At 41.7% G+C, this 71,435-nt stretch overlaps 4 protein-coding genes across 4 annotated transcripts; 2 read left to right on the top strand and 2 right to left on the bottom strand.

Annotated features, from left to right (window-relative positions):
- Positions 1–2,398: 2,398 nt before the first annotated feature.
- Positions 2,399–6,048, bottom strand: THUMPD1 (THUMP domain 1 NAT10 acetyltransferase adaptor; the record flags this gene model as incomplete). Its single annotated transcript, XM_084251179.1, has 4 exons — positions 5,657–6,048; positions 4,269–4,443; positions 3,144–3,392; positions 2,399–2,736 (listed from the first exon to the last, which is right to left on the bottom strand). Exons 1-4 carry the CDS (start codon positions 5,885–5,887, stop codon positions 2,399–2,401), a joined length of 993 nt encoding a protein of 330 aa, XP_084107305.1. The 5' UTR covers positions 5,888–6,048.
- A 10,798-nt stretch (positions 6,049–16,846) lies between these two features.
- On the top strand, positions 16,847–33,770 carry ACSM3 (acyl-CoA synthetase medium chain family member 3; the record flags this gene model as incomplete). The annotated part of the gene is given in 14 exon segments (XM_084251355.1): positions 16,847–16,919; positions 16,922–17,049; positions 17,631–17,841; positions 19,491–19,698; positions 22,167–22,310; positions 22,434–22,590; positions 22,845–22,924; positions 24,102–24,228; positions 25,081–25,161; positions 29,135–29,236; positions 30,144–30,271; positions 30,382–30,481; positions 33,221–33,340; positions 33,684–33,770. Coding segments are annotated over 14 exon segments (1,743 nt in total). The 5' UTR covers positions 16,847–16,849.
- Positions 33,771–34,688: 918 nt separating this feature from the next.
- On the bottom strand, positions 34,689–41,070 carry ERI2 (ERI1 exoribonuclease family member 2; the record flags this gene model as incomplete). The annotated part of the gene is made up of 9 exons (XM_084249625.1): positions 34,689–36,029; positions 36,215–36,303; positions 36,858–36,939; positions 37,188–37,288; positions 38,376–38,532; positions 38,961–39,088; positions 39,597–39,680; positions 39,766–39,833; positions 41,048–41,070. 9 exons carry the CDS (start codon positions 41,068–41,070, stop codon positions 34,689–34,691), a joined length of 2,073 nt encoding a protein of 690 aa, XP_084105751.1.
- Positions 41,071–41,556: 486 nt separating this feature from the next.
- On the top strand, positions 41,557–62,641 carry REXO5 (RNA exonuclease 5). The gene is made up of 19 exons (XM_084249153.1): positions 41,557–41,695; positions 43,137–43,249; positions 44,315–44,441; positions 45,434–45,530; positions 47,996–48,139; positions 48,528–48,616; positions 49,422–49,537; positions 50,514–50,652; positions 50,803–50,897; positions 51,866–51,968; positions 52,941–53,041; positions 53,749–53,869; positions 55,829–55,933; positions 56,434–56,571; positions 57,224–57,316; positions 58,132–58,348; positions 58,581–58,765; positions 59,752–59,870; positions 62,466–62,641. Exons 1-19 carry the CDS (start codon positions 41,561–41,563, stop codon positions 62,545–62,547), a joined length of 2,319 nt encoding a protein of 772 aa, XP_084105279.1. The 5' UTR covers positions 41,557–41,560; the 3' UTR covers positions 62,548–62,641.
- Positions 62,642–71,435: the final 8,794 nt, after the last annotated feature.

Here is a 71,435-nt window from a genome sequence, read left to right as displayed (position 1 = left end):
TATTTTTAGCCTGGAGGAAGCACTGAGAAAACTTTCCAAAGAAGGGAACCCTCAAAGTATGAGAGCACTAATTCGAAGGTTACTTTTGTTCCACAGAAATCCAGAACTGTCAGACTCAGGATTCTTTTTCTCAAGACAAAATCCCAGCCTGAGATTTAAAGGGCTCCTCATAGTCATACATTAGTATTGGCAAAATTCTATTTAATTTGGTTTTGTGGTTCTTAAAGGAGGACTTAAGTCTTGAGATTTGTTGCTGCCCTTCCTTCTTAAACCCAAGTGTCTGCGGAAACATTTGCCAAACCAGTTTAAAATCTAAGAATCCCGTTACTTTTAAGAAAAGACAAGTTCTCTATGACCTTGCAAAAACATGTGCATTTGTTCATCTAAATAGGCTATTTTCTTTTGTTTATATTTTTACATCATTGTTCATTTTTTAATAATGTTTGCTTCCCCCCACCCCCTCAGGTATAGTCCCCACAGTTTCCTTCCCCAATGCACCCTTGCACCAGCCCCTCAGTCCCCTGTGCTCCTCCCTCCCTCCCTCCGATCCCTGTTCGGCCTCCTCCCCTGCCGGATGTCTCTGATTTATAATTGTCCATTTTTGCTTTGTTGTGTTTCTGTAGCTAGTCATCATCTCCAAAGCATTCAGAAACCTGGCCCCGCATTCTCTCTTAAGTTCTCTGGGAATTCACCTGTCCACTCAAGTGTCCTGCTGAGCACTCTCTCTGATAAGCCACTGGATTTCTGCACGTAGCAGATTTATGTGATCTTTGTTCAGGTTTTTTTTTTTAGTTTGTTTTTTTTTTTTAATATACTTGCATAAACAGGCCTTTAGTAAAGTTAACCAATTTTGTAGCATTATCAGAACTTTCTTCATCTCCAAGTTTTGTTTTTTTAATCAGCACCTCTATGAAAAAAGTGGCTTTAATGTCAACAGTGGGATTTTCTTTCATTAAACAAAGGCAACACTTGTCAGTCAACCCCTGACTGATAGGCAGGAGTATGGATGACAGAAAGAACGCTTTGGATTTCAGGTAAGAAAAGTCATTAAAATTTATACTGGCTATACTGGGAGGCACCAAGCAGCAGAGAAAGTTTTCTTGAATGTCATCATTTACTACCTCACAAATGCTAGTTTGACAAATATTTGTGAAATCTGTTGACCTGTCAAACCACAAAGAGAAGCTGCTGCTTTTCCATTAATGACACAAAACTTTGTTAGCACAGTGAAACACTATAGTAAGTCTATTAATTTAACTGAGAATAAAGTTTTCAACTTCTTGGGCTGCATTCTAATATTAGTACTATTAGACTCTTGCCAACTCTGTGAGTTTTCCCTTCTGGAATAAGTTCTGCTACTAAATAATTTACTTCTTAAGGCTTTTCACTGTTTGTGACTTAAAAAAAATTTTTTTGCTATTCCAAGTCATTTAAAATAATCAACACCTTCACTTATCAAATGGCTATGATTTAATTACATCTGTTGGAGCAAACACTGTTTGTCAGTCACACTTCACAAACAATGCACAATGGAGTAACACAGCTTGAATGATGAGTCCACAGCAGACCACTGAGAAGTGGCTTCCATTGTGAAGAGAGTGTGCCCCTTTGTGCATGCGTATCCTGAAGTAACTGAAAATTCTAATTCTTCAGTACTAACCTCATCAAATGCCTGTAAGTCTATGCCTAGAATAGTCCTCTTTTATCTCACACCGTACCTTTAAAAATTGGAGCCCTGGAACATAAGATTTGTTGTACCAAGCCAATGTTAATAAATGTAACTAAAATGGGCATAATATAAAAACAAGAAAATCACAGAAAGTACAAAAATATCACAAAAAATTCACTTTCAACTACAGGACCAAGTTTTTGTCATGATTACAAAGCGGCAGGGGACAGCTGAATTGTGACAGGTAAAAATTTCTTCCTTAGAATATAAATTTTCCTTCGAGTGTGTTTCATAGAGCTCACTTGTTCCCATGAGTCAGCTGGCAGTGCAGAAGGGAAGGGGGGGCGCAGGGGGTGTGTGTAAGGGAGAGGACCCCTCCTCCTCCAAGCCATCCCGTGTTCACAACTACAACCAGCTTCTCCTAGTGCAACCAGTGCATATGGGCCTACTGCCCACATACGGTCATACAGGGCTGAAAGATTGCTAACAAAACTTACCAGGGCCTCTCGGACATTGCTCACTACTGTGAAGACAGCATTGTGCAGCACACAGAATTCAAAAATAATCATTGTCACAATTTTATAGAGAATCTCGGCCACATCTCGAAGAATCCCAGTGAAGAAACCAACACCAAATGACTTGTTTCCTATGAGAGGTTATTTTCATTTGACTTGGATTCTCCTACGACTTTACATCCAAGTTCAGGTTTAGCTCCTCCCCATTCACCACCTATGTCTCAGGCGCTGGTTTTGTCTGCCCCAGCTTCTCATTATTCTCTGGTACCATCTGCTGGTTATTTTTTTCTTCTGCTATGTCATTCTGATTTAATTTGTCATCAGATTCCAATTTGGCTTCTTTCCCATTTCTAGTTTGTGCTGTCTGCTTTGGGTTAAGCTGTGATGAATCCTTAGCACTCTTTACCACTTCCTGGAGATTGTATTTTCTGAACAACATGTAATCTTTCAAAACACTCAGGCAACAGACAGCTTTAATGATTTCTACTACCACTGTGTATTGTGGATTGGTAAGATCCACTTTATTTTCTGAATTGAGGCTGCCTACTATTCCTGAGGGGAGAAAAAAAAAAAAAAAGGAAAAGTATTTAGGATGTTATTTAGCTTGATACAAAAATAAACTTGCACCTCTTTCTGTTTAGAACTTGCTAAAACAGTATATTTACTCATCTACTTTTCTATGTAGCTCTCAAGCAAATAACCACAAATGGAATTCTGAGACATTTAATAAGAAAAGTACTTCCTCCCACAACCCCTCCAAATTCAATCTTGATTTGGAAAGATCAGAAAATCTCATATGTAATATAATGAAGTGAGTTAGGTTTGAAATTACCTTAAGAACATTTTAATATGCTTGTTCTACACTCAAGTATGTAAGACTTAAATTGCTAAACAAAATTCTTAGCATAAACAAGTACTTACCACTGCTCACCTATGTAAAATCACTACAAGAAACATACCTGCCAATTCTTTGATAACTTCTTCTCTATTCAAGTGACTGTTATTTCGAGATTTGTATACAATCTGAAATGTCCCTTTGTTTGGAGCTTTAAACCAGGGTTCCAAAAATGTTTCTGCATATTTTTTCATATCTTCTAAGAAAGCCTTGCATGTGCCTGAGATGGGTAACATTCGTAGAATAACCCGAGTCTTCTTCTTCTTGGTCTTGTGCATATCCTGGAGAATATGATGTACCAATTTCTCAGGCTCTGAAAGGAAAAAATCAGAAAACAAGACCATAGGTTTTTCACGTATTTTAAAGAATCTTCAAACTCTCTAAACTGAATTGTCATTGGCAATAACATAAGTTGACAGTAAAGAAATTTATCATAATTTTAAATAAGTCTAGCCATCTTTAGAACTATTTCCTCACTGCCTACTATGTATTAAAACTGTATCTAATATTTTAACTCCTCAGCATTATCACTGCTTGTACTAAAAACAACTATTTGTCAAAGTACTGGAATTTTAACATTTTTGTGATGTGTGATTTACCTAATGGAATACCATACTGCTCTTTTCCTACAAAAACAATAAAAATCCTCAAGTCATTCAAAACAACTTGATTAATCCATTAGCTAGGTTTATACACAAGGCTAGATCTCAGACAGGGGCTCTGGGAAGAGCTCCAGAACCTGAGTTGCAAGATGATGACTACACACAAGTCTATCTGGGCTGCTCAGTGTTTTCAGTATTTTTATATTAGTTATCTTCATTTAAAAATCTACAAACTGCTCCAGATTTCCAACTTTTCTGGAAAAACCGGAAGATCTCATCCTACAAGGGACTGCTTTCAAAAATGGCTGGAGTAGCAGCTGCTTTGTTTAGATAGCACATGCACTCTTGTTTTGCCAAAAGTTACAAAGCAAGTGGCAGAACCAGGTTTCTGTTCTTAAACCAATGCCATGTTTAAGAACACTATCCCATTCTCTCTCTTCCTATGCCTAGTGCTACACGGTGTAGAGAGAATGCTATCCCATGGCTAAGCCATGCCCCATGAAGCCATTTGTAGGTAATTCTCTAGACAGGGAGATGTCCAGGTCCAGATACATTGGAGCAATAACCGTAAGGCACATTAAACACACCTATCCCAAGCGTCCTGATGAAGACTACATTATTCGCGCCGCTCTCCAATGACTGAAATCTTCTTAGCCTCATTTCGGTAGATGCCTTAATGTCCCCAACTTCTTTCTTCAAGGCACTCTCCACATCATCATCTTCTTCCTTACTTCCAGAGGGCTGCTGATCATTATCTGTAAACTGTTTGCATAAAACTAATGAGCACAAATGCCATAACAGCTTATGCTAAAAGCTATAATTAAATACTTATGTGAAACTCCCTGTGGCAGATTGACAATATTGACAATAAAACCTTTTGTTAAGATACCACTCCCTCTGAGATGCAGAGGAATAAGGGAGTTCTCAGAGAATCGTATTATCTGTAATACAGATAACTTGAAAATGTTTCCAAAAGCATCTTGAGAGTCTGGAACAGAAAGAAATGTTCACCACAGCTATCATTTCAGGGTGGCCCTGACAAAAAGAGTTGTGGAATGCAAACCACTATGCCTATTCTACTGAGAATAGGGCACAGAAATAATTCAAAAATTTGCTCAAGGAACCAGTATAGACATAACATGCCCTTGTCGTCCAGTTTTCTGCCGCCAATGAGGTGGTTAACGAGGCACTAATAACAACTGTCCATATTTACAGAGCCTTTAAATGCCGGGATGTAGTTCACGTATATTGCCAACCTTATGAAACACCATCATTATTCTTTTCTTAATCTGGCTCAGCATAATTAACTACCACGCCCACGCTCGAGTCCAAGAGCTACTGAACGTCAGCACCTAAATTCAAAGGCCTCGGTGCTATCCTCCTTCAACTAACTCCTTGCCGTGTGCCTGTGTTAATCCAAATCCAGTACCATGACGACTTCCAAACTGGGACGGCACAACTGGATTGTAAGTGGTATTGCTGGTGAAGTTTTTACCTTTTAAAGTGTTTTTACTTGGATTGGCAAAGTAAACAGCACCAGCATTAAACCCAGTATCTCAAAGATCCTATTGCTTAAGACAACTGAAGTTTGCCCAGTTGAACTACAGCCACCTGCTGGTAGGAACCTAGCTGGGCCTCAGCGTACTCGTGGCCGTTCCCAAAAGCTGCCCTGAGAGGTTGTTTCTGAAAGAGCTTCAGAAACGCAACACCTGAACCGAGAGAGCAACCTACAAACTGGAGCCACCGAGGTTGAAGACCCAGAGAGGGAAGAAGCGCAAGGCGCATGCGCCCGACGCCGGAGGGGCGGGGCGGGTGGTGACCGAGAGGGGGCGGGGACACCGGAGGCCACGCCCCTCGCCCGTGCTCTGGCGGCAAGACTCGCGCATGCGCTTCAAGGGGGGCGGCCTTTCACCCTGCCAGTTCAACGTCCTCCCTCGAAGGCCCGCCGGCCAGCTTCCCCCGCGGGAGCCGATACCTTTTCCGGGCCGTACATGTCGTCGCCGTATTCGTTGAGCAGGCTGTAGGCCTCCTCCACGCACTTGCGCTCGTTCATATTGCAGGTGATGAGAATGCCCTGGAGCCCGGGCTCCAGCTGCCGGGTCCCGACGCCATCGCAGCGCCGAGCCCGCTTGGGCTGCACGTACTGAGCTTTGCCCTTGCGCTTCCCGCCGCCGGGATGAGGAGGCTGCTCGGCCGGGGTCGCCATGGCGCGCGAGAGCTGAGGCGAGCCAGAAGCGTGTTTCTCCACGGCTCTCGGCGTCCTCGCCGCTGTGGGCGCGGGCTGCTGACGTCAGGTGCGCGCGACGGCCCCGTTGGTCCCGCCTCCAGGCCGCGGCCGGCGCCGCGCGGGTCCTAAAGCCGGGCGTCGCCTCCACCCCGCCACGCGCGAGGGGTGACAGGCCAGGCGGCCTTTGGCCCCGTAGGGCCAGGAGGGGGGGCCTTGGGGAAGTGGCCTGTGGGTCCAGCCAGCTTATAAAGGGCTTTAATGCCAAGGTTAGTGTCTGTATCAGTGTCTTCAAGCACTTCGGAAACTGATGTCGCAGGCTCCAGGTCAGTGAGCCTCAACTGTAGCCTGGTAGAGACTCTCAGGACAGCTGAGAAAAAATTTAAGTTGCTTAACTTAGTCTCTCTGGTGGCGCTGGGGTTAATGTCTCAGCACTGTGAAGCTATCCGCAGCCACTGCAGCAGAATTCGATCCCCAGCCAGGGAGCTACCCACACTATGCAGCAGACCTCTCCTGTCTCGTTGCTGCTCCCCTCAGCAATGCGCTGCAGTAGAACCACCTGTTCTGCTCCCCACTCTGACTCTGGTGAATCCTCTCACCCCCACACCTCTGACCTACACCCCAGTTCTTGTGTGCATAAATAAAAACAAATCTAAAAAAAAAAAAGTTGCATAACAGTAATTTAGTGAATTATTGTTTGAACAGTCAAAAAGTGAAAGGGGGGAATTGTTAGGGGGAAATGATGTCCTGAGCTAATCCCATACAGGCTTTGTGGACCCCACCCCCACTCCAGAATAAAGCCATCAAGACATTGGGAAAGACAAATCCTGTCACCACCAAAGGGAGGGTGGCTGGGACCTGAGGGTGGAGTTGGGCAGCCAGGTTGGATATAAAAACCAAACACGTGGGCCTTGGGCGGACCAGGTAGGTGTCATTTAAAACTTTGTGTCCCACTTTTCTCCCTGAGCTGTACATTTCCTCATTACCCCTTCCCTTGTAAATAAACCTTTTATTAACCTTTCGCGTGTGCCTGCAGTAGAGCATTGATAAGTCCTTTTAAGCGCGCGGGTGAGGACCCACAGTCAGGCACCCCGTTTTGTATCGGGGCTGCTCTACAACAGAGTCACATTCCTCCCTTCTGAAGGAAATCATGAAAAGCAAAAGGAGGGTTTGTCCATTAGTGCCCTAAGAGGAATTCCCAAATCCATTGGTCAAAAATGATAGCAATAAGAAGTCAGGAATAAAAAACCTCTTATTTATTGTGAGATCTTTATCTCTCAGCTCCCATGTTTTCATGGGATGCTAATACGAAATAATAGTCTTAAAATCCATATACATGTGGAAGAATTTTCATTATCAACAAGGGAAAATATTCACCTACTTTTCTGCAATGACATACACCTTGTTTGTCATTGTCCCTTTTATATACCTGCCCCCAAAATGTTTAAGAACATTTATCTGAATAAGCAATCCCTTCATAATATTTAACATCATAAGACTGTATTCCCTATACCCTAAAGTCAGGATTCCAATTCCTTATACTTCATGCAGTTAGAAGTCAACATGAACTTTTTGTATCTCTAATGTTGGGGTTGTGCCTTTAACACAGCGTTACTTCTGGTGAGCAAATATAGAAACACTGCAGTTTATTGACCTAGATACTTAAGTCTCACACTGAGGTTTGTTACATATAAAGCAACAAAATATTAAGTGAAGGAAAGGTAATCAGCTTGATGCTAAACTTCATGGTTGACTTTTTGCTCACATGTATTTTTTCTTTGTATAATTTTATCATCTCTTAGGTACTTTTGCTTATATTCCTAATATTAAGATTAGAGTTCTGATAATAAGATATTAACTGTCCTAATGTACACTGCAGAATTGAAGATATTAACAACATTCATTTCCCTTTCAGGGTGCCACCTTCCGGTCAGCTGTGGAAGTGATTTCAGAAGACATGGAATACTTGAGGAAGTCCATTATTCTGGGGGCAAAGGCAGAGAATAACCAAATTCCATCACCCACAGAGGAAGGCTGGGGAGAACACATACCATGACCACCTATGACTACTCCCTCTATATTGTGGTAAACATCTGCTATTTTGTTTGCCCAACAAATGAATCCCCTTCCTCTTGCGGGTGAAATCCACCACTGGATGAGTCTGAGTGGAAGGCAAGACCTTATGCCATGGAAGCTCGAAATGTCAGCTCTCTCTCTGCCCACCCTAGGGCATGATATATCACTTCATCAATGAGGCACTCCTGTCTTGGACTGAGAATTGGAGCAAGTGTGCAAAGACGTAGGGCCTATTTGGAATCCATCCCCAAAGGGGCAGTGGCATCTCAAATCCAGTTGCAGCAGCTTTACAGCCACTCCAGAAGTGCTATCAGTGGCACACTTTCCAGACAGATGATGCTGGATGCTTATCCCACCTTCCTAACTCCCCGAACTGTCCTTGGCACCTGTACCAGCCTCCCCTCTAATTATGTCTGCTTCCCAAAGGCTTCTAATAAATTTATTTTCAGACCAAATTTGCCAGAGTTTGTTTCTACATGACTTACTATATTACCAAGAATTTGACTTCTGTAACTGTTTCACACCGCTTCTCTGTGGTCTTTTTAATCACAGCCTTAGCAACTATCTTATTAATATATTATCCATCTAAAATCATTGACACTTTTGAAGAACTTGTTCAAGGAAGCAAGTGTTTCCCATTCTCACCCCAACTATTATTTTTCTTTTCATCCTCAAGAAATACTGGTGACTTGATCCACAATATCTGATCCATAGTAGATACTCAAAAGATGTTTTTGAATTGAACTCAACCCAACACTCAATAAAGGGAAAAGGTTAAAACACTTGCTATTAAAGGGGAGTGTATGTACAAGTCCTAATATCATTAAACCCTGCCAGATGAGCTAGAAATGGTCTTTGGTCTCCTCCAGAATCTCTCTCTGTTGTACTGGCTGGATACATTTGCCCATACGCTGCCCCTGTCCTTAGGATCTTAGAGTTGGCCTGGAGATTAAAGTTGAGATAGAAAAGTCACTCCTATTCCAAGGATTTAGAGTCTCCAAGGATTTTGGAAACAGGGACAAAAATCAGTCAAAACTTTTTACTGTACAACAGGCACATATCAGGAGAAATGAGCTTAGTTGACATTGAGCTTCTCCAAAGTGATATTAAGTGCCAGATGATAATGGAACAAGGTGTACAGCTTTCCTTATGGAAAAAAATATTTTAACATAAGAAACTTACATCCAACCAGCCTTTTCACCATGTAAAGACAGTAGACAGGCTTTATCAAGTTGAGTGTGAAAGACTGAATGCTTCTCCCCTAATATCAAGAACAAGGCAAGAATGTTAGCTGGAAATTCTATCTTGTGTATAAGGCAAGAAAATAAAATGCATATAGATCTAAAAGCAAGAAGTAAAACTGTCTCTATCATGAAATGATGTGATTCTTTACATTAAAAAATACTCAGACATCAACAACAAAAAGGTTTCTAGAACTGAAAAATGACCAGGATACTCATTTTTTTTTTTTAGGTGAATTGGCGTTGGATTTCGGTCACATTTACTGAGTCATTCATTCATCTACCCATCCTATCTTTTATTAAATGCCTAAAACTTGCCAGCCATGCTCAAGAGTGGTGGTAAGTGATATAAACAGTTAAGACAGGTTAAAGAGGAAAAAAATGAGGGATGCTATTTTAGAAAATGTGGTCAGAAAAGACCTCTGTGACAGGACACCCCATAAAATGAAAGTTTTGGCCAAGGGGAGATCTGAAGGATGTTCTGTGCTGTGGGAACTACCTAGAGCTCCAGGTTGAAACACCCCGTGTTATGGGAAAATGCGAGGGACCTTTGTGACTGCAGGAGAGTGAGGGAGGGAAGCAGTAGGTCAGAGGGGATCCCGTGCCAGATCACGGGGCTCTTTGGAGTCCAGTTAGGACTTGAAATGTACCTAATGTGAGCTGGGACGCCCTGGAGGGCTTGAGCAGAGGAGCAACCTGATAGCATTCGTTGCAGCCCAACAGATAAACACTGCAGCTGATTCATGGAGATCCGGGTCAGCTTCTTTCCTTGCCATTGCAAAATCCCTCTACGTTTTCTTCCACTGTTTTCTCTTTCCTCCTGCCGAAAGAAAACTTCCTCCAACGCTTGCTAGGACTAGTCCCTCCGGCAACTCCCTAGGCACTTCCCTTCCCGAGAATAAATTACTTGCCCAGCCTACCAAAGGTTTGCAGTGGGTGTAAGCCATTGAAATTAAAAGGGGACCTACTGCAGGAGATTGTGCAAACTTCCAGCATCAACATCAACGCAGCCAAACTCCTGGCCCTCCCTCCAGAATGTCTCCACCAATCAGGGAAAGGCACTCTGGGAGTAGTTGGCTACTGATTATCAGACTTCTTCATCCTCCACCAGGATCACAGCAGATGACAGAGTTCAAGTTTCAGGGCTGTTCTCCCAAGAAACGGTCTCCGGTTGTATCTCCAGTTGTATTGGAATCTGTCACTTCAGTGAGTATCTTACCTCACCTGCTGTGTAAGGTGCACTGGCCCGGCACGTGCACTTGTGAGCAAAGGTAGGTAAGCAAATGAAACTAAGATCAAAAATGCTCTCACTGAAGTCTTGGGTTTTATCAGAATTTTATCAGTCAGGTGTTTTATCAGAATTTCTCAATTATTGGATAACATCTACATTGCATAATGGTATTTAGAAGTGATCAGGATCATGTACACAGAAAATGCTTAAGCATAATGGCCGAGTTCTTTGTTTGAATGTTTTGGTACTATTGTAGAGTCTCCCCCTAGACACAGACCCGAGTCTGAATCAGATTTTTAAAAAAGCCTTTATTAGCCAGCCGGGGACTGTCCATTCGTAGGGAGCAGCCCTGAGCAGGGGGTGATAAGGGTTTTTGAAGCCAAAAACCGCACCTGGAATTTTGCAGTTGCCACAGCAAGCAGGAGTACAGAAGCCAAACTGTGCTGTTCCAAGCAGTGGAGCGTTTCACCACATCCCATGTTTCAGGTACAAAGGGTACAAAGATTCTTTATTTATTTATTTATTTATTTATTTTTGTGGGACCCTCGCCAGTGGCCGAGGAACGAACCAGCGCTGCAGAGGCTGAGGGCAGCCTCCCAGCCCAGCGCTCAACTGCTGCGCCACCAGGGGAGGCCCCCAAAGAAGATTACTTTTGATGCGAACCCGGCCTTTATTGTTTTGGCCTGGAATTTTCCCACAGCCCTAACTTGTCCTCCTGAGATAGCTCAAGCTTAGGCCTTGCATGGTCTGTGACATTTCACATTGCCCCCATTTCACAGTACTAGGTAATTTTCTTTTTCTTTTTTTTTAAGATTTATTTATTTATTTATATAAGCACTGGGTACAGTCAGAAGCACAGGAGGGTGAGAGAATTCACCAGAGCCAGAGCAGGGAGCAGAACAGGCAGACTGACGAAATACACTGCTGAGGGGAGCAGCGGGTGTGGCAGGAGAGGTCTGTACGCCATGTGGGACCCACGCCAGTGGCCGGGGATAGAACAGGCACTGCAGAGGCTGCAGGCAGCTTCACAACCCAGCGCTCAACCGCTGCGCCACTGGGGAAGCCCCAGTACTAGGTAATTTTCTAAAAACTAAGTGCATGTGTTAATTTGATAAAATGTTTTGGAAAACAATTTGAGTGAGCAGCAGCTAAGGTTTTCACTGTATGCCCTCCCAGCTTCCCACCCAGCTTAGTGGCAGACAGGCATTCATCTTGTGCACCATCCAGAGAGTATGCAAATTATCTCCAGGAAACTTCAGGAAACATATACATGCAAACCCAAGGAAATAAGCAGCTGGTCAAATGCAGCTCCAAAACCCCTACACTGAAGTTTAAAGCAAGGTCTTGTTAGGGTAGGGAGGGGTGGAGGAGCTTTGCCGGCCTCTGTGGTTACCTGTGACAAACCACCATGGGATTGGTGGGGAAGGGGGTTTACTTACAGAGATGTGAGGAGGTTAAAGCACCTTTGGCCCTGCTGTTTAGATGGATGTAGAGTCTGCATTTCAGATAAGACCTTAAATACTTGCAAAAGCCCATTTGATGCAGTGGTGTTATCTTCCTTAGAAGAGTTTTCTGTGGCTCAGTAAAAAAAATCTGGACTCACGCTTGGGAGCGTTAGCTCAGCTCTTTCACCCATGAAGAGTATTGGAAGCATGGAAAATGGATGTTGTGTAGGGCCAAGATCACCTAAAAGACAAGAACATTTGTTGAACAGAAGGTAATTTTACGATTTTGATGAGGATGTTGATGCTTTCATTTTGGTCCAGTGGAAAGCGTAGTCAGCATATGGAACGCGGTCAGGTTCATTTTAAGCTCCAAATGACTAGTCAGTTTTCAGTGTTTGAAGGATTTGGAATGTGGTGGAGGGAATAGTTTCAGATTTTCATCTAGATTGCACAATATTGAAAACAACTCAGATGACTGGACAATAGGGAACTGGTCTGAGACATTATAGCCTCCCTGTTCCCTGGAATGCCATGCAACTGTTTATAAAACAAATAAAAAACAAAAAAACAAGGTGAGGAAGAGCTCTCTGTACTGATGTGGAAAGATTTTCAACATTCTTTGCAAAAAAAGTGCAAGAATGGTGTGCATTCAAGGCAAACTGTTCTGTAACAGTGATAGGGAGACAAACATCTGTGGACATATTTGATTGAATATGGACAAAGAAACCCTGAGAAGAGACATCAGAGTAATCACAGAGGCTCCTTGAGGAAGTGGGTTTGGGTTGAAACTGGGCAGCTGTGAGCCTGGATGTGGGGAGCAGAGTTTTTCACTGTGTACCTTTTATGTTTTTTAATCATGGGAAGACATTCTTTTAAAAAATCAAAAACGGGCCTCCCTGGTGGCGCAGGCGGTTGAGCGTCGCACAGTGAAGCTGTCCGCAGCCTCTGCAGCGCGGGTTCGATCCCCGGCTGGTAAGGGTCCCACATGGTGCAGCAGACCTCTCCTGCCATGCCCGCTGCTCCCCTCAGCAGTGTATTTCAGTCAGTCTGCCTGTTCTGTTCCCCACTCTGTCTCGGGTGAATCCTCTCACCCTCCCGCGGATCTGGCCTGTGCCCCGATTCTTGTATAAATAAATCTTAAAAAAAAAATCAAAAACACAGAGAGAAAGATTACACATAAAAGCCTGGTGTTGACTATGTAACTTCTTCCTCCAGCTGAAGGAAACCTGATGCTAATACTTATAAGGGTGTTGCCGAGCAACCCCGATACAAAACGGGGTGCCTGACTGTGGGTCCTCACCCGCGCGCTTAAAAGGACTTATCCATGCTCTACTGCAGGCACACGCGAAAGGTTAATAAAAGGTTTATTGACAAGGGAAGGGGAAATGAGGAAATGTACAGCTCAGGGAGAAAAGTGGGAGACAAAGTTTTAAATGAGTCCTACCCGATCCGCCGATCAGGAATCCCAAAATGGCGCCCTCAGAGTTGGGCAGCCAGGAGCGGTGAAGCCAGGAGGAGAGCGATCGCGAGCCAGAGAGAGCCCAAGGCCCACGTGTTTGTTTTTTATATCCAACCTGGCTGCCCAACTCCACCCTCAGGTCCCAGCCACCCTCCCTTGGTGGTGATGGGATTTGTCTTTCCCAGAGTCTTGATGGCTTTAGTCTGGAGTGGGGGTGGGGTCCACAAAGCCTGTATGGGATTAACTCAGGACATCACTTCCCCCTAACAAGGGGAACCCTGCCAAGGCTCGGCTGAGACTTGCCAGCAAACTCCGCTCAACCCCACGGCCAAGCGGAATGAATGTGAGGGCTTGGGAGCTTTTAAACTTTTTTATTTTTTAAAGATTTATTCATTTATGCACACAAAAACCAGAGTGTAAGCCAGAGGCTCAGGGGGGGTGAGAGGATTCACCAGAGACAGTAGAGAGCAGAACAGGCAGAATGACTGAAATACACTGCTGAGGGGAGCAGTGGGCGAGACAGGAGAGGTCTGCTGTGCCATGTGGGTCAGCTCCCTGGCCAGCTGGGGATCAAACGTGTGCTGCAGTGGCTGCAGATAGCTGGAAGCACTGTCCTTAACCCCTGCACCACCAGGCAGGACCCTTGGGAGCTTTTATTGCTGTTTAAAGAGCAGCCTCTTCTGGAACCTAAGAGGGTTGCCTTTCTGTTAACACCTTTTCTTCCACTGTTCTTTGTTAAGAGGACAGGGATGAGTGATACTAAACCTGAGTCCCTTAGAAAAACCTGCACCCGGTGGCCCTTCAGGTCAGTGTGCCTAGAGTTGAATGTTACATAGCGCTCTGGCTCTGAGCTGCTGCGGGTCCAGGTCCACACTGCCCACAAGAAGGTGGGCAATGACAGTAATAGTTTGCAGCTGCACTGACCTGTACATGGTCACCACTAGCCATGTGTGGCGATGAAGCACTTGGAATATAGCTAGTGTGACCCGAGAACTGATTTTTAACTAGTATTTAGAGAAATTTTAATTTAAATAGCCACATGTGATCCGTGCACGCCGTTATTGTTCCGGTGGAAGACTTAGAGGCACTTCCCAGTGCTAGTACAATCCTGAGTTAATGAAATCAACTTCGTTCCAAAGCTCTCCCTTCTGAAAAAGTCAATTCTTGCTCAAACAAGTATTTACTAAGCACCTACTAATGGACCAGACACTACTATAATTCTCAGGGAAGGTACATGAACATAAAAGACAAGGCCAGCCTCCTAGGAATTACATTCTGATGCAAAGATCAACATACTACAGCCCATGGGCTAAGTCTAGCCTCCATCTGTTTTTGTACATGCTATAAATCAAGAGTGATTTTTTCATTTTCAAATAGTTGAAAATGATCAACAGAGATAATAATTCATGACACATGAAAATATTCAGAAATCCAAGTTTTAGTATCCATAATATGTTTGGAAAAAAAAAAACCACAGTCAGGCTTATTTTTATACATTGTCAATGACTGCTATTTCAACCAGAGTTAAGGCTTTGCAACAGAGACCGTATGGCCCACCAAGACTAAATATTGACAGAGGAAGTTTGCTGACCCCTGGACTATGGATAGTAATGTTCTAGGCAACATGATAAGCCTTTTGCATGATCTCAATCTTTGGGACAACTTTCTGTTGGAGTCTCAATAGAGATTTTCTGTTAGTCTCTCCGTTGGTAATGCGTGAACCAGGGCTTGAGAATTTCTCGCTTCTAGGTGATGAGGATGCTGGTGCTGTGGGTTCACAGATCAGTCTCTAGGTCAGTGATTCTCAACTGTGGTTGCCCATTAAGATCCTCTCAGGAAATTTTTTAAAAATATTATGCCCACACCCCAGTCCCAGGGAGGTGATTCAATTGGTCCAAGACCCTTATTTGTATTTTCCAAAAAGCTTACTGGTGATGCAAATATGCAACCAGGTCTTGAGAATCACTGTCCTATTGAATTCCTTTTGAAGTGTGTTTCTCTTGAGACACTGGGAATCCAAAGACACTTCTAGCCCTGATGTGACACGCTGAAGTATGCTGCTTCCCCCTCTGGGGTTCTGTTTTCTTTGCAGGTGAAGATGAGAAGGCTCAAACCAAGTTCATGAGCTTGTCAGGCCCTTACACAAGTAGAAGGGAGGGTGGGAAGAAATATTTGGGGCTCCCGATGCATTGGGGACAGACAGCAACATGAAGCTCAGATGCCAGGCCCCTTTTGAGCAAAACTCATGGCTGATAGCTGACATGAATGATCCAGAAATGCTTCCATGTGGTCACTGCCTTACACACCACACAGCTGGAATGGCAATTAAAAAATGATGATTGCACAATTGTGAGAGTAATGTTTTATTGTAGGGAATTGGAAGATTATAGAGTGTGCAAAGAAGAGCCTCCTATAATCCCCGAGAGCCTCACTTAGGAAACCTCAGTCAAGTAAATAACATCATGATCCAATTTTCCACAGAAGCAGGTGGGCTGGATGGGCTGGAGGAGTCTCCTCTGCAAAAGTCCAGAAGGCTAAAAAACCCTGTACTTACACCTCCAGTAAATACAGCCCCAAGCCTGTGCTCAAAGTAGTGTGGGCGCTTGTTGGGAACATGGGAACTGCAACCTATAACCCAGCGCATCTCTGACTGTGATTTCGTGCCTAATTGGTATAAGTGACTCTCATTTTCTTCACCTCTGGATTAATTGTGAAAATTCTCCTTAACACTCAGCACTACTTTTGAACCTGCAGATACTAGATAAGAAGATTCAGTCTTTGCTATCACCAAGAGTAACTGGATGACCCAGATCTTTTCTTCTTTAGAGATGCATATGGGAGGTGAGAGCACATCCGTGGTTAGCAGAAGACCAAGGACCTGATAGCTCTGGGTTCAAATACACACACTGCCTGTTGCAGACAGGATGTTTGAGTCTCACCAAAATTCACATATTGACACCCTAATCCCTAATGGGATGGCATTTGGAGTGGGATCTGGGAAAGGCAATTAGGTTTAGGTGAGATCATGAGGGCGAAGCCCACAGGATGGTGCTAGTATCCTCATAAGAGACCAGAACTCTTCTCTCCACCTCATGAGGAGCACACAGAAAACGTGACCACCTGCAAGCCAGGTACAGGACCTTCACCTGGGGCTTCCCAGCATCCAGAACTGTGAGACAAATGTCTGTTACTTAAACTACGCAGCCTATGGTATTTTGTCATGGCAGCCAGAACTAAGACAGCCTCTAACTGGTTATTTTCTCCATTTGTAAACAAAAGTGATAATAATATCTACCACTCGGGGTATAATGATAAATTATATGTAAGTACTACTGTGATGATTAGCAATAATACTGATAACAGTTGCTTTGGGCTGTGGTTACTTCCAGGACAGAATAAATGCAAGTCCTTTTGCTTGTCTTAGAAGGATTGGCTCCATGGAAATTCTGAATGCTAAGACATCCAGCAAGTCTGAAGCTAGCTCCGCTCACCATGGAGATACTCCTTCGAGCCAAGTGTTTTTGGCGTCTAGCAATTCCTGGTTCTGTGAGAGCATTGCTAAAGTTTCTAGAACAGTGATCCCCCAGAATTTCTCCAACTATGAATCCATGAAACGGGATTTCAAATTGGAGATTCCAGAGTATTTCAACTTTGCAAAAGATATCCTGGACGAATGGACCAATTCAGAAAAGGTATGCAGAAAGGTTCAGTCAGTTGACAATTTCCCAGATAGGACCAATTTTGCCCCAGCGAATATTTTGCAATGTCTTGAGGGAATTTTGTTGCTGTGACTTGAAAGAGGGTGTGTGCTAGTGGGTCAAGGCCCATTAAATAGTCTAGTCTCTAATGCACAGGACTGTCCCCCACAGCAATGGAGTATCAGGCTAAAAAATGTTAATAGTTGTATGTTTAAGAAATGATAGGTTAGAAAAACAATTGATTATAGAATAATTTAACAACAAAAAAGTAGAGTAAAAAAAAGGTGATTCCAAATCCAAAACAGTAGGAAATGAGGCATAGATATACCATTAAGAGAAATAGAAAAAGATGCAAGAATCTAACATTTTGGAAAGAAAAGCAATCAGGCTAAATGAGAAATGACATGGCTCCCGATAGCTAGAAATAAGAACCCAGAGTTATTTCCAAATAGTCCACGTACATCCTGATTGGTGACCTGTGAATTTTCTTCAGAGTATTTCCAGTAAGTGGAAGTGGAAGTAGAATTTAGCTACATAACTACATTTAAATCTGCAACTTGCATGTCTGTCCTCAGGCTGGAAAAAGACCTTCCAACCCAGCCCTCTGGTGGATAAATGGACATGGAAAAGAAGTGAGATGGAGTTTTGAGGAACTGGGATCTTTATCTAGGAAATTTGCCAATATACTCACAGACGCCTGCTCCTTGCAAAGGGGAGATCGAGTCATTGTGATTCTGCCCAGGATCCCAGAGTGGTGGCTTGCAAATGTAGCCTGTCTGAGAACAGGTTGGTTACGTCAGATCATATTTAAATTAAGCCCGTGAGAGATTTTCCAAAACATTTGAGAAACTGTCAGACATTTATGTGGGTAAATTATTTGAAGAAGTGTACACAATACAGTATTATTCTCAGGAACCTTAGAAACGTGTTGGAAACATGCTCTATCTTTTGACCTAAACGAGGAGGTGAAGGTTTATTAAATGAATACCCATCGACAATGGAATCCTCTCAGACCTACTGCTCCTCTCCTCCTAAAAGACCCAGGGTCATCTGCAACTCAGTGTCACCACAAATTCAGACAACCCCTCCCCAGTTCTTGTTTCCTGCCTTTATTCCTACCCTGGTTAATTACCCTCTCTCTGGTGCCCTAAACCAGGCATCAAAGGCCCCTCCTTTCTAATCATGTCCTAGATCTTCTAAATTTGACCTCTTACATGCTTTAAAAGTCCCTCTTCATCTTCAGTTCCATTGCCATTGCCTTACTGCATATCTTTTCTTTAAATATTTTTTTTTTTATCGTGGTAATCACATTGGTTTACATGGTGGCTTGTGTTGTAGAAGTGTAGATCTCCCCCTTCAGGTGTCGCTGAAATGGTGCACCCACCGTCTCTTGAACGGATTTCATGAAGTTTCCCTGGTCTTGTGTGCCCACAATACACCCCAAACCAAATCATTCTCCATAGCCAGTGTTCTTTCTAGCACACATTTTTTTTTTTCCTGTGGTTTTGTTGCTTGACTTTATATAATCACTGCCTCACCTTACCTATTGGATAAAATCTGAACAACTTAAGGTGTGTCCCAGAAGGTTCTAGCTATCCTCCCTTTATTGTTCTCATTTCCCCACCCTTACTCTCCAGGCTCTAGTCGTGTCAAATGATTGCCTGTAAATTCTGTGACCTTTCTCATCGCTTGGTTTTCTTTTGTATAGTTTTTCTCACACCTGATCGCCAGGACGACTCCCACTAGACCTTCAAAGCTCAGTTCTAATGACACCTTCTCAAGAAACCCCATCCTGATACTCCGGTCCAGATGCTTTCTTCCTTGGGATTCACCCCCTCTCCAAATGCTTGTGCTTTTATTTTAACCCATGCCATATTGTCTGGGTCTATTTGCTCACAAATCTGTAATTCCCATAGGACTATATAAGGTCCTAAAAGATAATGACTGTAATATAGTCATCTCTGTACCGCTGATCCTAGTAAGCAACTGTTTATCAGCACCAGCAATCCATTGCTATTAGTTCAGTGAAGAAGAAAAATTCATGAGTGCCTCCTGGAGAAACTTATAGGAAAGTGTAGCAAGAATAAGTGGCTTCTGCAAGGGAATGGGCTATTCATTGGGTAGCTTCTTTCTCTTTCTCTGAAGCCATAGAGCCTCTTGTCTCTGCCTCTCTCAGGCATCTGCTCCTTTGACTTTTTCTAGCTAAATCATGGTTTCTCTGTTCTCCTTCATTTTTTAAGGATTTATTTATTTATGCATATAAGAACTGGGGTACAGGCAGAGGCGTGGAGGGTGAGAGGATTCAGCAGAGACAGAGTGGGGTTCCCCTTTATTTTGATTGGTGCACCACTTTGACTTGCCACACTGATGCCTAAAATTCTACCCTTATATGTTCTACCTGCTAATACACTATTATCCCTTTTCTGTGCCTTAAGGGACAGTTTTAATTCCAGGAACCACTCAGCTGACCCAGAAAGACATCCTCTACAGGCTCCAATCTTCAAACGCAAAATGCATCATTACCAGTGAGGATCTAGCCCCAGCCGTAGATGCTGTTGCGTCGAAATGTGAAAATCTTCACTCCAAGCTAATTGTGTCTCGTAAACCCAGAGAGGGATGGGAAAACCTCGAGGAGCTGATGACGTGAGTAGTCATAACTGCTGCAGAATGGCTCCCCCAAAAGGAAGGCAACAATGAGGAGATAGTCAACCCACAAGTGATCAGAAATATGAAAATTAAAACTATAAGCCATGGGAACAATAGGTGATTGCTGCATTCATAGTGTAAAAACTCAGAGGCAGGAGGAGCTTGGGGTATTTTTCGTAAGTTGGGGTCTCCAGGAAGCAGACTGTGATATAAAAACTAGTTGGGTAAACAGTTTATTAAGGAATTCTCTTCAAATAAACACCTATGAAGGGCAGGGAAGGGTTTGGGGTTGGGAAGAGGAAAAAAATTATCTGTGACGTATCCCCCAAAAGCCTCAAAGACCGGTGACTTCTGGATGTTTCGATAGTCCCTGGGAGCTGTTCTCAGATGGAGCAAGAGATCCTGGCTTCTCTGTGCCTATCCTGATTGTAATTGGTGGGGGCTGCCCTGGGAGGAGGCTGACCTTGAGCAAAGTAGTTCTCGTCAGCCATGGTGATCTTTGTAGAGGGTGCCCAGCGCCTGCAAGGGGTAGGGCCGTTATTCCTGCGGTGGGACCCAAGAGGTGCATCATGGTACCAGCCACAGAGCTTTCACCATCTCCTTGGGAAACTGATCGCCATCAATCCTTTCCTGCAGGTTATACCACTGCCTTACTGAGAGCAATGCTTCTATCAGTTTGTACTGACAACACTTCATGCTAGTGGATGCCATTAAAAATTGCACCGATGTTCAAGTGTGCTGGAGGGTGCTTTCGGGGGTCACTTGAAACTCTTGCCAGGTGCTGGTTTTATCTTAGCTTTGGGTTGGCAGCAAATTCTTTCTCTAGAACATGCTTCCTATCTTTACTCAAGGATTAGAGACAAGCTTGCAACTACAGACTTGTCCCTAACTAATCTTTTTTGAGTGTTTACCGAAGGCCAAATGTTCTAATAAAAGTGTTATAATTGCAATAACAGCTAACATTCACAAGGCACTGGTTGTAGGCCAAAACTGTTCCAAGCACTTCCACTTTTTTTAACTCATTTAACGCTCACAACACCTTATAATCATACAGGTGAATAAGGTCAAATATAGGATCTGGCAGAGGTGGGTTTCAAACCCAGGAGGCTGACTTCTGAGTCCACCCTCCACTGCGGTGCCCACTGCATCTAGAGACTGGCACAAAAATGTGGCTTTAGGTGTTAAGAGCAATCATCTCTATGACAGAAGTGATAGGTTCACAACCAGATGTACTATTTTTTTAAGAAAGGTAATTGTGGACTTGTAGACAGACTCTACACTTGGTTTAGCTTTGTTAGACCAAGCTATTTAGGTCTAGCTATTTCCTAGGGCCTGAATATTTCCGATTTTAAAATCTATATGCTTTTTAGACACTGGATGTGCAGTTTACTGCCTCTCAGCTGCCCTAATATGTGGGTGTAGCACACAAGGCAGGATGTTTGATCGCCCTGGGGCAATACTGATGAGTCTTGCGCTCCAGGGACTGATAATGGAACAGAATGCCTTGTTAGTAAGATTAGATCCATGGGTGGGAGTTGGGTGTATACTCACGCTCCCTGAAGCCCATAATGCAGTGTTCAGTTTGACACACCCTTCTCTGTCAATAAAGAGGCTGGGATCCTACACTTAGGGGGGACCCTGTATCCTACAGCTGCTCCGCAACTCCTGTTTCTCTTCTTCCATGTTGCTGACGCAACACTAATACATTACTTACATAGAAGCCCGATTATCCTCTGACACTAAAAGGTTTTCTTTCATCTCAACTGGGGTCTTGCCTTTAGTCTTATTGTTTACTGTATTTAGAACTATGTAGACTCCCCTGTTGGAAACAAAAAAATCCTTTGGGGATCAGCAAATGTTTTCTATAAAAGGGAAGGAGAACAAATATCTTAGGCTCCACAGGCTGCATCACAGCTACTAGCCTCTGCTGTCAAGGAGTAAAAGCTAACTGCTTTTACTCAACGTGCAAATGACTAGAAATGACTGTGTTCCGATACAATTTGCAAAAACAGGAAATAGGCCAGATTTGACCAATGGGCTACACTATACCATTACCCGGGGAATTCTTTTAACACGCTCAACTTTTAAAACCACATTTGAAAGCATCCACAGTGGAGGGGAAGGGGGAGTTGTTCACCTTTCAGTGACGACAAGATCATGGAATCCTTATTCAGTTGGCAGTATAAAAAAACTCTTGAGTCTTTTAGATGCCTCACCTTGTCATTGTCAGACATTTAAAAAGCTGCTGTGTGCTGGCTTTTGATGGCAGAGTTTAGTTTGACTCCAGAAAGCATGATCCCAAAAATATGGGGAGAGAGTGATGGTTTTTACCTCGGAAGCCAACCTGAGTCACTGGGGCCTGATCCGTGAAATGCAGAGGTCGATGGTTTCTCGAGCCCTTTTCTGTGATGACTGTCTCGTATGCTGTGTGTGACGTGCAGATTCGCTGTGACCTTCCTTTGTAGACATGCCAGTGACAGCCACACCTGCGTGAAGACAAAACACGATGAGCTCATGGCCATTTACTTCACCAGCGGGACAAGTGGTTCTCCTAAGATGACCGGACACACCCACAGCAGCTTTGGTTTAGGATTATCTGTAAATGGAAGGTACTTCCCCAAAACTGTAGTTTGAAGAATCAGACCTACAAAGGTGAGGGTTGATTATTGGTCTTTTAAATTCCACCCCCCGCCCCGCGCCGTGTACACCAGAGATATTCTTTGTCATCCCAGGTTCTGGCTGGATTTGACACCTTCAGATGTGATGTGGAATACTGCAGACACAGGCTGGGCAAAGTCCGCATGGAGCAGTGTTTTCTCTCCATGGATCCAGGGAGCATGCGTATTTGTACATTATTTGCCACGTTTTGAGCCAACTTCCATCTTGCAAGTAAGGCAGAGCATAGAGTTCAACATCTTGAAATGTAGTAGCAGTGTCAGTGAAGAGACTGGTGAATGAAGTAACTTGCAGAAATCAGAGTAAATAACACCATTTAAGATATTTCAAATCTGGAGAGTCGATAAGCTTGAAAAGATATTTGTGTTAGAATAAAGAATGGTGCAGTTGTGCTGTGCCTACCACAGACCTTTATGCAGTTATTCAAGTGGTAGTAAGACCAAGAATTTACTTATTCTAAATTGCAGACACTTTCCAAGTTTCCCATCACAGTCTTCTGTTCAGCGCCAACTGCATACCGAATGCTAGTACAGGATGACATGACCAGGTAAGAAAAGCTGACAAACAGGGATTTAGTAGGGGCTGGGGGAAGGAAGAGGAAACTATAAAATTATAAAATAAAAACTTTTTGCCAAAAAACATAGGTCCATGCTAGTAAGTATTGGATTTAGCCATCTCCTCCTCCTTCCCCTTCTCATTTACAGTCTGTAAATGATCATTTTGACATCCAGGGAGGTCTCCCAAGACCAAGAAGAAAAAAGGGAATATTCAAGCATGTGCATAGCCCTGAGTCCAGGGGTTATGGGTGAGAGGTAGTCAGTCTTTTGGATGATGACTTACCTGACCCGAGACTGTAGAGAAATTGCCATTGTTTGAAAACACATCCCAACAAATAGGAAAGAGGAAATTTTTGGTTTTTTTTTTTTTTTTGTCTAGTACTGCTTCCATTTGAACAGATGGATTGGTAAATACTTTTAAATTGAATTTTAAATAGGAACAATTCACATTCCATAAAACTCAACGGGTATATAAGAATACATAGTGAAAGTCTCTCCAAATCTTGTCCTCAACCTCGGTTCTTCTCTCCAAAATCTATGGGGAACAAGCTAGTATGCCTGTGTTCTCACTCTCCTTTATAGATCTAAGTGGAAACAAAGTTCTGCATCTTTATCTTTTCACCTAACAATATATCTTGGGACTGTGCTCAATATGGTAACCACTAGCCAAGTGCAGTTACTTAAAATTAATTAAAATTTCCTTCCTCAGTTTCTCTAGCCACAGTTCAAGGGCTCAGTAGCCACGTGGGGGGACAGCAGAGTGACACCATAGTGACAGAAGGTTCTATTAGACAGCACTGTCCAGAAGTTTCCTCATTTTACAGCTGTATATTATCCCATTGTATAAATATTCCACCGAACAATTGGCAAAATTTTAATCACTCCACTTACAATGTTGTTATGTGACACCTCTCTTAAGGACTGCCTGGCTTTTTGTTTGCTTTGGCAACAAATCACCTCTCTCTCTCTCTCTCCCTTTCAAAAAAAAGGGAAAAAGAGCAATAAACACTGGTGTCTGGGAAGTAAAGTTAGAAGTTAGATGGTATTTATTATGAGAGAAGAGGGTCAGGAAGGAAATAAAACTTCATATTAGAATTTCAACGTAGTCCTAATTTTCATCACTCTCCACTTTCCCTCCTGAATTTAACTTGTTATCTGTCTTTGGAGAAACTATGAATTTAAAAGCTTGAAACACTGTGTGAGCGCCGGGGAACCCATCAACCCGGAGGTGATGGAGCAATGGCGGCACAGGACGGGGCTGGACATCTACGAGGGATACGGGCAGACAGAAACGGTAGGGCCCCTCGCTGGAGGCCCCGTGGGGTTCAGTTGAGCTTGAGAAAGGAAAACCGAAGTGTGTACTGTATCCTTACAATTTTTGAGCAACGGTCAGGGAGTAGAGTGGCTAACATAAGTGCAAAAAGAAAAAGCTTGAGAGAAAATTGTAGGTAGGGAGGCTTGTTGAAAGAGCCCTTCATTGAGAAAAACCACTGTCTGCAGGCTGAAGACATTAAATAAATATATTTTAATTGAAAAACACTGCACCTATAGAGAGATTTGCCCTTCTGTAATAGAGAACTTTCTTAGGGTTGCTTAAAAATGGGAAAACAATGAGTTTCTTGTTACTTAATGTTAAAATTCCCTGGACAACCCCTTGGAGGGCATACTGTAAAATGGGGTTATTTAAAGAGCTCACAGAAAAAAGAATAAGGAGAAAGTCTAGAGGAAATTAATGAAATAATAACAAAAGTTATTATTATGTAGGAAATGCAGGGGTGGATAAAGCAGATAAGTGAAAGGCTGAAAGAAAAATTTTGGTGTCTTTTTATAATGCTTCAAGAGCTGTAAGTGATAAGAATGGAGTCAAAAATTAATTACCAAAAATAAAATTTAAAACAATGACAAATCCAGGAGACACAACATGGGTATTTTAGTAAATATAAATGTATTAATTGTTACAACTTTATTATCTATGTTCGTTCAGTGTCTAGTTTTAAATGCAATGCCACGAGAGCAGAGAATTGGTTTTATTGTCAACCTGGTTGATAGTAAGTTCCCAACAAATATTGTTGAAGGAATACATGGTGGAGGAACAGATGAATTTGTAGTAACTTGTAATGTCACTTTAATCTTTCTTCTTCACTAGGTGCTAATCTGTGGAAATTTTAAGGGAATGAAAATTAAGCCCGGCTCGATGGGAAAGCCTTCTCCTGCTTTTGATGTTAAGGTTTGCATAGCCCCTCTGGAGAACATTTCACAACCCAATCTGTTTGCCACCTACGTCGCTTTTCCCTTCAGTCACACTCCTAGTTTTAATGATTTCATGTTATTTCCATGATACCTTAACTTCCATGCACAGATGGACATGAGTAAGAAATGTTCATTTATTAATCTCCCTTCCTTGACAAATACCTATAGTGTGCCATGTGGTTATAAGCATTTTATAAAATGCCAATCATTTCATTTCCAGAAGGAACTTATGAAAGACATACTAAGAGTAAAACCACTTTACAGATGAGGCACAGAGGGCCTAAAGAACTTACCCAAGGTCACACAGCTAGTAGCAGCTAGTTCTGGGATCCAATCTCAATCAATCTGGTTCCAGTTTTCTTACTCTTAACCACAATGCCACACTGCCAGTGTGGAAGGTAAGGAAGGTCAAGACCTCCTAAGAAGGTTAAATAGATCAAAAGAAGCCATTCAGTAGTGTACATACAGTACCTGCAACAATCTTCCTTTCTTCCCCCAAGTCAGCCTGGTCTTTTGCTGACATCTCTGTAACCAAAGCTGTTTCTACCACCTGATCGTAAGGGTATCTTCTTACCCAGTCAGCATTCTGTTGTGCTGTCTGTATACTCCACACATGCCTAGACTTGGTCTCAGACCAACCCAGCCAAAGCTAGGTATAACCAGAGGAAATAAGAGAAAACCACAGCAATGAAAACATCAGGGGATAGGTTTACAGAACAGAGTTCAGATCTAAACTTAGCCAAGGGTTAGTTGTAGATCAGATCAGTGTTTCCCAAGCGTTATCGGATCATAAGACTCCCAAGGACACTTGTTAAAAATGCTAATTCTTATGCCCCTGTCCTAGAGAGATAATTTGATTTGGGGTGGGACCCTGAAATGTTTTAAACACATGCCTCAGCTTATTCTTATGGTCAGGTAAGTTTGAGAGAGTTCAGATGAGATTGCTGATGTCACGTTAACTCTGCAATAGGCACCTCGTCTAAGGCTATGTTCCAGTCTGACTCTGCCTTTCACTAGTTGTGTGTCTTTGGGTAAGCTACAAAAGTCTTAGTTTCTGGAGTTATAAAACAGGGACTCGGGTGACCAACTGGTCCCAGTTTACCTGGGACTTACTGGTTTTGGCACTGCAAATCAGACATCCCAGGGATGTTCCCCTGTTTTAGTCCCAGGCAAACTAAGATGTTTCTGGAATCTGAATAACGGAAGTGACTTCCTAGGTTTCTTGTGATGATTAAATGAGATAACATGTCTAACGAGTACAGCAAGTGCTTGGCCATAACAAAGGTCCAAAAGATAGGAATCATTAGTCACATTAGTCACTCCTATCTCACATTCCCTTCCTTTGAAAAACTTTTCAGAAAAGACATGGTGATCAAATTGGCATTTCATCCAGCTGTGTTCCTTTCTTCCCCCTTAGCGACATTCCCAACATGTTATCTGGGTCTCACAAGCACAGCTGCAGTCTCAGGAACCCCACTTGTAATGGAGCACCAGTTCCCCACCGATTCCAGCCCTAGGTAACAAGAGGCCCAGCAGTAGCCCTTGGAAAAAGGTTAAAAATGAAGGCAACCGCATTAAGGACATACAGATCAAAACTATGAGACTATGTGACACCCATCATTAGGGTGGCAGCTATCAAAAACAGCAAAAAATAAGTATGGGAGAGAAAAAACTGAAACCCCTTTTTAGGGTTTTCTAACTAATTCCAGCCCAGTGGTTTACTGGAGCAACTATCTTTGAATGCAAAAAAGTGTACCCAAGAGGAAATTAGCACCCTGCTCCGTATCTCCTGCTACCTTCATTGTTTTCCAATTCTATTTTTTTATGGTTAAATACATACAACATTAACTTTACCATCTTGACCGTTTTCAAGTGCATGATTCAGCGGTATTAAATGCATTCACAATATTACATTCATTATCATTATCCATCTCCATTAACACTTTTTGCCTTGTAAATCTGAAACTCTAACACTAACTCCCTAGTTCCCTCTCTTATCAGTCCCTGGCAACCACCATTCTTTCTATTGCAGATTTGAGTACCCTCAATCCCTCCTATAGGTGGAATCATGTAGTAATTTTTTGTGTGTGACTGGATTAGCATACACTTAGCATAATGTCCTTAAGGATCATCCATGTTGCAGCATATGTCAGAATTTCCTTCCTTTTAAGGCTGCATAGTATTCCGTAGCATGTACATCTACCACATTTTGGTTATCCATTCATCTGCCCATAGATGCTTGGGTTGCTTCCATATTTTAGCTTCTGTTAATAATGTGATAGGTGGACAAATACCCCTTGGAGAACCTGCTTTTAGTTCTTTAAGGTGAATACCCATCAGTAAAATTGCTAGATCAGATTCTAGTTTTATTTTTAACTTTTTGAGGAACTGCTGAACTCTTTTCCATGGTGGCGGTACCATTTTACATTCCCACCAACAATGTAGAAGGGTTTCAGTTTTTCCACATTCTCTCCCATACTTGTTATTTTCCGCTGTTTTTGATAGTCGCCATACTAATGATGGGTGTCACATGGTATCTCATAGTTTTGATTTGTATTTCCCTAATGTGGTTGTCTTCATTTTTAACCCTTTTCCATGGGCTACTCATGGGCCTCTTGTTACTTAGTTAAGAGTATTTTCAGTGACACCCCGGCATCTGGGGATTTCCTCCAATCAGCAGAATATCAGATTTTTGCAACTTCAAGTCTCAAAGCTTATGAATTGCGTGTTTAAACATGTTAGGATCCCATTGAACAATGAAGAATGCAATTCTCTCCAGAGATAGAACATTTTGGGTTTCCCCAATCTATGAAAGAGTAGTGTGTGATAAGTAATTGGAACTTTTAACATATCTCCTTGCCATCAAGAATTCCTTGATACCTGGAGTCAAGTATTTCTTTACATGACTGAATAGAAATTTAAGTTTTTTTTATTTGCAGTAAAAGTACATTTTTACATTTAGAATGCCTTGCCTTTCAAGTTTCTCATTGGGGACATAAGCCCTTCTCATTCTGGAAAGTGCAAGCTACATCTCAGGTGTGATGGTCCTTGGTAAATGTATATAAAAGCAGAGAAGAGTTTTCATATTTAGAAATAGTTAAAAGTTATAGCAAAATCTGGTACATATAGTATTCAACATGAGAACTGCGAATTTGGATTTAAAAAAATTGAACTCCCTGGACAGATTCCCCAGAGAGGTATAATGATAAAAAGCAAAGGATTTGAAGTGTTATTGCTGAGATTTAGGTTCCAGCTCCTTCATGTACTGTATTATTTAGACTCTCTATACCATGGTTTCTTCTTGTGCAACATGGTTACAATAATAGTTTTAACCAGGTGGGAATGTGGCAAGAACTAAAGAAAATAATACAAAGTACTTAGCGCTTTAACATTTATTACTTAGAATGCAGCAAAAGCTTCTTAAGTCCTACCTACTCTCAGGTACTTCAGGGGACCATGAAGATGGGGCAAGCAAGGGACTGATTTACCTGCCATTGTCTCAGCCAGAATACAGTCCCTTTTCCCCTTTACTTGTTTATATTGGGCCTCTGAAGTAAGGTTTTATTTGTTCCACAGTTAAAGTGTATTTGAAAAATATCTGAGCTGAAAAGCCACGGTATATTGCTAAATGATAAAAGCATGTTGCAAAAGCCTGCTTATAAAGTGATCCTGTTTTTTCCTATATTTATATATTGTCTCAAATGATATTACCAGATGCAATTATTGCTACATGATAGAACCAAAGAAAACTTTTGTTCTTCTTTCACATGTAGCTAGCCTGCATTCTCTATTTTGCAAGAAGAATAAGTGTGTTTCAATAAATATATTTCTCTTAGGAATTTAAAGTATACTTAATTTATTTTGAAGTCTGTATTCTTAAATGGCAAAAAACAAAAAAAAAGCAAAACAAATAAAAATTTCCTAAAATAAATTGTTCTGTTTTATCCTAGATCTTAGATGTAAATGGCAATGTTCTACCTCCTGGACAAGAAGGAGATATTGGCATTCAAGCTCTACCTAAGCGACCATTTGGCCTTTTTACTCATTATGTAGTAAGAGCTTTAATAAATAACCTCTATTTTCTGTTTATTTTTTACAAGTGGTTGATATCTATCCCTGTTTGCCACATATCTATCCCTACTTGCCACCTAGGGAAGATACTTGGCCTTTTCTTGAGAGATTCATTGTCCTGAATGATAATCCCTCAGACAAGCCTGTGGGTGTTTCGGGTGGCTCCCCTAGGCTGGGTCACCGCTCAGGGCCCATGAAGGCAAGAAAATGGTAACCCTAGAACTAAAACAGCCCTCTAAATCTACACGGATCCTCTCCACTATAAAACCCAATCATTTTTCTTAAATCCTCCCTTCTTGGGAGGGTTGGGAGGGACAGAGATTCAGGCAGTGAGATTAAGTAGCTTTCTTTTAATAGGGGTTTTCCAAGCTACTTACTATTTGCAAACATATTTTTACTCTAATCACGAATAGGAGTTTACATCAATGTAATCAAAAGTCCAGGTTTTACTTGCCAGTTACATAAAGTAGCAATACTTCATTATTTTTCCTGCTAATGTTGGAGAATCAATTCTATTTTTGTGTAAAATATACAAACAAAAATGCTGTGCTTTGAATTATTAGGTTTTTTAAAAATAAATTTGAGTATTCACTTGGTTTTCTTACCAATGGTACATATTAATCACTTAGCTAAAGGCTTCAGTCCATTTCTCTGAGTTTCTGTGACATTTGTTTTGTGATCTAGCTGAGAAAATTCTCAGGATGGAAGCAAATCTAGTCTTTGTAGCCATAGTTTTTCTTTCTTCTATTGGGCTAGCTCAAGCTAAAATTTCACTTATTTCATGTATTGACTCACCTTCATTCTAATACTTTTTCCTCGAATGTTTAAAAATCCAATTGAAAAGTCACATCCACGGTAATATTAACAAAATGAAATTTTTTTCCACAGGATAATCCTAAGAAAACAGCTTCAACTCTACGAGGCAATTTCTATATCACTGGGGACAGGGGTTATGTGGATGAAGATGGGTATTTCTGGTTTGTTGCAAGATCAGATGATATCATATTATCCTCTGGGTAATTTTCATTTTCATCTGGGCGTATGTCTGTATGAAGTGATCTTCAGTGTCCTGGAGTGAAACTGCTGCTCACCTTTATAAATTCTTGCCATATGTTTTACATCCCAGCTACCGAATTGGACCATTTGAGGTAGAAAGTGCCCTGATGGAGCATCCTGCAGTTGCAGAGTCAGCTGTTGTCAGCAGCCCAGACCCCATCAGAGGAGAGGTAAGAGAACTGATTCATGTCACGTTTGTAATTTGTCAGCAATCTAACACATACTTTTAAATAGTAGCTCCTTGAAACAGAATGACCCAAATGATTCATTCACTTACAATGCATGCTAGATAGAAATTCATGCTAAATATCCAAGTCTGATAGAAATGATAGTATACAGAGTAAGACTGTAAAACATAACAAATTTGAATCTTTTCCATGGAAGGGTGGGGCAAAGATGATGTGAATGTTACCAACCCAGTCGCACACCAGGCAAGAGAGGGTGTTAGAAGTTAGCCAGCTAGGATCCAGTTGTTACCCAGGTCTGGAAATGAACATAAGGTCCACACCTGACTTTTGGCACATGTAAATTATTAAGTGTTGCTCATAAAACGTTATAGAATTGCTCACCAATGAACGATTGTCAATATGAAAAAAATCATATTAACTGCAAGCCTGTATTTTTAAAAAATATTTATTTATGTATAGAAGAGCTGGGGTACAGGTCAGAGATGCAGGGGTGGGGGGTAGGGAAGAGGATTCACCAGAGACAAAGCTGGGAGCAGAACAGGCAGACGGACTAGACTGAAGTACACTGCTGAGGGGAGCAGCGGGCAAGATAGGAGAGGTCTGCTTCGCCACGTGGGTTTCTCTCTGGCTGACCGAGGATCGAACTCATGCAGCAGAGGCTGCAGATTGCTTCATAGTGCGGTGCTTAACCCCTTGCGCCACCAGGGAGGCCCGCCTGCATTTTTTAAAATATATTTTATTTAAGATTTATACAAACACTGGGGTACAGGCCAGAGGTGTGAGGGTGAGAGAATTCACCAGAGACAGAGTGGGGAGCAGAACAGGCAGACAGACTGAAAACGCTGCTGAGGGAAGCAGCGGGGGAGACTGGAGAGGTCTGCCTCACCATGTGGGAATCTCCCTGGCTGGCTGGGACTCAAACCGGCACTGCAGAGGCTGTGGACAGCTTCACAGCGCTGTACTCAACCCGCTGCACCACCGGGGAGGCCCCAAGCCTGCATTTGTTTTTCTTTCTTTTTTTAAAGATTTATTTATTTATTTGTACAAGCACTGGGTACAGTCAGAAGCGTGGGAGGGTGAGAGAGTTCACCAGAGCCAGAGCGGGGAGCAGAACAGGCAGACTAAGTACACTGCTGAGGGGAGCAGCGGGCGGCAGGAGAGGTCTGCGCACCATGTGGGACCCTAGCCCAGCGGCAGGGGATCAAACAGGCGCTGCAGAGGCTGCGGGCAGCTTCGCAACCTAGCGCTCAACTGCTGCACCACCAGGGAGACCCCCAAGCCTGCATTTCTAACTGGTTGTCCCTAGTGATTTATTTCAATTGTTATTCAAATCTTTACTCCTAGATCATGGTAGAGAGGTAATGTTGCCAGTTTATCTTCAAACTGGATACATGAATTTGGCAATGAATTTGGGACTTTGGGAATGAATTAAGATCTCAATCTTTTAAGTGCAGGGTATTTAGTTCTGAAGTGGCAGGAGATACTCCTGGATCAGTGCTCATGAGGAAGCATCATTCCAAGGCAAGCCCTGGGCTGGCAATCTGGATTTGGGTGGTGCATACTAGTTGCCTCATCTAGTGTCCTATCTCTAGGGAGGCAGTGACTTAGGTGAGAACATTACATAAACCCCAGTTCACTCTTAAAGGGTGCTGCTACACAAGAGGAATGGCCTTTTTCTGTCAACTACGTTAGAGAGCCAGAAAGTCTAGGTAGAATTGTCCAGAACATTTCAAGGAAGGGTGAACTTTGGGCAATAGGAACTGTGAGCATAAAGTGGTAACCTATCTTGATGGTTCTCTATTTTTATGCTCCGCTGCCAATGAGCAAGGGCCACCACTACTTCTACTCCTGTACCTCAGGGTCTTATAAGTGGGCCAGAGTAATAGCAAAGTGATGCTGGTATCTTCACTGCCTTGCATCAATGGAAATGTCTCTGGAATAAAGAGTGCATGGTTTTGGGCCTCCCAGGTGGCACAGCGGCTGAGCGCTGGGTTGCGAAGCTGCCCGCAGCCTCTGCAGCGCCGGTTCGATCCCGGGCTGCTCCCCGGCGGCAGGAGGAGGGTCCCACATGGCGCGCAGACCTCTCCTGCCGCCCGCTGCTCCCCTCAGCAGTGTACTTCAGTCCTTCTGCCTGCTCTGCTCCCCGCTCTGGCTCTGGCTCTGGTGAATTCGCTCACCCGCCCACGCTTCTGACTGTACCCAGTGCATGTATAAACAAAACAAACAAACAAACAAGTAAATAAATAAATAAAACATGCCTCTATTTAAAAAAAAAAAGTGCATGGTTTTAATGAACTGTTTCCTTTTGCAAGGATATGACAAATTGGTGTGAACACTGTGGATAAGGACAACACTGAGGGTAGAACCTATAAGTTAGGTTACAGCAGGTTGGGTTGTTACACAAAGACTGAGCTTAGTGCATTCCCAGTTTTCTAAAAGGAAAGTTCTTAGAAGAATATGAAAGACAAGAAGAGCAGAGATCATCAGAAACAATAGTTAAGCTGTAGTTAGATGAGACGGTTCAAATGCAGATCATTAACAAAGCAGGGGTTCCAGAAGCTGTCTTGTATTAGATACAGGAGTTGTGGGAATTAACTGGCTGGCTTAAGAGCAGAGCTAGGATCAAATCCTGTTAAATCCTTTGCCCCACCCCAATGGGCGCTTAGATCCCAACATCAAAATACACAATTCACCTTGTGATGTGTCAAATATTTATTTTAGGTAGTAAAGGCTTTTATTGTTCTGAACCCTGATTACAAGTCACACGATCAACAGCAACTAAAAAAGGAGATTCAAGAGCATGTAAAAAAAACGACAGCACCTTATAAATATCCCAGAAAGGTAGGTACCCTGTGATGAATATTTGCTTAGTGTTCTGGAAAATTGCAGTCATTTTCTTCCATTCTAATTCTCCTCAAACACATTACCTCAAATATTCCAATGTGAATTGAAGACGTGGGAAAGAATCAGTTATTTTGAGATTAAAATGAAACCTGTTGGATCATTTGGTTCACCAGACTTTAGTAAATACTGAGTATCAAGTATACGTCTCCCTTTTTGATAGTAAAAACCCACCCCAATGTGTACCCTAATTCTGTTACCTAAAGTTCAGAACAGAACTAGTATTGACTTTGTCAAAATATGAACACTTCTGGGCTGATTTTCTTTCCCTTGACACCAACAGGTAGAATTTGTTCAAGAACTGCCAAAGACTGTCAGTGGGAAGATAAAAAGGAATGAACTGAGGAACAAAGAATGGAAAACAATTTAAATCCATCCCATTAATTACCATGGTATCCATAAAATAAAGACTGAAGAAACCACAAGATCATATATCGGTGATTAAAAAAAATGTGGTACTATGCTTATAATCTGTTCATTTATAATATCTTTTGATTATGACATCACAGGCTGAATTTTGAAATAAAATATTCAGAAAAGTCCTTTGCATTAGTGTCAACATTCCTAAGTTTTGGTCATATAATACCATCAATTGTTGAGGAATTTTCAAACTTATAGTACAGAATCAGTTTCTGAACCAAACCTCTGACCTATTGGTTCTCAAACCTCAGTTGTAGTTGATATACAAATGTGAACCAATCTCCAAGCCTTGAAATAAAAACTTAAAAAACTTACAAAAGATTTTATAAAAATAAAAAATATCATTAGCTAGGAGATAACCATAATTCTCAACGTACAAATATCTACCTAAAATAGATTATGGATTTTTATTAGTCATATTGTTATTCAAATAACTTAAGTTTCAAATTTATTTCAAGGCTACTATAAAAGGGTAACAGATACTATTGCTGATTATATTTAACCTAATAATTTACAAGATATTCTTTTGTGATTCTTAAAAAAGGTTTCATAAGCTCAGCAAATATTCACATATGAAATAAAAATAGTATAAAATTGTCAGAATACTCAGTGTTCAGGATGCATATATGAACAGAACGCAAATGTTAGATAACTGGTAAGTGAAATAAGAAGTGTGTGACGTGTGTGTGTGTGTGTGTGTGTGTGTGTGTGTGTGTGTAGATACGTTTCAAATAGCCCCACTAGCCCCACTATAGTCTTCAGGGCTCAAATACTCAAATCCTCAGACCTTGTAGCCTTTATACCCATCTTTACTACACTGCAAGTACATTAAAGTAACAACATATTGATAGTTTAGATATAAAAAAGTTTAATTCCTCATTGAAGGTCTAAGTCTCAGTGAATTTTTTGTAGGAAAACTTACATTTCTGTCACACACATAGCTTGTTTCTGGAGAACTAAAAGTGAGTCCCCCCGAAGAATGAGACAAAATAATGTTACTGGCTCGTTCCTTTTTAAGTGTATGTTCCCATTTGAAATAACCACAACACTTTTTGTTTTCTTGGTATTTCCCAATAGGGCAACAATAGAAAACTTTTCCGTGATTTGGTCCATTGTTAGAAACAACAAGCCTCTTAGATCTTCGGCCACACCTGCATAAAGGTGGTGTCACCTTCCCACTCTTCCAAGGCTCTTGTAGGTTAACTGTAGATGTTAAGACAGATGGGAGAACCTTCCGGGAAGAACTGCTCATTGGGGAGCCATCAAATGATGTAGGCTTTTCTTCATGAATAGTGAAGGTCTGTTTTTTTGCTGGTGGGAAAACTGGGGAACTGGATGAATTCCTTTTAGTGTCACCTAAAAAAGGAGGCTGTTTCCCCAAAACTGAGGAATGAAACATGGTGGCTTGAACACTGTTAAAAGTACTTGATTTACACTCAGGTAATTTAAAGTCAGAATCATTAGAACCTTGATTTTTGGCTGCTTTTACATTATAAATAGTAGTATGAGGACTCTTAAATACAATAGACTTAGAGGTCTCAGATTTTTGAGTTTTTTCTGTGCCTCCAAAGTTTCCATGATTTGACATTTTAGATTCTTTTAAAACCATTATTCTTTCTTCAGAATTAAATGAAGTATCTGAGTTTGAGTCATTAATGGGAGGTATATAATCTACATTTTGCTCAGGCTGAGATGCTGGCAGTAAAGCTACATCTTCCCAGTCAGCCAATAGAGGTAAACAGTCAAGGGTAGAACTAACTGTCATATCAGAAACATGATTAACAGATGAAATGGTAGTTGAAACAAGTACCAATTCTGAACCAGTTGTTGAAGACTTAGATTTGTTATTAAAAGTCAGATGTTCATTTTTCATTTGCTTCTGCATATAAATAGGTGACTTCAAGCTGGGAGATTGAAACTGTCCAAGAAAAGTAGAGGACTTCGTATTTAAGAGAGATAAACTGTTTTTGACATTGTGAAGATTAGTTTTTATATTGCTTTTTAGTTGTAACTGATCTTGCTGTACCTTTATAGGAGAATTCACACCAACTGACTTCATTTGAACTTTTTCATGAGAACTTACTGTGTCTTTAGACTCCCTAGCATATGTGCTGGGGTCCGAAATATTAGTTTTGCAGGCTGATGTTTCTTCAACTTGATTTGTATTCAAATTTCTGGCCAAAATGTTGGAATTCTTTTTAGTGGAAACCTAGGATGCCACAGACAAATCCAAAAACTTCAGAAACTATGCATTTATAATTTCCTCAGTTACATATATGACAAAAAAGAAAAATGTCATTGATTTATACATGACTGCACACATGAAATCTATAATCATGAACTTACCATTCTAGAGTTTGAGATGACAGAATAAAGAGGCAAAATTCCACCTACCTTGTTCAAATACCTTGTAATTTTCATTATACAACCATCCCTAATCATTTTCCAAGCAAGAAAGGCAGTATTCCGAGAATCATCCAACCCTGTTGAAACAGATATCAAACACTGAATTAATTGGTACTAGTGTAAAGAAATAAGCAAAAACAAACTACTACTTAAGTAGAAATTGGAATATCTGTTAGTTTTATGATCATCTAATTTTATTCTAATAAACTGGTTTGTGGAAAGCTGTGGCATATCACTAATTGAAGATAAGATTTCCCACTTTGATAGAGAAGGTGAAAATTTGTTCATTCACAAAAATGGGGCCAACATTCTGTAGGGACCATGATATGTAAATAATATGGAGTTTTGGTGGAAGCTGAGTGAAGCATGTACATACATGGAGGTGTGAAGTTGTACTCCTAAAATTGTAAAGTTCTATAAATAACTGACAAATTTAAAATTAAGAAACCAAAAAGCCAAAACAAAACTAAAACCAAATGAAAATTTTTTATTTTTTCACTAATAAAATATCAATTACATAAATAGGAACTTTTAGTAGAAAGCAGGATATTCCTTATTAATGAGATTACCGAAAATGGGATTCATGTGAAAACCTTTATAAAAATGACATAAATTTTCAATTTATACTCACCAGAATGTTCTCGTCCAGAGAATTCTATTCCTACTTCCTTCAGGGCACCACTCAGTCCTTTTGGTTTTCTCTTATAGAAAATCTAATCAAATAGAAGACAACTTATCTAAAAATTGGAACTCTATGATTACCTATTTTTCATACTTTTTAGTTCTATTCAATCTAGAATGTGCTTATTTTTGTCTAGTTTTAAATACTTCAAAAAATATATTTATATGAAGGTTTCAAAAGAAAATTTTTGTTTGTAATAATCCAAACCCATGTGTGACATAAAATTCAATTATTTTTCCATAGAAGGAAAATTAACGTGCCCCCATCTTTGACCCTTACCTTATAAGTTACTCTGAGATCAATCCAAGAATTTAAGAACACAGGCTTTAACAGCTGCTTTCTTTTACACTCATACTCCAGGCAAACCCCCAAGTCCCAATCTGTATTATGTATGTCAAAATAGAACAAAGTTAATGATGCATTGCCAGTATTTTTGTACTTACGCTATCATCATTTATAACTAAATGCTGAAAGATTATATAAGAGAGAATAGCATAATTTAATTTCTTTCCTACTATCTAACAATTATTCACTTTATATAACTTGCTGTTACATATTATTCTGTAAACACCCAATGAAATAGAAGAGTAAGGTGTGTTAAATTACAAGGTCCCCATGTTTTTAACTTTTCAGGAAAATATTAATATAGCTGAGAAGCCAAACATCTTACTGCAACCTGAATCCAAATATGACTGACTGTCGTTGCGTTGTTACCAATGACATAGCATTGCTATCAATGACTCTTTTTTTTTTTTATAGATTTTTTTTTTTTTTTAATAGAGGCATGTTTTACTTATTTATTTATTTGTTTATACATGCACTGGGTACAGTCAGAAGCGCGGGAGGGCGAGAGAATTCACCAGAGCCAGAGCGGGGAGCAGAGCAGGCAGAAGGACCGAAGTACACTGCTGAGGGGAGCAGCGGGCGGCAGGAGAGGTCTGCGCGCCATGTGGGACCCTCCTCTGGTGGCCGGGGAGCAGCCGGGGATCGAACCGGCGCCGCCGAGGCCGCGGGCCGCATCGCAACCCAGCGCTCAACCGCTGCGCCACCGGGGAGGCCCGCTATCAATGACTCTTAATGACAATGACAAAAAAAGATCTTTTTGAAATGGCCCATTTATTTTATATCTGCATCAGTAAACAAGAAAGTATAAAAGCAAAAGATGCGAGCTGAAAAGGACTTTTTATCCAATGTTGTAGAAAGGCATAATAGTTTCCTTTACATCATCTTTGCCTGGATTCAGAAGAAGAAAAGGATCACTCTAGAAAGATTCTGAAAATCTTAAAATTTTAAGGTATCCCAGAATGGTAATTTGAAAAATGTGAATTTACTTTCCTTAGTAACATCTTCTAGGCACTTGGATTTCTTCCTGTCTAAGAATAAGTAAGTATAATTCTTACTAGAGTAGAGAAATACATAGTGATAATGCTACCCATTAAGGCCAGATAGATACAATCTGTTCTTTACCTGACCAAGTAACAAATGCACATGATTTTGCTTCTGAAGTGGAAAGATCTGAAACACCAGTAGCAAAAGTAATTTTCTTCTGTTGCTGAATCTTGTGAATCCATTTACAGAACTGAGATAAGCAAATCTTCAGAGGGACCCCTTCATTAACTTGAGCCTGAAGAGAGTCAAAAAATCTGAATTCAACAGCAGACTTCCGTAACTACTGAGTACCCACTCAGCATGTAATCAGGCACTGTGGAGGGATACAACAAAGAAGGTCTAACTGCCAAGAGTTTATCTCATAAAAAGATGTTAAAACACAAGGAAAAAATATAAACATTAGTACTCCGAAAGTTAAGAATAATTAAATTGAGTAATCTGAAATCACAGAGAATAATTGCATCCAGGACGACAGACATTTGGTGTCACTTAATTTTCATAAAACAAATATTTATTTTTACAACATTATTCTAATTTTTAGAGACTCCAATGGACTTCTGGAGAGGACAGTATTTCTCTTAATACTGAATAAGTCTAATTCCAAATGGTATATAGATTTTCTTTTTGAAACTGATTTTTGAATTTTAACAGTTTTCATCATACCTGTTTGATTCCTGTCAGTTCCACACAAAATTCAGAAAGAATGGGATGTTCCTGAGGCTGAACATAAGCATGGAACTCAGATTCAATTTCTCCAGTTGATGTGTTCAGCAATACTGCAGGAAACTCAACTAAATGAAAGAATCATCAATTGACACTTTTAACATACAACTGCCAAAGCAATGCTGTAATCACTCTAAACTTGTTACCACATTGTACAACATTATTAAACAATCATTGTTTCAGTAAAAGTCTATTAAAATAAGCAATCAGTGTGATGTATAATCAATTTAGGCCAAAGAATTAAATGCTGAGGTTGAGTATACCTATGTAAAAGAAAACTTTTGATTATATTTCCAGAATTAAATATGGAGACTATCTGTAAGTTGAAATACACTCCTTTCTGCAAAGGTATTTTTTTTATTTCAGTTTCTATACAGTTGAAATTTTATGTACTGCTAAAGCAATTACATGATGACACATTTAGGTTTTTAGGCTTTTGTTGTCAAGTCTGATTTTATAGTAAACCTCCAAGTCACAGATCAACTTGTTTTCTTATATAAACTGTTGATTAGTTTTTTCCTGTAAACATTAAAGCCACTCATCTGTGCTAGCGCTGGCACTGGCAGTCACACTTACTTATTTCCTGGCTACGGTGGCGTTGCCCATCATTCCAGCACGTGGACTCAAAATCAATGACAATTAAGTAGTCAAACAACTGCTCTGCAAAAGAACAGAGTGCTGAAAGTTTACCAGTTTTAAAAAGTTCAGGTTACAAAATGTAATGAAACTTAAACACACTACTTACTGGATTTACTTCTCTCAAGACTTCCATTTGCAGGTGCAATTGACTTTCTCCTAATTAATCCAAGCTGCCTGAAAATGTAAAATCATCCAATATGTTCAACAAACTCATTCACGCATTTGTTCTGAATAAGCTGACAAACTAATGGTATAACCCTTATTATTAATGTAATAACGTACTCTGATTGTGAGAAAATGATGGAATTAGACCGGGAGGGCAAAAGACTGCCCTGTCCACTTTAGAAATCATTCTACCCGCAGGGATGGAACAGCACCTCTCTGCAAACTTAGGCTAATTCTTTCCCGTCACTTTCCAGTAATGCTGAGGAACTCAAGTGATTGTAAAGATACATCGAATAAATTGTTTCTATCTTTGCCTTTTCCAAGCCCTTGCTGTAAGGTACACACAGCACAGTTCTGAAGAGGTATAACAACATAGGGCAGGTCTAGGCTTCCGGGAGCTTTAAGATACCCGGGCAAAGAAACTAGACATCCATGGCAAACTACGGTCAGGGAAATACATGGTGAGTTATTCCTAGAAACGACAGCTACGGAGTCCACAGAAAGGGATGAGCTTGCTGAGGCCTTACGTGCAGGTGCGACAAACTACTCTGAAGGCCAGGTAGGCAGACCCGGCCCTGCTGTCATTTTTTTAAGAGGTGTGGTAGTACCCACCACTTATATAAGGCAATGCTATTTCAGCAAATTAAAAAAAAAGGAGGTTGTGATAGGAAATGAGGGGGGTTGGGAATAACAGCTAACAACACAGCAGGTATTAAACTCAGACGGTGATTTCACTTAAAGCTCAACACCTGTCAGAGGTAGACGCTTCTCTGCTCCTTATGTTTAATGCAAGAGAAAACGGACTGGGTCCTCTGCCTGAGAGCACAGACGTGGTCTGTGGGGCGAGCATGTCCCCCCGCCCCCCGGAGCCCGGCTGGTCACTCCCGCACGACCCGGCTTCCAGAAAACGCCAACGTGCCCGGGCCGCAAGGAGAAGACAACCAGGATAGAGGAGAGTTGGGTGCGGGTGGGTGTGGGGGGTCGGAGGGGTGCTGCCCGGGCTGTCCGGGCGGTCCGCGGGCGCCGTCTCGTCCCTGCACCTCCCCAGGTCTCGCTACAAAGGGGGGCTCCGGGGCGGGGTGCCCCTGGGCAGAGGCCGCCGGCCGCGGCCCGAGACGCAGGCGGGGACGCCGGGGCCGCTGAGGGGAGGTCGAGGCCGCCGACGCCAGCGCCCCCGCAGGGGCGCCCCCCGCCCGCAGCCCCCCGCCCGGAGCCCCGCGTACCGCGCCAGCCTCTTGGTCGCCATCACCCCGCGCGGCCCGCGCCGCAGCCGGAAGCCGCCCGGCGCCACTTCCGGTCTGTTCTGGCGCCGCGGCCGGGGGCTGCGACCGCCGCGTCCCGCGCCCGCCGCCCGGCGCTTTCCCGCGTGCTCGGGGCTCGGGCTCGGGGCTCGGCGTGGGGCGCAGGGGTCTGGGGCGCGGACGCCTCTGGGCGGCCTCCCCGGCCCTCGTGGCCCGCGGGGGGCGCGTTGGCCGTTGGGGAGCCGTTTCGAATTCTGCCTCCGGCGCGGACGGTAAAACCGTTTGGCCGGGCCGGCGCGCGTTTCGGGGCTCGGATCGGGGGAGGCGCGGGCACCCCAGCTTGGGGCGGGCGGACGGCTCCGCAGCGGAATCCAGGAGCGGGCCGGGGGGGTTCTAGGCCGCCGGAGCCCCTGCCGCCCGCCTCAGGGTTCCGCCGGGTTGGGGAATCGGGGCGTCGGGGTTCCTCGGTTTTAGTGAATCTTTCTCTGCAGCCTCATGGAGCCCGAGAGGGAAAGGCCCCGCAGTCACCCCAAGAAGGGCAGGAAGAGGAGGCGGGGCCCCGACCAGGGGGCCGGGGCGGGCGAGGCGCTGAGAACCCGCGGAGACCCGGAGAGGCCGCCCGAGGCCAAGGTGAGCGGCGCGGGGCTCCCAGCGCCTTCCCGGGCCCTGTGCCCCCCGAAGCGCGTCAGGCGCTCGCACCCGCCGGCCCGCCGGCCCCCACTTCTGATCTGTGATGTGGGGGATGATGCCACCTGCCGCCGGGCTAATATTGGCGACTTAAAACGGGTGTGGAGCGCTGCATACCAGAAGCATGTTCATGCCACAGATATTTGTGGAGCCTTTCTGTGCGCCGGGATCTGGAGATCCCCAAACCCGAAATTCCCTGCCCTCCTGCAATGTATATTCCAGAAAGGGGATAATATGGCCGGTGAGCATCCCTACCACAGCTTGAGAAGGAAACATGCTTCATTCATCCTTCCAGTAATCAGATTTTTATTGCCTGCTGGGCACTGTCCTAGGCACTTGGAGTGCATCTGAGAAAGAGAGAACACGGCCATAATTGGACTTATGTTCTAGTGCAGAAAGACAGAAAATAAAGAATAGATTCAATCAGTTATACAGTGTGTTAGAAGCTTTAATGCTATGAGCCTTTTTAAATTAAAATAGGATTCCTTTTTTATTTTCCTACCAGGTTGGCAAAAACACTTTTAAAAAGATTAATGGGCAAGAAATGTAAGGAAATTGACAATCTCATCATTTTTTATTTTGAAATCATCTCAAAGTTACAGAAAAGTTGCAAGAAAGTACCCAAATCCAACCTCCACCGATATTTAGATGTGACTACCCAGTGTTCCATTACTCCCGGCCTCTCCATAGCGTAGTGTATTCCCAATAAGCAGTCCTGCTTAGCCACAATGCAAGTGTCACTGGACAAGAGAGAGGACCCAGAGGTCCCATCTCACCCTCCAACAACAACCTGGAGCAGGTCAGCCTCTGTCCGTTGCTGTACATGGTAGGGCTCAGAGGACCAGGAAACCCACCTCCCTCAAGCCAGTGGAAGAGGGAGCTTTGGATCCCACTGCTGTCATTTCATACCTCCACTGCTCTGCAACGTGCCATTTTGGCTCCAGCCAAATTAAACTACATGTTTAGATATGTTCCCTCTTACCTAGACTACTCATTCTTTTTAGCCCCTGTAGTTTCAACATAAGGTATCACCAAAACCTTAACCCAATGGCTCTTTAGCCTCTTTGCTCTACCCTTTAAAATAGTAGTTTGTATTGGGATTATCTGTTTCTGCACTTTCCCCCCTAATAAAAAGGACTCTGAGAACATGAATAACGTTTTATTTTCATTCTACTATCCCCAGCACATAACCAAGATTCTGAGGTTCTATATCAATGTTTATTAAATATTTTAGTATCAGATTATTTTAGACATTCATTTCCAATTAATTAGAACCTTTATGTCTTGATATGTGCTAAAAATAGAAACTAGAGTATTTTAATAATTTGCACTTGTTACTGTTCTCAATAATTATGATTTGTTATATCCTGATTTATCTTTTCAGAAAGCCCGCTTATCAGCCAATTTATTTGCTGAAAACTGTGAAGTAACCCACAGCCAGCTATGTGAATTGCTGGCATATGCAGTTTTGGGTAAATCCACTGTTCCTAAACCCAGGTATGGGGTGAGCTTAAAGCATCCTTTGCTTTATTGACTTAAATGTTTCAAATTGGTGTCTAGAATAATACCTTCCTTAACATTTTGTTTGCCAACAAAATGTCATAAAATTTTTTTAACAGTATTTTAATTTGGTGTTTCCTGTATAAAAATCCAGATTCTGCTTTCAAAAACTATAAGAGCTGAAAACTCCCTGTATTTTCACATTGTAATAATTTTTCAAAGCTGAATAATAGCTTCCCACTTTCGATGGGGCATATACACTTGAAGGTCACACCTGGCCACTGCATTTACTTACAGTATCTTTCTGGCAGTATTTATCTTAGGTGTTTTGGTTTGTAGCTCCCAGTGGCTATCCAACTGAAATAACATGAGTATATATCAAGGATCTTCTTCCTTTTGCAAAAAGCAACAATAATAGCACTGTTCTGCTATCTCAATGCCACTATTAAATGTGTAGTGAAAATTGCTTTTGTATATAGGCCGATAGGTTTTCTAATGCATGCATCCCTGGGGAAGGTTGGCTAGGCACCTTAAAAGCATCTTCTGCATTAACAATAATTGTACTATTCTGCTATCTCAATGCCACTATTAAATGTGTAGTGAAAATTGCTTTTGTATGTATACCAATAGGTTTTCAAACGCATGCATCCCTGGGGAAGGTTGGCTAGACACCATAAAAGCATATTCTGTATTAACAAATATTGCCATTTATCTGTCATCTTATCTAAAACTGACTTTCTTGAAGCTGGCCATATAATGACTGGCTTAGGAAGGCCTGCAGAGCAGGTTAGGATCTTGAGATGTGTAAAGGTGAACTTTGTTTTGATTTGGATTTTAGATTTGAATGCATTTTGTTTCACTTAGTATTTTGCTTGATTTGAGTGCCATAAATAATTTTCTCATGAGATCTTTACTTGAATTCCATGTAGTAATAGCTATTCACTGTTATTCAGTGAGCAATGATAAACTCCATTAACTGTTGCTCACTGCTTTTTTGTCACACTTCCCTTCTGTGTGTCTGTAACTGATTTGAGGCTATGTGTTGATTTGACTTTTCAACAGCTGGTGCCAGCTTTTTCACCAGAACCAACTAAACAACGTGGTGGTTTTTGTACTACAGGGAATGAGTCAGCTACACTTTTACAGGTTCTATTTGGAGTTTGGATTTCTCCGGAAAGCTTTCAAACATGTAAGTTAAGAAAACTTTGTTTTAGGGCCTGAGTCAGGTCCTTGCATCCAGAGAATAGGGCATGTGTCACAGAAAATATATTCTTTGACACCTGTCTGAGCGAGCCAGTAGGGTTATAGAAAAGCAAAAAGGTTCAGAGACGCCAGTTGAGAATAGATTTGTGCTTTTCTTTGGTAATCTGGGCAAAACACCACTCCTTCCATTGCAGCAGCGGTTGGATTGATGATGTCATGTGCATTTAGACTATAGGGTTTCAAAAATTCATAAGATTTACATTTATATTTCAGCTCCTCCCTCAACAGCATCACAGGATCAGGTGCCCTTAGACTAGTACCTGGAGCTGAAACACAGACACCATCTTTAGTAGTGGCACATGTTCTCCATTTCCCATAGCCTCCTCCATTCCCTACTGCACTGTTTCATCCATTTCCCCTGAGAGCATTTGAGTAGGTGAGCTCTAACTTAATCTTCTTGGCTCTCCATTTTCCTTTTGTGCCTCATTTATTGAGCACTACCTGTGTACTAACTTCTACATTAATAAGTTTACATGCATCATCATTAATTTGCTATCAGGAAACTGAGTAACTTGTCTAAGTTACAGCTAGTAAGTGACAGTGGAATTTAAGCCCAGGTGAGCCTAAGACTGGAACTGGAAACTTCTTTGCTGCATCATCTGTCACTGCCTGGCATACTGTCCACCCTTGCAAAGATATGGGAGTACTTTGAAAAGTATAACAATTTCCTTATTCTAAGCTATACCTTTGGATAATATTTTGTCTCTTCTATAATATGTATTCAGAGAGGCAAAGAAAATTTCCAGAGTGGGATAAATGTGTCCATTACTAGTCACTTTGACGCATGAAGGAAATAGCTCTTATTTTACAGTGCGAACAGTTAAGGTCCAGACCTTCATAGCACTGAGCTGATGATAAAAGTCCAGGTCTTTTATGTTCTCAAGATTTAAAAAAAAACAACTTGTTTTGTATTTTCAGAAATTTCTCTTGCCTCCTCCAACATCCACTTTCCTAGCCGATATCATCGGACTGCAAAACAATCAAACAACTGGGGTTCTGTCTAAGACGATGGAAGGTATGCCTGTGACTCTAAAAGATTATGGATATGCTTGCAAGTAGGTTTGTCAATCAAGTTTATTCTTGCAAGCAGCTCTTTAACAAAAAAGTTAAAAAAAAAATTTCTTTAAGGAAAATTAGGTTAAGTACTCAGGATGATTAGGCCGCAGTACTCACAGCCAGGGCACATGCCTCAGAAGCCATCTGGCTCGATTAGATAGCTAAAGCTCCTGGACTGGGCCTCCCCAGCAGGTTGAGCGCAGTGCTGTGAAGCTGTACGCAGCCTCTGCAGCGTGGGTTAGATTCCCGGCTGGCCAGGGAGATTCCCACATGGCGCAGCAAACCTCTCCTGTCTCGCCCTCTGCTTCCCTCAGCAGTGTATTTCGGTCCTTCTGCCTGTTCTGCTCCCTGCTCTGTCTCTGGTGAATTCTCTCATCCTCCAGCGCCTTTGGCCTGTACCCCAGTGTTTGTATAAATAAATAAATCTTAAAAAAATAAATAAAGCTCCTGGACGTCACTGACATCAGACATTCATAAATGTCTGTGAGGAAATCACTAGAGGAAATTTTAAACTGTCAGTGGGTCTTTGTGACCACAAGTGTATGGATGGGAAGAAAGATTTTTCTTTTGACTAATGTAAGGGACGCCCACTAATAGTACTTACAGTGAGGAATAGGCAGGAGATTTGATTGGCACCAACTAAAATAAATTACATGACAGCACTGGCGGAGGGAGGGGAGATGATGGAATAAGATGAAACATCAGTTCATGGCAGGTAGTAAGGTAAATATTGTTCATTGTTGCCTTTTTGTGTCGAGAAATAAATGAGTAGCTGCGCTGAGGGGACATGAAAAGGAATGACCAGTGATTCCTTCCCATGTCTTCCAGCACTGTGCTTCCCGTTTCCTATCTCAGAAGCGTCTACCTTCCTACCCTTCCATTGTTCCTTTCTTCCCTGCCCATATTTAGTGTGTAATTGTGTTTGATTTGACCTACACTGTATTTTAAATATCTTTGGGTAAATCACAGTAGTCCTGAGATTCAAAGCTTATGTAAAGACATTCCGCTATGAAAAAAGGGAATAATGAGGAAAAGGAAATTTGATATGACTGAAGAATGTAGGTTGTTGGAGACGATCTGGGGGTGGGGTTGGACTGAGAGGACTCAGTGAGTAGTGAGAACCAAGACTAAGAGCTTGGTTAAGGATATGTCCTCCAGACTGGAAGTGCCATGCTGAGGACTTTGGGAATTACTTCTCTTGGCTCCCCAAACCAAACCTGCGTAGCTCAGTCCTTTAGCTCCTGTGAATCTCTATTCAGATGTCACTTTAGCAGAAAGACCTTCCCTGATCACCTTATAAATATTCAGTAAATATTTTGTTGACTAAACTGAATTACTCTGTCACTGTGCTTTGCTAGTTCTTCTTCTGTAGTGTTTTTTTCAATCTATCCCTTTTCCTTGATCCCTTCCACCATCTTAATCCAGACACATTTTCTTGTTTCTCTAATCCATTTTCCATATATCTTTGAGATTGATGTGTCTCAAAATCCTGTTTATGTTACTTCCCTCCCGAGGAACTTGCTGTTCCTCCCCAGTATATAGTGAATGTGGGACTACTCTTGATCCTGGCATTTAGAATGATCTACAGTTCAATTTTATTCTCTTCTCTCTACTTGTTTCCCACACTGCTCTCCTAAACAGACATTTTTCCTCCTTACCTGATCTAGTCACTGCCATATCAAGTTTTCTTTGTATATTTCTGTTTTACCCAGAGTACCTTCTTTTCTACTTCAGAAACCTTGGCTCTTGGTTGCAAGTACCAGATACTCATTCAGGCCACCTTAAACAAGCGGATATTTGAAGGATGCATGTAGACTAGAAAGCCATCAAGAATCTAAGCACCTCTAGAGAAGAGCTGTTCTCCATCCCTTTCATGGCACCTTCTCTGTGTGTTTTCAGTCCTCTTCTTACTGGTCAGTCCTCTATATTTTCAGGTTCAAATTCTGGAAGTACGCAATCTGATCAACTTAGCAATCACCATTGTCCCTTTTGAGCATGCCTTGACAAGGAATATCAATCACTGGTCAGCTTATAGATCAGTCTGTCATGAACCAGATCCCCAAACTTAATCCAACCCGTGACCACCTCTGCTTAAAGAATAGGCTGCTCTTGAGTGGGTGGCTGGAGTGGAGTAGGTTTGGCTAGGATGGGCTGTTAGAAGTGGTAGGCACTGTAGTGGACAGGTCTAATACATGATCTTAATTAGTGTATTTTTTTTCTTCCTTTTCTATACATAGCTTTTATTTTTATAACCCAGTTGGGGCTTATTTTCTCTGTTTTCCTATAATTAGAACATAAGCTCCTTAAAAGTTGGGCCTAGGTCTTACACATCTTTTGATCTTCATTAAGAGACTTGTCCTCTGATGTGAGAACAAACATCTCTTAAGCACGTACACTAAATACATTCAATCATCCTTATTTCAGGTTCTCTACCTTCTGCCAGCTCAAAAGTCAGCATCAACCTGCAGAATGACCCCATCCTTAAAAAGTATGGCTCGAAAAAAATGGGCTTGACCAGGTGCCTTCTCACAAAGGAGGAAATGAAAACATTTCACTTTCCATTACAAGGTTTGTTTAGATTTACTCTAATGTTGATAATAATGAAAGGGAACCTGACAGTTTATTTAAAAGTAATATTGTTGAAAGTTCACTTTTGGGGTGTGCTTTCTAAATGATTCATTCCATCTTGTGTTGATGAGGAAATATTTTAAGTGCAGTGTTTCCTAAAGTATGGGATTTGTACCATGATTGGTAAGTGATGGTTTTTGGTAGTATCTGAACATGACCTTAAGTAGTATGGAAATACTTGGTGAGATAGTTAATCTTTTTTCAGTTTTCTTTCATTTCTCTTTAGTAAGTCAGCAAATGGAAATTGCATTTTTTCCTGGATGAATCTAAAAGTAATGTTTACCATCTCTAGTTTTAAAAGCATATATTTTATTCCTTTTCCTCCTAGGTTTTCCTGACTGTGAAAACTTTTTACCTACCAAATGTGATAGTTCTGTAACAGACAACAGTCCTCTCTTTGGACTTGACTGTGAAATGGTAGGTACGATTGACTTTTCAAATCTTTGTACATTACTAGCGGTTTGCTACTCCTGTCTTTTGAACCAATGTTGGCTTGTTTCTGTTGCCTTGAAAACTGCCTCAGTTTCCATCCTTTCAGCTAAGTTTCATATATTTATAGTCAGAAGTAGGGTTTCTCCACTTAAGTTCCACTTGTGTTACTTTTTCAGAGGTGGTGAATACTCAGTGCATGTTCACTTCATACTCAGTTTTTCAATTCTTAACAGACTGGCTAAAAGCAGTGTGTATAATCTGACTTCATACTCAGTTTTTCAATTCTTAACAGAATTGAAAATTGTAATCTGACCTCACCTGTTAATGGCTGTATCACCATGGATAAATTCCCTAATCTCTTTCAGCCCAGCTTCTCCCTATTATAGAGGGGCCTCAATAGTAGGGTTGTTCTGAGGTGGTATATATAAAATGCTTAGTACAGCATTAGATGCTACAGTGTACTTATAAAATACTTAGCAGTGGTACTCAGCATAATGTGGGGATATAGCACACACTCAATAAAAGGTACAATGTGTTTGATGGTATTTGCATTCATCTTCTTGAGCACATCCCTTCCCAGAGAAATTGTATTGTGTTGATTCCTTAACTATAATGTTTAATAGTATGCCTCGCTTTAATTTTATTCATGCTGGGTCTGCTAATCCACAAAAGCTTATGCCATAGTCACAGGAACCCCCCAGTAGATTAGGGGCAGTGGCAGTTGATGTGTTCTGAATAAGGAGAGGAAGCTTCCACACTTCAGCAGCCTGACTATGTCCTGGTCTTTCAGTGCCTCACATCCAAGGGGAGAGAACTAACACGCATCTCGCTGGTTGCTGAAGGGGGCTCTTGCATCATGGATGAACTCGTTAAACCTGACAACAAAATCCTGGACTACCTCACCAGGTAATTTTCTTCCTCTGCCTGCTCTTCCTAGAGCTATCTCACTAGAGTGGAATGAGACTTAATGGGAATAGCCTATGGCTTCTATTTAGTCAGGTATTACCCAAGAAAAGGTTAGGGTATCGCAACTATAATTTTTTGATATTGAAATTGTCAGTAGAATATTACTTTCCTTGTCGTAGACTCCCCATAATTCCATAAACTCTCCAGACTTTATAATCATTGTCTAGCAACTGCCAAACAACTAGAACTTTGCTTTTTGATAAGACCTCATCTGAAAAACCTGCAAATCTTCATTTAACAGTCAAATGACCCAAGAGCTTAATCTGCCATGACCCTAAAAACCAAAACAAAACTTAAGTTTTTCCATAACAAAAATTTGCAGCTCAAAATTTCAGTCTTAGCATGTGATTTCAGAATGTACGCACAATAGGGATTAGGCATAAAGAGAAGATAGTGAAACATTACGGCATACCTTGGAGATATTGCAGGTTCAGTGCCAGACCACTGCAAGAAAGCAAATCACATGAATTTTTTGGTTTCGAGCATGTATAAAAATTATATTTACACTATCCTACAGCCTATTGAGTGTGCAAAGCATTGTGTCTAATAAATGTACATACCCTAGTTTTAAAATACTTTATTACTAAAAAAACTAACCATTGTCTCTGAGCCTTATAGTCTTTGGTGGTGGAGGATCTTATTAAAAACATATGATATCTGCATAGCACAATAAAACAAAGTGTGCCTCTGCTGTTTCTGCCCATTACCTTTGCACCCATAGGTTCATACTTACTTAGATACACTTAGACTTACCGCCGTGCTAGATTGTTCTGTTAGCAGATATATCAGACGGTAATCTTTTTTTTTCTATACTGAGCATATATTAGTTTTTTTAAGTAATTTTTTTGAAATGACTTTCCAGGAAGGAAAACTTGTTTATGTCCTGACCTGTCCACTTCTCTTTTTTTATTGAAAGCTTCTCAGGAATCACGAAGAAGATTCTTAACCCAGTTACAACCAAACTCAAAGATGTACAGAGACAGCTAAAGACATTGCTTCCTCCCGATGCGGTATTAGTGGGTCACTCCCTAGACTTGGATCTGAGAGCACTGAAGGTGAGTATCAGATTTAGGACTTAGCTTTTATAGGAACAAATGCTTGTTCCATTTATCTTAGATTAAAGCCTTGGGCTCTTCTATCCCTCAGCCCATGTGTTTTTTTCTTTAGCCTAAGTCGCTACTCATTGTATTCTCTTTCCTCCTCAGATGATACATCCATATGTTATTGACACATCATTGCTTTATGTCAGAGAGCAGGGCAGAAGATTTAAGCTAAAGTTCTTAGCCAAAGCTATTTTGGGGTAGGTTTTTTGCATATTATAATATCATCCTGACAAATTACATATAAATCAGCATATCGTATATAATGCATATTGCAGAATTTGGGGTCTCTGCTCTCCCTCTTAGTTTATAAACAGTATTCCTTTTTTTATGAACCCTGCAGTTCTAACTCCAGAGAGAAATATGACTCAGAAATAAATAATGGGAATACAGAAAGCGTTTTTTACATTCGCAATTGAGAGCTGATGAATAGAACTGGGCAGAGAGGGGCAGAAAAGTTAACCAAAATTTGAAAACAAAGCATCCCCATGTTGAACGTATCCTATTATGTATTTATAAACTCAGAAGTACAAAGATATGCATTATAACATGGTCTAAAATAGCCTACAAAGAACTGCAGTCTTCTGCAGGACTGCTTAGTTATATGTATTATTGAAACTTTATTGTTTTTGTTCAAAAGTATATGCTAAATCTGTATGTGCTAACAAGGAAATCTCTCTAAGATACTATTGAGAATAGAATGGAGAAGCCAAACAAGATCTACATATAGCTATGATATAGATTAGATTTAGTTATATCTAAACATACTTGTGATTTAAGGTTTTTAAAAATCAACCAAGAAAGAACTTAAGCGCATATAGACACTGTATACAAATAGAAAATTTCTGAAAGATAACTTTAAATACTTGTTACATTTAAGAAATGAGACACGGACTGGCCAGGGTGGGTTAGAGATAAGACTTTTTTATTGGGTAGTTTTTTTTATCCAGATGATATGTTTGTTGTGGACAAAACCATATCTGATTGTTCTTTATCCTCAGTACCTCTCATGTGTTGGCACTTATCAGGAACACAAGAGACTTAATTGTTAATGATGCAGCTCTGATTATCAGAATGGTGTGTACATGTAACCAGAATATTTGAAGTTGTTGAAAGAATCTATCATTTAAATGTTCCTAGGGATGTCAGTTGTATCTTGACTTTCTAGGAAGGATATTCAGTGTCCAGACAAGCTTGGCCACGATGCCACAGAAGATGCTAGAACAGCCCTTGAGTTGGCTCGATATTTCCTTAAGCATGGTCCAAAGAAGGTTGGTGTCTTTGATCTTTGTGTTTGCTTTTCTTAAAATTATGGGACTAGACCACATAGATAGTCATAGACTACCATGACATGTCTCCCTATCTTCACAAAAATAGGAGTGTGATTCAAAGTGAGCATGTTTCAAGAATTAAGACCTATACCACTAGCATAATATAGTGGTTAAGTATAACGTTTCTGATCTGTTTGCAACATAGACACTGCTGTGTCTATGTGATTTAGGGTATTTAGTTTCTAGATCTGTAAAATGGAAATAAACACTTCCCTGGAATGTTGGGAGAGGTAAATGAGATACTATGGATACGACTCTTAGCACTGTGCCTTGAATAATTTAAGCACTATATTGTGATGTTGGTGATGGGAGCTGGTGCTAATAATTGTGAAAATCTACATAGATTTTTGCTCTCTTGGAATGAGAGGAGCATACATTATTTCAGCTGCAGTTCAGTAGGCAGAGATCTAAAGTAATTCTAAATAAAAAGTTTTTATTTCACTCTTTATCTCACAACTTCCCAAGTAGTCTCCAACTTTATGGAAGAATACACTAGAATAGCCTTCTCATGATTTTGTATTAAACAAGTAAAAAGCCTTTTTTATGTTGTCATACAGGCCACGCTTTTATTATTTTCAAAAGTTGCATGTGCAGAGAAGTATATTTAAGCAACTATGGAATGAATGTTAAGTGAAAATTGCCTCCCTTTTCACTTAGTCCTACTTGGCCCTTTTCCATAGTCATGTAACAACATAAGCAGCTGGTAACAGATTGCATTCTTGGCTGAGCAGCCAGAAACCATCTGGTAACTACTGAAGCTAGTCCAGGACTGTGGCAATGGCAAAGTCACTGTCTCCAAAAGCAGAGAATACCTTTCGAGTGGATTTTTTTTTTGTTGTTGTTTGGGTGAGTTTTTTTGTTTAATCTTAAATGCTTTCCAAGAGATTAGATTTTTACCACTGTATTTTCAAGATCGCAGAATTAAATCTGGAGGCACTCGCAAGTCACCACGAACTGCAAACAGCAGGCCAAGAGCCAAGAAATACAACAGTAGTTCAGCAGGCAAACACAAGGTAATGGTCTTCAGTTTTAAATAACAGCAAAGACAAATGGAGTATCTGGTTTCTTATTTAGCAAGACAATCTGGGGAGTTTTTTTTCCTCTTGAGTCTATTGAGAAATGTTTACCAATAGTGTGGACAATATTCTATCTCAAAAACCACAAAGGGGAAAACTATCACCTTTTGCCCTAAGTGGTATCTCTTTTTCTAAATCTAAGGACTGGTCTAAAATGACTTCCTTTATGAAAAAAATATATTGAACTAAGCAGTAGGAGAGATAATAGGCTAGTGAGTATTTTGATTAGAAAAGTATCTATAACCTTGATATGTTGTCCAGATTGGGGAAAAAAGGAAAAACAGGCTCAAAAGGGTTTATCTCTGCACCTAAATGTATCAGATCCTTAGAATTTGGCTTAAACTTTGATAGAGAACTTTGAGTATATTTCTTGTTTTTCTTTCCTCTCCCGAAATATAGAGCAGTGCTGTCCATTATTATTTTCTGCAATGGCGGAAATCGGTACCTCTGCTGGCCAGTAAATCCACATAGTATATAACATGAGTAACCAGTACAATTAAGGGATTTAATTTTAAATTTTAATTAGTTTCAATTCAAATAGCCACATGTTGGTGGTGGTTACCATATTAGTAGAAATGCAGAGAAATAATTTTCAAGTAATGGGAAACCTTGTTTTTACCTTGATCTCTTCTACTTCTTCACAGTGTTTTAGAATGCTTAGACTCGATGGGTCAGAAGCTCCTTTTCTTGACCCGGGAGACAGATTCTAGTGAACTTTCTTCTGCCAGAAGCTGTCAAACTATTAAGTGTCTTTCAAATAAAGAGGTGAGTGAGTGCTGTCTCTCTGAGGGTTGCATTCAGGGCAGAGGGGACATGCAGGCCTTTGCACTCCATGCAAGTGTCCGGTTTCTCCCGGCTGCTGTCCTGGCTGCCGTTATTGGCAAGTCTGGCTTCCATCTCACATTTTTCATGGAGCACTTGGTCTTTATCCCCCACCTAAGCAGAACTGTCAGCTGCCCGTGTCTGACTCCAGTGTCCAGCAGGCTGTGGTTTGGGTTTTGCATACCACTTTGAATTTCTTTTCTGTTTTGGTTCATGGAAATGTTTATCTCAATTTTAAGCCTGAACGCATTTTATGGGTTTTTTTCTCTTCTTATATTTTCTCTATCATTACTGTATGTGTAAAGCAGAAGGGATGTATCAAAGCATAAACTTAAATCATCAAGATTTGTATTGCTTTTTATCTTTTAATATTTTACTTGTAAATAATTGCAAATTTAAAGGAAACTTGCAGAGGATAGTAGAAAGCCTATAACACCTGGGTCCACATTCGTCTTCTGTTAATAGTCTGTCCCGGGGGGGAGGTACTTGCTCCTACTTTTCCTCTCTACATGACATTGTGTTTTCTAAACCATTTGTTTTTTGGTTTACATTTAATCTCTTGGTGTCTTTATAATTTATAGTGGGTTTCTTGTAGTCAGCAGTTAGTTTTGCTTGTTTACCTAATCTGACAATCTTTGCCTTTTAAATGGGGTACTTGGGCATTTTGCATTTAATATGATTGTTGATAATAGGTTTAAATTTATCTTGCTATTTTCTAATTTTCCCATCTGTTTTTCCCTCTTTCCTTTTTATCTTCCTTTTGAATTCATAGAGTATTTTTTATGACCTATTTTATCTCTTTTGGCACTGTATTAGCTATAACTCTCTGTTATGTTATTTTAGTAGTTGCTTAGGGACTTGCAGTGTACATGTTACCGTGTACATCTTTAGCTTATCACATAAAAAAACAACCACCTCTTCCATCTTTATGACCTGGCATTGTGCAAAGGAAGACTTTCACCAGTCAGCCCAGCTAGAAGTTTCTAGACCTTCTCAAACCTATTTTGAAGATGTATCTTTCTGAGCTTGTGTGTGTGCTTTCAGTTGTCTCAGATCTCCTGAGCTCCCTGACCCTGTTTCTTCTCAGAACCTGTAACCTACTGTTCCTTCTGATACCTGCCTGGGGAACTGCAGCCCTGACAAGGAGATTGCATCTATTTTAATGGCTTTCCAACAAGGTTGCCAGTCCTATGAGTGCTCCGAGTCAGACGAGACTTAAAGTGCCATTTATGGTGTTTATAATGCTGTTGGGAGGGGATGGCGCTTGTCTTACTTGTTTTTCTCCAGGATCCTTCATTGCTCCCACCCTTATTTCCTTCTTTCCCTTCACTGCAATGTCTCCAGAGGCAGCTACTTCTCCTCTAAGGGTTGGATTCATCCCCAGAGCACTGCTTCTCTGAGGTTATCAAGCCTCTTTCCTATAATCAGGTGTGTGAACTCTAGTCAAAGTCATGACCTGTATTCAATTTCTTAGCAATTAATTAGACTTCTTCTTGCTGGGAGTGATTGTTTTTGTTTCACCTGAATCTTCTGTGTCCCTTGACTTTTTTCCCCAGTCTTTGAAGCCTCCTATCCCTGCTCCTTCTCTCTGCTCACATGCTTGTCATGGTGTGTGACACTGGGAGCTTTATTGGAGTTACACATTTCTTAGAGATAATTTGAAGGTGAAGTAATTACTGTTTCTTAGTAATGGTAAAGGTATGATTTTTTTTTTTAACTTATGTGATTTTTTTCGAGGAGGCTTTGTCATGGCACCATTTTTCTCCAGCCCTGGAATCAGCCCCATATTGCTGTCTATTTGGGGTAAAAGGACAGCCAGTGTTTATATTAGTGCGCCTCATCTCCAGGAGACACAACGACCTCTGGGTTCCTACCTCATCCCGACTCTTCGGTTCTCTGCAGGTTCTTGAGCAGGCCAGAGTGGAAATCCCTTTGTTCCCCTTCAGCATTGTCCAGTTCTCTTTTGAGCCCTTTCCACCGAACCTCACTGAGGAGATGAACAAAAGGGTAAGTAGATAAGTCCTGCTAAGTGATTTATTTAGTGACTTCTTATGTCCTCTTCCCACTTAAGGAAAAGTAAAGCATAAGGAAAAATAAAGTGTAAAGTTTGCTCTATGTTTCTCTAGATTTTTTCTTTGTATATATTAACATTTTTAGAAAATACATTTTTTATAAAAGTGGGAATCAGACTGAATGTACTATTTTATGATTTTCATTTTAATAATATGCATTATACATCTTTTGATGTCACTATAAATCTTATATCTCATTTTAATGGCTGTATAGTATTCCATTCTATGATAGACCTATTATTTCAGCATATGTGCTTTATAGTTTTTTGCTGTTACAAATAATGCTGCAATGAAATCTGTTTACAAATCTTTGTATATTTGATAGTGTTTGTATTGAGAAGTTCCTTGAAGTGAAATTACTCCACGTTTTTACTCATGATTTCTTCAGATTTGACTTAATTCTCTTTGTCCCTCCACCTCCTACTTTTCTTATAGATGAGGATCAAGTGGGCAGAGATGTCAACTATCTATGCTGGGCCATTTAGTAAAAATTGCAACCTGAGAGCTCTGAAAAGGCTGTTTAAGAGTTTTGGTCCAGTTCGGTCAATGACGCTTGTTCTTGAAACCCATCAGGTAATGAGATAAGAAAACTCAGATTTTGATCTTATAAATTTATGTTTGAAATCCAGATGCCTAATGGGGCTCTTCAAATAACAGTGACATGAGCTTGATTGTCACCAACTAGAGTGTGAGCTATGCTTTGTCTAATGGGAGCAGTTGTTAACCCACAAGAATGCGTACCCAGTATTACTAGATCTTGATTTTTTGTTGTTATGAGAATTGAGAAATTTTCATTATATTGATTTCAATTTTCTTAAGTATAGCTAGACAAAAAATAGGTCTGTTGGTTGAAGGTGGCCTGTGGTCTTGCTGTTTGTGATCTCAGTTTGAAATGACGAAATCTCCTTTCAAAAAGCAGTAACTTCCACGTCTTGGGAAGTAGGCTCAAAACTGGGTTAAGAAACAGTAAGTTGTGTAGTAATTTGTTAGTCTTTCCCCCGTACTGCCCAGGGAGAGAGGGTTTTGATTTTAAATGACCAAGTTTATTATCTGAGAAACCGGTTCCTAAATTTTGGTGATTATTCTTTTAAAGTTGATGATCGCCATCACTGTCTAACCTGTCGCAACAAGGCCTCCACCCTGGTGGCATTAGCCTCATCATAGCCTCTTTTCTTGCCATTTAAGCCTGAAAAGCAAAGGTAAGGAAGCCTTGGTTTTTCTGCAGCCACATCTCTGTATACAATATGAAGTCCTGGAAGCTGCCCAGCTGGCCATAGAGTCCTTGGACAACATTCTGGTAGAAGGCACCTGCATCAAGGTAGGATGCCCAGAGAAGGTATAATGTAGCACCCTGACTCAGCCCTGACCTAGTACAGCCTGTTTCACAGTGTCCTAGCCATGACTTTTCTGTCGGGCAGACTTCAGCCAGTTCTGGCTTTCTCCTAGCATGACCTGACAACTTTTGTTTTTGTCAAAGTTTAGCCTAGGCTAGATTGTCATCTTCCTTCTACTCTTATAAATGATAACTACTTACATTCCAAAAGGTTTATTCTGGATGTTTTTGTTTTGTTTTGAAAGATTTATTTACTTATGTATAGAAGAACTGGGGTGCGGGCCAAAGGTATGGGGGTGAGAGGACTCACCAGAGTGAGGAGCAGAACAGGCAGACTGAATGAAATACACTGCTGAGGGGAGCAGCGGGCAAGACAGGAGAGGTCTGCTGCGCCATGTGGGTCAGCTCCCTGGCCAGGGAGCAAACTTAGACTGCAATGCTGAGACTTAACCCCTCTGGGAGGCCCTCTGGGTGTATTTTTGTGATTATCCTTGACTTTAACTTTCAGGGGGATTAAATGGTGATATTTTTGAAGTTTCTTATGCAAATAAACAATTTCTCTGGAGTGAAAGGCAGAAAACTGATATCCTTTGCCTGAGTAGTAGTTGGGGAGAATTAAAGAGAGGGTATGTTTACACAAAATGCTTATATTTATGTATTTATTTACCTACTCTCTACCGTAGTTCTTTGTGCCTCCTTATACTCGTGGAAACTGTAGTGAAGTTACTTGCTAGTGCATAACAGGCCTGGGAGTTGAAGTGGTGACTTTTTACCACTGATACTATCTTTTCCTTGGTTAGGTGCAGAGGCCAGTGACAGAGCTCACTCTTGATAGTAACACCCTCATCAATGAGCTGGAACGAGATTCTGAGAACCGAGGCACCATCTACCTGTCTGGAGTGACTGAAAACTTCAAAGAACGCCTGTTGCAGCACTCTACCCTCTTCCTTGGCCTGGAAGTTGTGATCTTGCCCAAAGATCTTAAAACTGGAAAGCAGAAAAAGTACTGTTTCCTTAGTAAGTGTATGCCGCCAAATGTAGCCTTGGGAGGAGGAGTTGGGGATGATAATGTGAGGGCAAAGAAAGGAAATGTTCTCCAAGTCCGTCCTCCTGGACTGGATCATGGCAGCTGCTCTCAGTTCCATTCTTTTCCCTTGGCCCTGACTGGCTCCAGCATGGATGGATGGTAACCAGCTTTCCTGGCCCTTAATAACAGAGGGGGCTGGGGCGTGTGTATTCTTGCTTCCAGAATTCAAAACTTTGGGCAGTGCACAGAGGGCCCTGAACGTTCTCACTGGCAAGGACTGGAAACTGAAAGGCAGGCTTGCCCTCACCCCTAGGCATCTCCATGCCTGGCTCAGGGGCTTAACTCCGGAATCAAGGCCCCCGGGGCTTCGTGTGATACCCCCTCCTTCAGAGCAGGAGGCCTTGCAGGTGAGTGAGTGAGCGAGTGAGCGAGCGAGTGAGCATCTCAGGGTCCAGGGGGAAGGTTGCTGCCTTGGTTTTACTGGCTCTGGGCTTCGGTCTTTTGGTGTTCATGGAAATTAGGAGACTCCTGCTCAGGTGATGTTTTAAGCCTTCAGTCTATTTTTTTTCTGCCCTGGCACTAGTCTTACTTCATTCTCCAGTTTCTTCTGGCCCTGCCCATGTCTTCAAGCTCTTATTCTGCCCCCGCCCCCGGCCGCCAATACCTACAGAAACCAGGTTTCCTATCCTCTGTTGGCTTTCCAAGAGACTCTGGCGGCTGACATAGGAGGTTAGAGAGCTGGGGAGTCCTGAGTGATCTAGTCTTGGGTTTCGCAGAGTGGTACACACAGTGATTTCTGGTGGGCACAGATGTACTTTTTTTCACTATTACCACTATGAACTTGTTTTTTCTAAGACTCATTGATGTATTCAACAACCACATTGGACTCACAATTTCATGGACAGTATTAATTAGATGAGATTAAGGAAGAAATTGACTCACTTTAAAGAAAAACAACTTGGGGGAATACAAGCAGTGTCTGAGGTAGAGGTGAATGGTTGGAGTTGAAGAAGCCCTGACCTAATGTTCCACACTTAGCAGGTGGAAATAGAGGTGAGAGCTGGTGAATGAGTTGCCCAAGGCCACAGAGATACATAAGGGCAGAGAGCACACCAGAACTCTCACAAATGAGGTGGTTCCCTTAGTGTGGAGACCCTGGAATACCTGTCCGGAGGAAAGGACAGCAGCTATCCTCTTCAAGTGACTCAGAGACCTGGGGACTCTGGGGTGGATAGGAAACCCTCCAATAAGGGCTTCAGCTTCAGAGGATTTAGTCAGAGCCTTTCCTGGGCTTCCCTGACCCGAGACCCTGAGGAAGGATGTTGCACCCCCTCCAGAGGTGAATGGAGGGTACTCTGGCTGAATGCCAGCACACATGTGGCTTTGATTCTAGACTCTGAAGGTGGACCACCCGAAGATAGCAGCCTGGCGCTGGGGCCGGAAGATAGGAAAGCTCTACCACAGCCTGGGCCCGGGCACCCTCTGCCTCATTCTGCTGCCAGGATCCAAAAGGTAAGGATTGAAGGGTTACGTTTTCCTGTTTCTGGCCACTGGACCTCAGCTGCTCTTGGAGAATGGCCTCTCGCTGACAACCAGGCACATAAATGAGGACTTAACATGAATCAGCTCTTAGTTTTCACAGTTCTGAGAGAGAGGTGTTATATTCCCACTTTACATTTGTGTGCTCTTCTATAATTACACTTGCTGGTCCCTCACAGTGATAGCGCATCCCAGGTTAAAGTCAGGCCTTGCAGCTTTTCTGGGACAAGAAAGCAGCTGCCTAAGCCCATTTGTGTAAAAAGGGTCAAGAAGCTCTAGGACAAGGTCCTGGCTTAGGTATGAGCAGGTCTAATCTCCCCACGTGTCCCGAGTGTGTTTATGGCCTCCCTGCCCTCTTCCCATCGACATCCGTGTTCACTTTGTGAGACAGGTCCTGTTTCCATCATTTACATGAGGAATGCTAGAGCAAGATTCTGGGTCCAGTTGTTACTCTGTCACCTAGTGGCCTATCACTAATGGGTCTCCATTTCTCTTTGATAAAATGAGGGATTTGAAGAAATCAGTCATTTTCAAACACTTTTAACTGGTAAACCCTTTCTTTAAAATTCCTAAATCCTTTAAATCCTAAACCATTAAAGATGGGCAGTTCTGGAATGAGTGACTAGATGAGTGAATGAGTATATATATATATGGGGGTTTGGGGGGCAGTGACTTTTTGAGTACAGTTTGAAAATCACTGGATTATGTGATTTCCCTTAAATTTTTGACATTTCAGGATTCTTTCCCAGGTTCAAGGTCCCAGATGGCAAAACATGAATGCCTCAGGAGTTGAAGCCTGGATCAGAAATTAATTTCCTGTCATAAAATCCTTATAATTTGCATCTCAGGGCCACTAGTGAGGCGGGCTACCTGTTGGGCAGTTTGAGAACATCACGTGTTTGAAAAGAAAAGCATTTTAGACTGATACACTAATAGCAAGAGGTTAAAAGGTGGCCAGAAGTTGCTGAGAATGCTTTTGGTTTATGAGCAGAGACTCTGCGGGGCAAACAGACTTGCCCTGAGATAGGTCCTCAGAACTGGTAAGTAGCGGTGGGGCTAGAGCAGGGACTGGGTCTTCGTCTTCCGCTGTGTAAGTCAGGGCAGCCAAAGCTTTCTCCTTCCAGAAGTGGTTGAGATGTATGTTCTACAAGGGGTGAGAGGTTGGGGTCAGGGAGCAAAAAGGCCTAGGTTCTGATGGAGGCAAAGATCCTGAGCCAAGTTGACATGTCTGGACAAAAACTCTGGAAATGGTGGAAACCTGACGTTACTCCTTTCTTTTAAAAGTTACACTATGATTTCTATAGCCACATTGAACAAACCTGGCTACAGACTTTAAGCTTGCTGTGTGACTGACTTCTCCGGGCCCTGTCTGTGCAAATATCGCCATGATGCTAGCAGATACCCTTTGGGGAAGGGCTGAAAGTGGCTCAGGAAGGAGTAGCAGAAAGAATAGGTTACCTCAAGATGGGAGTCTGACTCAGCACTTAATCCTTCTATTTCCGGTAGTACTAAATTAATATTAAAAATATTAGTAATTGCTATAATTCATCATACCTGTAAGCATGGTACTGTGCTAAATGCTTCTATTATATGCATTTTTGGATGGGGTTGTTGAGTCCCACATGGAGAAAAAGACTCAGGTTAAACAATTTAACTGAGGTCACACAGCAAGTGCACAGTAAGAGTTTGAACCCTGATGCTTATCTGACTGCAGAGCCTCTCTCCAGCAGACACAGCTCCAGTCTCTATCCCCAGAAGGCTAGTGTTTGTTACCTGAAGTTCAGATGTCCTGCTCTGGCAGAAAGCAGAGCTGCTCAGCCCTCTAATGTAAGAGCCATGAATTAAGGTGACAGGGAACTAACTTATACTGGATGACTCCTAGCTTCTAAACACGGTGCCAGGTGTTTTACAAATAAGTTAAATGTTTTGTAAGGCTTTTCAAACAGTGTCTGGCACATGAGTTGTGCTATAAAAGTGTTTTAAACAAGTGAACAAAAGAACAAATAGCGATTTAAACGGACTGTGGTAGCATATTGCCATTATTACCTGGTTCTGTCACTTAACAGTTGGTGATTTGAGCAAGTTATGTCTAATTTGACAAGTGGGCTAACAATTGTACTTACCTCGATACCTACATTAGGTACATGAGCTATTTTGAGGATTAAATGAGACAGTGCATGTAAACTCCTTAAAACAGTGCTTGGCATGTAGTGCTTAGTGTAGGTTAGCTATTTTCTCTCATCCTCACAAAAACTGTGAAAAAATAAATGCCTTATTATTTTATAGTCGAAGGAAATGAGGCTCGTTTGAGATCGCTCACCCTTGGTTGAGAAGTGCCTCCGATCTGTTAAGAGGCAGAACTGTGATTTGACTCTATGCTTCTGGGACTAGTCATTCTTCCTTCCACTAAACCATTTTCAGCAGGCAGCTCTCCATAAACTGCCTGCTGCTTCCTGCCCTGTGGCACATACACGCTCCCCCAAATCTTACCTCCTCTGCCTTTGAGCTTATGACCATTTATTCCGCCCTATAGCTAAAAATCCTATCTTTACTCTTCATCTGTTGCAGCACTGATGGATCATTCTCTGGCCTAGGTCTGATGGGCATAAAAGACGAAGAGGAAAACACCACCTCAGACATGTGTTTGTGAGACTTCCCACCACCTCCATTTGCCATTTCTCAGCCCTCATGAGCAATGAACGGCAGAGAGAACATGGTCAAGGTGCAGCCTCTAAAGAGGTTACCAGACCTGTCTATCAAGCAGACAGCTTTTGTGGAATTGATGTAGAAGCTAAGCTCGTCCATTTATATGTACAAATTTTGAATAAATGCAGTCTTTGTCTATACAGGTTGAGGGGTGGGAGCCAGTTTGTACCTTCTTTGTGCCAGTGGTTTATACACAGGTGCTCTAGCAGGGTCTCATTTCATGCAGCCCTTCTATTAAATGGCATATACAGGCATGGAAGCGGGGGAGGGGCGGGACTTCTCGTCAGGTGTAATGCAGTCTGTCAGAGTATCTGTGAAGCACGTTTCTGTAAGGTGCGCACTTCTCATTGAGAGCTGTTACATAAAATTGAAGGAAAAAGGAGACTGAACTGATTATCTGGCAGTTCGCCAGGCAGAAAAAGGTGGGTGAGAGAGATGCTTCCTTCCCTCCAGAATGAGGTGCAGTGTCGCCCTTCACCAGTAGGCGCCTCCATCACACCACATCTCCCCTTAGAACTAGAAGCTGTTTCAATGAAAGGCATGCTCTGCTTTTTAAATCAACTCTTGAACTGGTAACAATATGTTGGGAAGAACACAGGTACAGCACACAAGTCTAAAACTGATAGATGTCTGCTGCCCTCCAGAAAAGATGAACTAATCAGGCATGCGGTATTCATCATACCAAACACACCTTGTCAGTTACTGCAAACACTGAGACCAAGCAATCACATGTCTAGAGTATTATCCTGCGCTCATAGCGCAGTCTCACAAAAAATATGTAGGAGGAGGGCATCCCCGGTGGCGCCGCGGTTGAGCACTGGGCTGCGAAGCTGCCCACAGCCTCCTCAGCGCCAGTTCGATCCCCGGGCACCGGGCGAGGGTCCCACATGGTGCGCAGACCTCTCCTGCTGCCCGCTGCTCCCCTCAGCAGTGTACTTCGGTCCTTCTGCCTGCTCTGCTCCCCGCTCTGTCTCTGGTGAAGTCTCTCACTCTCCTGCATTTCTGACTGTACCCAGTGCTCGTATAAATAAATAAATCTTAAAAAAAAAACAGCAATTTAAAAAAAATGTAGGCGGAGATATCACAAGGTTATTACAACAGAATTCTAAGAAGCCTTTTTTTTTTTTAAATTACATGTATGTGTAAGTCAAATCTCTGGTGGCAGTGATCTGTGGAAGTGGCAGTCAACCTCCACATCCACACTGCCTTTGAATCCCAGCTTTCCTGTCAGTTGTGTGAACTTACCTAATGTCTCTGTGTGTGGGATAATAATGGTATACCTCTCGCAGGATTATTGTGAAGATAAGATTATGCATTCATGATGATAAGAAGTAAAGGAGTGGTAAAGTTTGAGTACTACATTTTTGAGAAAAAAAAAATACAAAGAGGCTGGAAGCCTTTATGCCAAATGTTAACAGCATTCATCTGTGGCTAGTGGAACTGGCAGATTAGACTTTATCAGGTGATCAGATGCTTTTCTGTGTGTAGACTTTAAAAAAAAAAAAAAGCAAATATTACTTTCATTAGGAAAAAAAATCTTAAAATTTAACACAAGATTGAACATTTGAGGCAGTATTTAATCCTTTAAATGTAACTTCTATTGACTATAATCTGGCCCTGTGAAGGTTGGGAATCAGAAGCCAGAACTAAAGATCTTGGTTTGGGATTAAGACACAGCAACTTGGAGCTCCCTTGTAAAGAGAAAGTTCCCCAGGTGTACTGCCAGCCTCGACTGCAAGGCCCTAAGAAAAGCTGGAAACTGACAGTATTTCTGGATTCTTTCCCACTGAGCTGAGCTTCAAAACTGTAGACGCGTAGCTGCTGTTTACCTCTTGAAACTCCAGTGCTGACAGCCAGAACAAGTGGCTCTCTTTGGCTAGGGACAGGCCTGCGTTGGGGCTTCCGCCTTGTCCCTTGGGTATTCTTGGGCAAGTCATTTAACTTAGTGTGAGTCCATTTCCACAGCTGTATAAAATGAGGCCGTCCATGGGTTTTAATAACTGAAAAGTCAGTGATCCAGTTTGTAGAAAACGACAGAATAGGAGGAATGCAGCAATTACTTTACCTCTCTGAGCCTCAGTTTCATTACTTTTAAAATGGGAACATTAGCACCTATTTTATGATTATGAGGATTAAATTAGGGAAAGCCCAAATTAAGTATTTGATAAATGACGTTTTGCTGAAGATCATCTTCCAAGAGCAGGATCACAGAGCGCTTGGGGTCCCATGGCAGGAGTGCACCTTTCCCAAAACCATTTATTTCCTTTTCCAGGACAGGAGGTTCCCCCGCGGACCTCTACTCCAGAACGCTACATAGGTTCAGACATAGGGCCTCCGAGGGCTCGGTCTGCACACTCTGTTCTTTCAGCCGATGCTCCCACCTTTGGAAGCCAACGCTGCCAACTTGGCCTCTTGCAAAACACATTCCATTCATAAGTGCGTTTGTGCATTTTTCCTCCCACACCCTTCTAGGCAGCCAATGATGAGCTGCCAAGGCAGCTGCTGGAGGAACAGCTTCTCGTTTTGGGGGGAAAGCAATTCCATGGATTTTACAGAACTCTTGGTTTAGAATTTGGACATACTACTCCCCAAGTTTCTAGCCTCCTTGCCTCATAGTAGGGTTCTTTAGGACACTCAGTCTTGTTTTTCACTTTCTGTTGTCCCCCTTTTTGTAAATAAACTCTTCCCTATTATAAGGAAAACCAGTGACGGAAAATGAAAAATCCTGTAACGTCAAAATTGTATCTAATTCTACCGAACAACTACCCTTGTATTTTTCCATTATTCAAAAGTAGTTTTAACAGCTGTATAATATTCCAGCATGGCATGTCACTATTGTTAACAAAGTTTTCAAAAATAACACTGCCAGTTATCTTACACATCTTTGAGAGATTTTTTGAGGAAAACTTCCTCGAAGTGGAATTCATTTTTACCCTGTTTGCTAACATGGATTTGTTTAAAAATCTCTGCCAATTTGATAGGTTAGAAAGGTTTTTCACTGTAGGTCTAATTGCTGTTTATTTGAATACCCTTTATATAGGCATCTTTTTTTTTTTTTACAGAAGTTTTTTGGCTAATTATTTTCCTTCAGTGAGTCGCCCATATCCTTTGTTCATGTTTCTGTTAAGTACTTTTATGCATACTGAACTTTTCAGGTCTCTTTAGTGTCTTTTTGTCAATTACTATACACATTTCATTCTTTAAGATATTTATAGATGTTTGATTTCTTCTATTTGCATTTATGCTTAGCCTTAAGAGATCCGTTTGATATCCACTGACATATATTAATATGTTTTAATGACTTCATTTTTATATTTACACTTTTATTCCTTCTGGGATTAATTTTAGCATAGGGTAACTTCCCCCAAATATATGAGATTTTACTGTATTATCTATTTTTACTTACCTAATAAGGATTCCTTACTACCTAAGTCCATGTATACTGGACAGTGTTCATCAGTCTTGTCTTATAATCCATACCGCACTGTTTTGAAGCTCTATTTTAATATACCAGCAGTTTCAGGAGCACTACCCACAAAAACGGGGCCCATGGAGAGTCCCCATGAGCATGGCTCACAAAACACTATCAAGTTTGATGCTTCTCTGCTTACTGCATTGCTGCTGTAATCCACTAGAACTTCTTCAGCACTCTGAAGGCAAGAGACTTAGTCAAGGCTAGAATATTTACGAAAAATCCACGTAAGTGCCTATGGCTTTCGTAAGACTGAGCATCCTCAGAAGTCATAGCAAAGGAAATGAGTGATTAGGCTGGCTTCCGTGCTTCGCCTTCCCAGGGAGATGAGCCCTTTTGGACCTAGGTCAAAATCCAGAGCTCGAAGATGCCTTTCAGGGCCAATCTAGCCATGTGCTTTGGCAGCTAGATCTGAAAGGAAGGGAAGGAAGAGACTAGTGCTGAGGTGACCCTTCGATGCTCCTCTGAATTCTCAGCACTACCCTCAAGTACACCTTTCTTGCTAGAAAAAGTCCATCCCACCTGCTGTTATGCTTATCTGCTAAGTGTGTAAAGTTGCTTGCCCCCCATCTTACCCCTAACCAAAAATTGGACTTCAGCTTATATAATCTGACCAGCATTATGACAACACTTTAGGGCGAAGCTCTATACAAGCATCCAAATCAGTATCCTTCATTTTGTTATTCCCCACACCTAATTCTGTGAGGCCCGGGCTAGGTGCAATAATTTAGGGCCAAAGCACAGAAGACACAGCTCAAGAGGCAACTATGGAGTAAATACATGGTTTGGGAGGTGTATTTTCCAAGAGAAAAAGTCACCCCCTAGATTTTCTTGCAGCCTCCATCTGATGCTAACCTTAATAAGAGGAAAATAATTCCAGTTAAGGAAATTGTATATATTCCCCTCTCTAACTAGAAAGACGATACAGTCATGACTCCTGAGCCCTTTCCAGCTGAAAAGATAAGGCACATCTAATCCCTAAAAGCACTCCGTACTTTCAGGACATGCCCCCAAGACTGGGAAATGTTTGTTGAGGCCAGTAGGCCTCCGTCAAAAAGGTAAGATGACTCCCCAATAGCTTTCCTGAACATAAACAATAACTAGACAGAAAATACAATTAAAGGAAGCTAAGGGTCGTAAGGGCTCGACCATAATCAGACTTCTAGAATGTAACAGCCAAATGCAGCCATGAAGGATGTTAGTCTAAGCCCTCCCATCACCCCAGTCTGGCGTAGGGGGAAGTTGATCCCCAAGAGCGACTCGGGAAAGGTCATGTGTGGCCATGCCAACGACCCCTCTCCTAAATTCACCTGGCAGGCTTTTTAGAGCTTATAGTGACTTAGTGCTTATGTGTCTCATGTACTTTATAAACACTTCGTTAATCCAAACACTGATGGAAATAATAGTGTCTTCATTATACAGATGAGTAAACGGAAACTCAGATTTCACTCACTTGCCAAAGGTAACACAGCAGTGGCACCCACAGATTCTCCTTTGCTCTCACTGTTGCCCAGTACGTGTAGAAGCCATCCCTTTAGCACAGTGTTCAAATTCACTTTTTATTCCTCATGGGAGTCCGTATCAACTGTATGGTAGTGGCCGTGGAAGACTCATTTGCTTTTTGCCTGCAAGAATACCAGGATCCCAAAGGTCACCCTGCTAAGCTTTAGTGAAAAGTCAACATTCATGTTTGGAATCTGGGAATCCTGTGTTTTCTGGGTTATTTTTCAAGGAATTGTTATCAAGTATGTTGGGGGAGAGACTAGGTTCCCAGTGGGTAAATCTCACTCCATAATAAAAATCACCGATTTTGTATATTTTGTTCCAGAATTGGCAATACTCAAGTAAACAAATTTATTAAATCCAACAGCAGGTAACCTTCCAAATTAAAAAAAAAAAAAAAAAAAAAACATCAAAAGAAAGAATGTAGACATCAAAGACAAAAATGTGTGTAACAAGTTAATAAAAATATTCAAGGGGCCATTTGGAGAGTGCAACAGTGCAGAGAATACAAACAAAATATTGACTTTTGTCAACAAGTTTGTACAACCTCAAGAAACAGACACACTGGTCACAAACCAAGAGGAATCCACAAAGGTGGAGGGTCACATGAGCAGTGGACTCATCACCTCAGCGGGTTAAGGCAGGGAATCTGTAGGACCAACTCATCCAAGCCCCATTTGCCTATTGCTTCAAATTCCCCCTTTGAAACCTAGGATCATATTCATTAGTGCAACAGGTAAGAGCAATTAATCACAGACTTGGGGCTAGGGACCAGGGTCAGAGGGAAGACACTTCCCAGAATAAATGTGTGTTGGGGGGGAGGGGGGGATATACCCACAGCAGCTGCTGATTGGCTTCCTTTGGCAATATCTAAGATTTGTGTTGAGAGTAGTAGGGAGGGGAAGTAGGTGGTGGAAACAGGTGTCCACAAGAGCAGGCCGACTTTCCAAAAGGAGGAACAGGGGAGATGGGACACCCCAGCACATGAATCAGAAGCAGAGCCTGGAGATTACACAAAGCTGTTTGAACCATCTTGGCTTTTGCAAACATCTTGTAAGCATCTTTCAATTAGGAAAAATGCCTGCTGATGCTCACTGAAACACAATCCTAGTCCAGGCTAAACTGGATGTGTGCTAATTTATCACAGCTTTTCAGAGGAATAAACTCTGAAGGGGAGAAGGATGGGAACACCCTCTATGTGATTCAGAAAAGATTGTGGCCCAAGAGGAGGCTGGCTTTATGTCATATGTCCTCAAATGAGGCCCAATGAACACACCTGGATAACTTTCAGCCGTTTAAACAAGTTACCGCTGAAGTCCCCTAAGGAAGACCTTTGTCAATTACCAAGATTTTCAAGTCTCCCAAGAAGACCTTTGTCAGTTACCAAGATGGTCAAGTCATCACTAACCAAACACTAGAGACACAAGCGTGGCAAAGCAGACATTTACAACCCCAGCAGCAGCTTCCTTCCAGCCCTTCTAACTATATCATTGGGTCTACTTTGGGGCTTTACTACCCTAAGACCTCATTTAAATGACAAACCAGATTCCTAAAGTACAGATCTAAAAGATTTTTAAACTTTTAGACCCAAGTCCTTATCCCAGTAATTTTCCATTATTTTTGGAACAAAATTTGGCAAAGCAGAGACTATAAGGTGATCAATTAACTACGGAGTCCCACACCCTGCACTCTCCGGCACTGAGGGCTGTTTTAGCACCAGCCCCTGGGAGATTGGTCCTGTTTCAATGACCAACTAATACTGTGTGGCTTAATCCCTTCTTCCTTTCCAAGAAGGCTAGTTTTGCACCTTCCTTAGGGAAGCTTAAAACACTGCCTTGTACATATCCAGCTGGATTTCCATAGGCGTGGGGGTTTGGTTGAAATGTGATTCTTCACTTAGTTTTACAAGAGATGGGGTCTTGGACCCAACTCACACAAGGGCACATCTGGCAGGGATGAGGGAAGACTGGTGAGGCAACCAGCTGAAGCCTAGCAAAGTGTCATTATAGGAGGGGGGGTTAGGAATGATACATTCAAATTTGGCAGGGATGGGGAAAAGAGCAATTCAATGAAGCAACACTTCATCTCATACAGCTTTCTAGCAGATTGCTAGAGAAACACTATAGATGCTGGCAGACAAAACCATTTGCCAAAACCCAATTTCCCAACACGCTCTATTGTAGTCACCCTGATATTCAGATATTTTCCTATTTTCAAAATAGCACCCAAATCTTGCCCCTCTTCAAGGGTACACTAGCTTACCTGAGGGGCATTTGGCCACTTCCACACAATTACTGCTTACTCATTAAGCAGCAAATACATTTCTAAGGTAAGAGGAACAGGGACCTTTTCTTTCCCAGAAGTGTAACTGCAAACCTCCACACACAGCCTCTGAATCCCTCTGCAGAAAAACCGCTTTTCCTGTTGTGGTAATGAGAAAGTCAAGCATTGGCCTGGAGCCACTGCACAAATTTGAAGACCTTGCACAGAGGGCTCTAACCTGCAGGGAACAAGTAAGCTCCTCCCTTGTCTGGCCTCTCATTTGCATTTTTGTAGCCAAGAGAATAAGAATATAAACAAAATGAATTTACTGAAATGGCTCTTTTGTAGGGGGGCAGGGTAGCTGAATAGTTAATTAAAATACAAAATCTATCCAGTATAGTAAACCAGGTGCATGGAACACCCTGTAGGCTGGAGAAGGAGTCCAGTTCTGCGAGGCCTCTGGCTCCTCGGGACCTCCCTCCTCTGGGGTACGTCCCTCCTTTCGCCCCCTCTGATCTAAGAAAAAAAGAGCCTTACCTGGCTAGGAGCAGCCCGCCTTCCCGCTTGTTCAACCTCTATCCAATCTAAAACAGGGGGGAACTGGGGGAACACTGACTGAGAAAGTCTCTAAGATCTTAGCACCCTGACGAGTTGAGCCCACAGAACCTGCCTAGTGCACCTTGAGACGCTCTCTACACAAGGATCTTATGTCTTAGCTAGAAAAAAAGCCAAACACCCGGCCTGAAACCCCCTTCCACTTTCCAGGGGTGGTACTAACCTCCTGTGGCTGGTTTTAAAGCTTCCCACCTGACCCTTTAGAAGGGGCAATTGCCAGGTTTAAGGTTAAAAAAGAAAGAAAAAACCTCAAGTCTGTCTCCTATGTCTTGTCAATTTTATAAAAACACCAACTGCAGCAACTACTTAAATAATCATCTGTATAAAGACAGGAGCCCGTAGCCATAAGGCTATACTGATAAAGGAATTCAAAATAAGCCATTCCTACCCAGGCTGAGAAACATACCTGGGAGGGACAGGAGTAATTAGGGGAGAAAACTCCACATGTTTAACAGACAAACTCTCATTACCTCAAGAGTATAAATATATGTATAAGTTTTTATTTAAAAGGTTCTCTTTTGAGTCTGTCCAAAGTATTGGAAGCTGAACTATCCAAGTTCCTGCCACCCACCCACCCTTCCAGTACAGTTTTTGAGGACATATTTCTTTAAATGGAAAAATAACAAGAGGACCCTCCACTGAAAGCAGGTAGGACTAGAATCAGCTCACGTGCGGCAGTTCGGCCAGAGCAGGCCTGTGGAGCGAGCGCGCAGGAGTCTGGGGACCGGGCCTCCCTCTTTTGAGGAAAGCCCTGATAAAATTCATCTTCTCTTTAGTGGAAATGGTCCAAATTCAGATGCAAAAGCCTCCACTGTGACATTCCCTGGCACTCTTCTTATACTTTAAATATTGAAGGCAGCTCCCTCTTTTATGGCCAGTTTAAGCAGGCAAAGAAACAAAGGAATATAGATACATATATGTGTATATATATATTTTATATAGGTAAAATATATACATATCTTATATATGTATATATACAC

Source organism: Talpa europaea (genome assembly GCF_964194135.1).
Source record: "Talpa europaea genome assembly, chromosome: 12".
NCBI classification, from domain to species: domain Eukaryota; kingdom Metazoa; phylum Chordata; class Mammalia; order Eulipotyphla; family Talpidae; genus Talpa; species Talpa europaea.
The sequence above is the reverse complement of the archived record's forward strand: the minus strand, read 5'-3'. Positions and strand labels throughout refer to the sequence as shown.

Excerpts from the sequence above, each read along its gene's own strand:
- REXO5 (XM_084249153.1), top strand. The coding sequence starts at position 41,561 with ATGGAGCCCGAGAGGGAAAGGCCCCGCAGTCACCCCAAGAAGGGCAGG. Across the intron at positions 45,531-47,995 it reads TCTGTCTAAGACGATGGAAG|GTTCTCTACCTTCTGCCAGC; the intron begins GTATGCCTGTGA and ends TCCTTATTTCAG. Across the intron at positions 51,969-52,940 it reads TTAAGCATGGTCCAAAGAAG|ATCGCAGAATTAAATCTGGA; the intron begins GTTGGTGTCTTT and ends TGTATTTTCAAG.